Source organism: Papilio xuthus, unplaced genomic scaffold (assembly GCF_000836235.2).
Source record: "Papilio xuthus unplaced genomic scaffold, Pxut_1.1 DF825946.1, whole genome shotgun sequence".
Taxonomy (NCBI): Eukaryota; Metazoa; Arthropoda; class Insecta; order Lepidoptera; family Papilionidae; genus Papilio; species Papilio xuthus.
Genome location: NW_013532703.1, coordinates 3,450,144 through 3,501,282, shown reverse-complemented (window position 1 = coordinate 3,501,282; position 51,139 = coordinate 3,450,144). Strand labels below are relative to the sequence as shown.

Here is a 51,139-nt window from a genome sequence, read left to right as displayed (position 1 = left end):
TGCTAAGTTACTTTTTATAATAAAATATTGTAAAATTTAAGTTGTCAGACAAGTTAAATAACCTCAACATCTCATCCCCTATAGTCAGTCGAGATTTATAGCCTAGTCTTGTAATTAAATATGATGAGATCGTTATCTCGCTCAAGAATATAGAAATGGATAATTAATAGCAATATTAAAGGTTTATGTGCGGAGCTTTGATGATATAAAATCTTTTATGTCACTATATTTATGGTTCATTTAGTATTTTATCGAGCAAATGTGACCGTAATATAGCGTATCTAACTCTTGTTATCTCGATTATAAATAGAGAATATCGCTTTATGTATGTATTATCGGTGTTTTTCTAGATCATTTTATAGTTCTTATATATTACCTACATCATAGTAAAGTACACATATCTTAGTTTTTCCATACGCATGCGTATTTTTTAAACATTGGACATGCCAGCCTTTGACCGCAAATACGATTTACGATAAGTGATGATGTGGTCGAAAGATAGTACGCGCTGGCTTAGTAAATGTCGTTACATAGAAATTAATATGATTGTCGCATTGTTTTCTTGCAAAAATTACGACTTTCAATGAACATTTTAAGAATAATTTTAATTCGATATTAGAATTTGCGAACACAAATACGTTTTGCGTTTGTTTGATATAGAAACAAACAGTTTAATCACATCATTTTCTTGCAGGTTAAATAACAGGAATATAAAGGTGAGTAAAATAAAACGCATTATATATAGGCTAAAATCTTTAATATTAACAACGATATACTCTACAAGTTACAATAAACTTCCATATAAATTATACAATCTAAGGGACATCTTGCATTCATGTCACGACTCAGCCAGAAACGGCGCACGTTTTTGGTTATAATTACTGACGCCACAGCTTTTATTAACTTTACAGACAACAAGATACACCAATTAACAATAAAACAAGAGCTTAACTATAACTATCCCGTCAAATGGAATCAACTTACCGTGGGTATCTCAGTCAATCTCAGTTTAAAACGTATTGTTATCGCTGTTGTCAAAGATTATAAAAGGGATGACGATGTTTTATAAAGAGATTTCGATGTCAGAAACCCACGGCTAGTCAAAGTAATGTTGGTAGTCAATTTGCCAATGACTACATTGTCGAATATATTTTGAATTTATTATTTATTATGGTTTGGTTTTATTCCAGAAAATCGGTGTTCAAAAATTTTTAACTATATTATATTTTTTAAAAGATTTCTTTGATGTATCTATATATCTGTATGTCTATAATAAAAGCCGTGCAGCGCGTACTACATACAAACTTATACATGTAAGACAGGATGACGAATCCGATCTCTTGCATAGCTCAATGTTGCTTTGACACTGACGTTGAGAATGACTAAAGTTAAGTTACTTTGACATTGACAGTGCCACTGTCATAATCTCACATTGACGATATGAACGGCGACGGGAAAACTAAATTTGATACTAGTAAAACTGACTGATATTGTTTCTTTGAATTTCAAAATGACTGATAAACATTCAAAGTGTCGCAATTACCGATATTAAACCCTGGGTTTCTGAATCAAAATCTCCGTTTAAAACATATTGTTATCTCTGTTTAGTCAAAGATAATGACAAGGATGACAATATGTTATATATAGATATTTTGGTCTCGGAAACCAACGGTGTGTGTGTGTGACACTGTCAATATGAATATTTTTTACTATCAGTGGTATTAAGACAGACAAACAGTAATATTTTTATTATGTTCTCAGTGAAATGGCCGCAATAAAGAAGACTCCAAGCAACTGACTACTATGCATGAGTTATTTCTTGCTTTTAAATTAACTTATTGTACCATTTGAGGAATAGCGTAAAATATTTTAAGAGTCAGTAAAATCAACACTCAAGAGCAAATTAAAAAAAATCAATACAGTTTTATATATTTATTTTTCATTTTAAAAAGCTATTGTATAATTATTAACACTCAAGACAAAATAACTCCTAAAATATTTCAAGTTACACTTACGATTTACGTTAAGTTTAACCGAAAAATATGTATTTTTCAATAACTTAATTGTACAACGCCGCTTCGTAGTTACCTAAATGATGTTAAAACGCAAATGTTGATCCAAACTTACTTATAAGAAGATGGGAAATTAAATAATAGCTTAATTGTATTCTGAGTCATTTTTTTAAGAACAAATTCTTAAGTAAAGTTCAAATGTACATTTGCGATTTAACAAAATTACAAACTACCTTAAGTAAGAGATAAACTTAGTTATAAAATAATTAACAAACATTACGAGAATAAGGAACGTGAATTACAACATTTATTTCCAATTGGTAACCCCGCGTGACATCTGTCAAAGCTGAAATTTGACAGCCATCTGACAGCTATGATGACATTGCGCTTAGTTCTGTCAGAATATATTAATCTTTTCGCATCCTGTGGCGTTTTAATTCACGTTTTTTAATCTGTAAACCTTATAAAAAAAAGATAGGGAATAATAACAGATCGATGTCCGTAACAGCGGAAGGAAGCTTGCGGACATCCGAAAACTAAAGAAATAAAAAATCACTAAGTCTATATGCTTCGCATTGTGTTTTATTTAAAAAAAATGACTAGTTCGCGTTTTATGTGAGATCTTGTCATGTCCGAAGATTCCTTCTACTTAATATAAACCTAGACATATATTTTGTACGGGAGCAGCGAAGAATTTGAAGCCGGAAAGATTTTAATCATCTATTTAATCACATCTATATTTCTTTATAATTTTATTTTAATCTGTAATTTAACACAATAGTGAGTTGTGAACGTATTCAAACATCCGCCATTTTGTTTCCGTGAGTCTTCACAAGCACTTTTATTAAAACATGTCAGATTTTTCAAAAACAATGACAAATGTTTGTGCCAGTGTTTCGACAATGGAAACATTTCTCATCGCTATTCCCGATTATAACAAAAGTCACTGATCTCTATATTTGGACAGGCTATAAACTGTGGTATTTCGTGCCTCTGTGATTATCGCCATTTTGGCGCTGTTGGTTCCGGTTCGTATCGGTGGTGAAGATAAGAACTAATTAGACATGGAATTAACTGTCAAGAACGTCAACAGTCGCGTTTAAGTGGGAACGAAATCAAATTTGCAAGCGATAGCCTATCCATTAATATAGATCAGTGCAAAAAAGTAGATCTACAAAACAGAATATCAAAATAATTTTAAGAAGTCGTATTTCTATATGTTAAACTTAAAAATTGTGAAGTTACAATGCTGTAAAATGAAAAGTAAGATTTTCCAATCAGAATTCCGTACAGCGGACTGCACTTAGTAAATAACAAAAATTATCTTTAAAAAAAATAGTATATGTATGGATTTTAGATCATTAGTCATATAGGAAGTTAATTAACTGTCAAACAAAAAAAACTTATAAGGTAACATTTGCAATTTTTATACTATTTTTTTTATGTTTATTTATTAGTTATATATTACTGTTATATAGTGACTAAAACATATAATTACAAGGAAATATAATTTACCATATATGTTCTTTATCCACTACTCCACTACTCTAATTATTGACTTCAAAAATATTTATTTTACGACTATTTATTTATAGATATATATTTATATATTGTGTACAATATAGCTGTACTTTTTAGGTAATATATTTTTACAATGAGATTGTTTTATGTACTTTTATACATATATAATTTGTGTCTGTGTCGTGTACTCCGCTGTACGGGCAAGGATATGTATGTATGGGTTAACTTCTTTGTATGTGATTGTGTCAAGGATAAATGTCTATGGTTTAACGCCGGCCGTTCCTTGTATCTGGATGTGGTCGCCTCGGATGTCCTAATACTGGAAATGTCAAAAAGAAAATTAACTCTAGGCAATAATAAAAATTATTAAACAAATATTGGTGACCGCGCCATCTATTGATTTATCGATGTCAAGGAAACTTATATAAAATGTTTTCAAACTTTGACGATAGATGTCGTGAATGTAATATTTACCTGGATGTACCGGTCCCGGTGAACGCCTGCACCAAGCACCGGGTGACATCTGACACAACATATATAAATTATAACAGCGAATTTATAAATAATCAATAAATGTATGAAGAGGAAAAGAATTGTCTAATACAAAATTGAACCTTAGGGGTAGAAGTAGGAAAAGTAGTGAGATGGAAAGATTTCAGTTATTTTACTTACTCATATAAATGCGAAATTTTGAATAATAATAATGGATGTATGGATGTTTGTTAGACTTCATCTTCGAAATGGCTTAAGGGATCTCGATGAAATTGGGCATGGATGTAGAACATAGTCTAGAAGAACACATAGACTGCTAATTATTTTTTTTAATTCCGCGTGAACAGAGTTGCCGGCGATAGCTAATAAAGGAACAAAAATAACGATGAAAAGACGGTACTTAAATTTAAAATCTGCATTGAATGAAAAATGGGGACGCGGCAGTTTCCCGTAAAGGTTTGCGTCATATTAACAAATGCAAATCACCTGTCTAAATAAATACGGCGGCCGGTACTGAAACGGTAGCGGATTGAAGTTTCTATTGCGTGGTATGCCGTCGAATCTCCTCTCTCCCTCTGGTTTGGCGTCAAATGACTCCGCCTTCTTGAATGCTGGCTTGTCCTTGTCGTCTCTGTCGTGTCGGCGGCCGCGCTGCGCGCCCTCTTGTCTCTCGGTGCGGTACTGAGGACTGTAGTCGAATGTACGACGACCATCCTGATGATCTGCAAACAGATATCGAATTATAGATAATCCAGTGGGACTAAAACATTACATATTAAGGGTCCTTGATCCCATTTATTTTACTTTATCTTTACATATAGTCACAAAGTGTATAAACCATTTTAGTGTGTCAGTTCAAAGCATAGTCTGGATAGAATATTTAAATACGGAGAAAAACTGCCTATGGCTTTCAGTTTTTCTCTCCAATTTGGTTGCTCTATTTGCAACAATATATTGTAAATATTGTTGCAAAAAAGTAGGAAGGAATACAACATAGTAATTTGATTGAAGTTGATAACTCACAATTATTCCTGGCTTGCATACTGCGTATCGAGTTCACGATAGCGCGTGCAGCTGTACTCAACTGATTATCATCCCTTCTGCAAAACAATTAAATATATAAATATTTGTAATATGACAATAAATTTTAGTTTTAAAAAGTTTAAGGTTGTTTTGGAATATATACTTACCCCATAACTCTACCATTGAAGTTAGCAACAGGATAGTTGCCCAATATACCGCTGCCGCTGTTCCGCCTCTTCCATTCGTCTTTCCTAAAACTTCTATCATCCCGCGTATTCAGTTGTGACATTTGCTCTTTAATTTGTTGTATTTTGACGGCAATTTCATTAGAATTCTGTCGACTTAGATTGCGGACGGGTTCTCTATTTTGTTGATTCTGTATACTTGGTTGATTTTTATCATCGAAATCTTTAGGTTTGTCATCTGGCGTGTTGCGCGCGGAGCCGGCAATGGATGTCTGCTTGGAGAGCCTATTGCTGGCGGCGCTGTTGCGACGCGGAGGCTCGCTCGGCTTGTCTATGACTGGGTACATCGGCTGACATATCGGATACGGCTGCTGGAGCACCTGTCAAATATTTAACGGATTAAAGACTCAGTTTAGGAAGTGTTTTTGTCCAATAAATTAACCTTTTCTTTTTTATGTGTAGTTTTAGAGACTATTAATTAAAATCATTTAGAGTGAACGGCGTGCTTTCGTTACCAAGTCAAGAGTCAGATTGATTAATGAGGGGAATTAAACGTTGATATTTTAATAAGACTAGTGTTGCGCCGATACACCGGCGTAGTGTCAAATTTTCTTTCTAACAGTACAAAAAAAAATTACATCCAATTTGAACTTCGATAAAAAGACTTCGAAAGTATTACGGTTCTTGGTCGAAATAATCAGAATCGGCGAAATGGTCCTCAATTTTTATAGCAGATGGGGGCAAACGAGCAACGAATCGCCTAAAATTATTTGATCCGACGCCCATGGACATCCGCAACGCCAGAGTAACCGCAGATGCGCTGCCGGCCTTAAAGAAGGTGTACGCTCTTTTCCTGAAGGCCCCTAAGTCGTAACTGTTTGGAAATACCACTGAGGACAGGGTACTCCACAACGCCGCTGTTTGAGGAAAAAGTTACGCGAAAATCTCGTTGTATTTATAGTTCAATTTAAGAAATATTGACTTCAACCAATCTTTATATTTCTCTGATATTAATAATATTTACCGGTGGGTAGACCACATTGTACTGTGGATAAACGTTGGGGTAGACGAGCGGGTAAACCTCCTGCACCAGCAGCTTGGGCTGCGTCGGCTGCACGCCCCACGGCACCGCCTCACCGTACTGCATAGGATACACATCATAGTTATCTCTGTTTCTCTCATAGATAATGAGAGACACGACAATATTTTAATATAGTTGTTTTCATGTGGAAAGTATAACGGACATCTTTGATACATACACTAATAGGATAATGTGGCATCTGTTGAGGTACGAGCACGTTGCCGACTGGATACTGCTGCATCTCCACTTGTCCGTACGGCACATTGTAACTGTGACAAACAATACAAACAACAGTCAGAATCTATCGAATTTGATTTGGCACGTCGAGAAAAAGCGTACGTTAGGTCCCGACGTGCCAAGTCAAGCGCCTAGTAGTATAAGCAAGCAAGATTACTAGTTTAGTAAACTTGCTATTATTTAAATTAAGGGGTATAAAATGTTAAAAAAAACAGTGTACCCGCGTGGTTGATGTTGCATGGCGGGGTCGCAGGCGCCTGCGCTCGCGCACGCACCGCACGCCGCACTAAAGTCTGCCGCGTAAGGGTAACTCGGATCTACACGATATGAAATAATTAAAATCTGATAAATGTTTCTACAAACTACTAATATTGGCCAAAGTAAGATGTTGGACAAACTAATAAGTTTAAGTACAAGTATTTAAACAGTTAATACACGACATAATACATGTTGTAGATTGTGGGGTACCTACCGATGCGGAAGGTATTGTCGTTGGAGTGCTTCGGCTCCTCCAGGGACGGCATTAGCTGCGGGTACACCTGCTGCAGCGGCGCCTCCTGACACACGATAATTTAAAAACAATATTAATACCTATACTAATATTATAAAGATATTTGACTGTTTTTTTACATTCAATAGACTCCTACACTAATTATCAGATTTTAAATTTCTTGAAAATTCTTTCACTATTGGCTACGCTATCCCTAGATGACATAGCCTATATTTATCATTAGATTTTATTAATTTCGCGCTAATTTCGTTGCGGGCAACTGCTTATCACTAATAATAGTAATAAGTCAAATAAATTGTTAAAACTTACCATTCGGCATTGATTGACGTAGGGATATCCTTGGGGCATCGGCGACGGATAAACCACGTTGGACATCGACATTGGACCTAAAGACATAGCAGTTTATAAACTTAGATATGACTAGTATCTCGTTTTTGCTTAAACTTTCATCTGTGTACAGCCATCATTTTATACCATAGTTAGTTTCACAGCTGCCCTCGTTTTTTACTACTCACGTATGTTATGTTCGGGCAGTGGCAGGGGTAGAGGCACGGGGAGCGGGGTCAGCTTGTGCTGCATCATGTGCACGTTGCTCATATCCTGCTGTAGGTACGTGGTTCCCAGCGCCTGAGCCTGCACCTGCGCCGGTGACGTCACCTGCACGCGTAAACACAAGCTAATAGCAACATGTTATTTAGTTCCACTAAGATTGTAAAGTATTGGGCGTAGGCCGAGTCGATGGCACTGAAAATGTCCCAATTTTTCAAGTCAGAGCAGTTTACAACCGGCATATAAAACATACCTCGTCATTGCGATATCCCTGCATATAGTTTTGATGATGGAAATATTGGACCATGTCCTGTCCATCTTGAGACATTTTATTTGCCATTCTCTGAGCGATTGCTTCATTTCTTTGTGCGTTTTCGAAGGCTTTCTGTTGTTCCAGTGACGGTGTTCTATGACTGGGTGAGCCGTATTGTTCATATGGTTTCTGAGGTATATCGTACGGCCGTTGATTATCGAACATTCGAGAATTTTCATTGGGGTCATATATTTTTTGCGCCTCATATGACCGTGGTCGAAATTCTTTTTGTTCGTATTGCGTGGTTGGCTGTTGATATTCTTTTTGCTCGTAATGATTGGTTGGTGGTAAATATTCTTTTTGCTCGTAAGGATTGGTTGGCTGTTGAAATTCTCGTTGATTGTATTGGTTGGCTGGCGCTTGATATTCTTTTTGCTCGTATTGGTTGGTTGACTGCTGAAACTCTCGTTGATCGTATGGGTTGGTTGGCTGTTGAATTTCTTTTGGTTCGCATTGGTTGGTTGACTGTTGAAATTCTTTTTGGTTTTCGTGTTGGATGGTTGACTGTTCGAATTCTTTTTGGTGTTCGTATGTAGTCGTTGGTTGAGTGTTTATTATATCATTTTGCTCATATTGATTGTTATCAATTTGTGCATTATCATCATCAATGGTTTCTTCCTGTCGACTTTTACTCGGGCTAGGAGGGATGGAGTTTGGTTTCTCCTCTTGTGTTGATGCCTGTAAATTATTATTTTATTTATTTAAATCTGACATTTTGGTAAATGGATATAATTGTAGCTTTATTGGCTAAATCTTAATCTAGATTAAGAGTAATAAAATAATATCATTGGTCTACACTATCCAAAAAAAAAACTAGGTCGCATTTAATTCTTGTTTGTTACCTCATTGGTGTTGTTGCCGGAGCTGTCCTGTCCCGCCTGTCGCCTGCACTCGCAGCAGCACTTGGTGCGGCAATCCTCCCCGGACTGGCACTCGCATTCTGTAAAAAAATCTTGTTAATATTTGTATACTAGCGGTTGCTTGCAACTTTGTCGCCATAGAAAAAAATAGCCTAGGTTATTCCCGGATACATTAACTACCTTGCAGAAACGATGTCGTCAAAATCGATTTCTTTGATCACCCTAAACCAATTCGGGCTTGCGGATGGGCAAGAAATTTTAAAAATTTGTCTTAAGCATCATGTTTGCGTTCCTAATAGTAACACTTAAAATAATTTTAATTTTTAACATAAGAGAACATGAACACAGCTTTATTAAAATTCTAAGGTTAAGATTGCATAGTGCCGGTTGTCTGGTACAAAACTGGAGTTAATTCTCAAAGCATTCATATTCATGGTTTATAATATTATTTCTACAATAAAGCTTAATTAAAAATAAATCGTATTTACCATTATCCATGAAGGAGTGTTGTTTTTCTAACCTGCCTCTTCTCTTTTCGTTGTTTGGATCAACCTGTAAGTAAAGAATCCATCAATTATACTGCGATTGAACATTTCTGCTTCTGACTGTATTTTGAATTAAATAATTACAATGTTAACCTTGAATTGATCATTGGGCAAGAAGACGTTAGCATCGTGTAGTACTGGAGGGTTGGCGGGGTCGAAGTGGTACAAGCTGCCGTCGGGGTTGGTCAGCGGACGACCCGTCTGAAATATACACAATATAAATTAAATACAGACCTAAAAAATCTTACTAATATTATAAATGCGAATGTTGAGATGGATGGATGTTTGTTAAGAGGTATATCCAGAACGGCTCTCGATGAAAGTTGGCATATATATAGAAAATAGTGTTACTAAAAGTAATGTTTAGGACATATGGTTTCTGTTGTTCATCATAACATAGTTGGCGTTTTATATTTTACAATGATATGAAATGTATGTATATGTATGACCTGTGGATGTATGACTAGCGCGCCGGGCGGCACCGCGGACAGGTCCGTCACCGCCCACACCAAGGTCCCGCCCTCCGTGCACTCCATGCCCAGGGCGCCCATAGCGCCCATTGAGCCAGGCTCTGGACTCGCGCCACCTGGTGACAAATATTAAACATTAGTTTCCGCTCTGATTATGCTATAAAAATGTTTTTGTAGAACTCTTTTGATACAGAAAACCTAGTTATAGTGGACTTACAGCACGTATTTACGGCTGCATCTTTTACCTGTAGGCGAAGGAGTGACAGAGTCGGTGCTCCTCAAACTGAGAGTCTTGTACCCTGAACTAGAGGGAGACAGGCGCCAACTGCTCGACGCGAGGTCACCTGTAACCGATTTAATATTTTTATTAAAAGCAAGAACACAATCGCCTATGTTCTTCAAAATTAAAAACAAACCAAAAGGAAGATGAGAGAAAGAGAGAGAGAGAGAGAGAGATAAAGAGAAAGAGAGAGATAAAGATAGGATAAGGTAGAGTCAACATTAAGCATTTAGATAAAAACCAACAACTTTTAATTTTAGAATCGTACACCAATTTTTTTTTCATTAATAGTTGCATGAAATATAAATAAATTCAATGTAAGCAACTAGTATCATAATTCTCTTCATTGAATAGAACTATTGTGACCTTGTTTGCTAAGCAGGCGAGTGTTGGGCGGCTCCGCGGCGTACCCTCCGAAGCTGTGGCTCTTAGAGACCGGACCGCGCGCAGCCCGCGGGAGCTCTCCACCGCGGCTCTCCAAAGATTGTACCTATACATAGAAAATATCATAATTAATTACACAAATATTACAACTACCTTTCCAAATATATTGTCGTTGCCCTTATTTTCTTTAAAAAGACAAAGACAGTAGTATATTTTATTAAATGTATGGCATTAGCGTAAGTTTAATCATTTAGGGCAGAGAGTCACTATCTTAACTCTACACCATTTAACTAAAATCTACTATAAATCTATGTGTTAGCAGACAAGTTTTGAATTTGTTTTTTAATTATTACAATATCGTATTTTCAAGTAAAATTGCTTACCTTAATAAGTTTATTGCGTCCTTCAGAGGTCAGCAGTTTGACAGGGCCCGTAGCGAGCCACGGCCACTGCGTCTCGTCTTGAGTACAATTGTCCTGAAATACATGTAATTATATAACTTTTAAAACTTACCATACAAAATAAATGATTTTATTATACTAAAAATTTGTAATAGTTTTCAGTGTTAATTCAGCATGTCAGTCTGCGTTCAGCATGTCAGTCTGTGTTCAGCGTGTCAGTCTGTGTTCAGCGTGGTCTCACCGAGCTGAATATGCGTCGTCGCACGCGCTCGTACTCTCTCTCGCGCTGCTCCAGCGACTTGCTGCGCGCCGCGCCCCCCGCCGCCCCGCCCGCTTCCTCCCCCGCAGCTGACGAACGCTTCAATATCGACCTAATTACATACACATTGGTTTAAATTGGTATAACTGTGTGATATTTCATTATTAAACTTTACATTTTTTTCTTATAGTTTTTCAATAAACAGAAAAAATCTTAGACTGTGCTACTGTAGCTGATATATTTTCAAAAATATAACACAAATATTATTATTTAGTAGACTCATTTTTTTATTAGGGTTTTTGTTCGATTTATTTATATAATAAAGTTTACTTGGCGAGCGTATCGTCACGTCGGTGCTGCGGGCTTGCGGGGAACACGGTGGTGCACCATTCCTTGAAACTGGTGCAGGGGATGCGGCCGCCACTCGTGCCTGTAAACCATAATGATACAACACTAAAAACTATATCTGATAAAAAGAGAAAGGAAAGACATATTTAAAATTATATGACACAATTTTATATAATATAAAAATAGAAGCCTACGATTGGATACAATAAATTTAGCGTGGGGCTGTTATTTTCTTATGAAAGTACGATGTATCAAGAGTTAAGTGACACGAGGCAAGCAGCTGTTATACAAAATTGTCGTTATATCTATAAATTACGTATTGCTAAGTGTATACTGACCAGTCTTGGAGACCATGACGCAGGTCTTGTTGTTCTGGTCGATGTGGTGTGAGAGCTGGAAGAGCGCGGCGCAGCGGTGCACCAGCATGCGCCCGTATGACGTCATCACCGGGAACCGCACTATGCAGCGCCTGACAACATACATACGCATTTTTTTAAATTTATTATGCGAAAACAATGCCTCTTAAAAATCTCGTAAAAATCGCAAATGCTTAGATGGATGGATGGATGTTTGTTAGAAGGTATTTCCAGAACGGCTGCATGGATCCAGCTGAAATTTGGCACGCATGTAGAACATAGTCTGGAAGAACACATAGTAATTATTAATCCCACGCAGACAGTGTCGTGGGCGACAGCTAGTATTTAAAAAAACGTCAATAGTGATCTATGGTTAATTTCTCCACAGTTGATATGAAGTGTTAATTTAAACTGGTTATTCAACATGATTGACCACATTTAGTACTTACCCAGTATCATTGACCAGATTATGCAGCTCCTTCTCAATCTTGAGCAGCGTCAGCCGGTCTCGAGAATTCTTGTTCAACGTCTCCTTGATGAAGTCCACCAATTCGGGTCCAGTGGGCTCCAATTTATCGTCTATGTTGAAAAAAAAAAGTTTTTCAAACATTCGTTTACTTTTCTATTTTTAACATGACGATTGCTTATTACATACCAGAATCAGTTCTATTTAGTAGAATAGTCCTTGGTCTCTCTTTTCTCTCCGGACACCTAAAATTATTCAGATTTATAAAAAAAAGCAAGCAAACAGTTAAAATATAACTATTCATTTATATCAATTAATAATTATTAGTTACTGAATTCCAATTTGATATACCGACCTGCAATAATAAGTGTCGTCAGCCTCCAGACTGACAGATTTCTTCGGAACCTCCTTGGGACTACCTGAGGAATAAGGAAACAAAACATATCGTTATCTCTGTTTTTCATATAAAAAGAGAGGGATGTCATTATGTTTGTACATTATGTTTTTGCATTACTTTAGTAAAGTCGTATTTTACCTGTTTGCTCTGAATCTGAACAGTCCGGACACTCGTCAGAGCAGACGATGCCAGAATCCTGCTTCGGGCACACTGGTTTCCGTCGTCGCCCTCTGGATGAGAAAAGACATACGTAAGGTAAAAATTTATTACTTTGGATTCTTTATTTCACGTCGTACCTCACTTAGGGCGAGACTTTTTGAAAGAAGTCAGTTTATTTATGCAAAACATTGCCTCTTCCTCTCCCCACCCTCTTATTATGAGGAATGTATGGGAAGGGGGCGGGCGATTTGATGTAGTGGTCGCATAGAAAGGGGAAATATTCTTTTTCTGTGTGCTCCTCCTCCGTTAATTAATGGTAAATTGTCTATGGGCAACGGTCACTTTGAGGAATATAAGTATTTACTATTATCCTTTATTCGTCAGACGTCCATATTAACTGCAATGGATATGCTACTAACTTGCAGTGCGGGCAGGCTCCACAGGCGCCGCAGACGCAGGCGACGCGCGGGTTGTATGAGAGCAGGTCTGGAGCGCGGCCCGGCCACAACTGCGCGCGCTGCCGCTGCTCCAGCTGCTCGCACTCCCATCCACCACCACTTATCTGATAGAAGAGTTCATTCGAACATATGATTACAAATAATATTTAAGTGAGGTTTTAAGAGTTCTTAAAATACTCTGAAAAGCTAAGATTAGAAGACAGCTGACTGTATTTGGCCTATTGCAAATAAATTTGACTTTGCGAAAAAGTACTAATTTATGTCAATGCTTTTTAGATCTGTTACTACACAGGTAATACACTAAAATCAAATAAAGCCTCAATTTTGTCTGACCTGTATCTCAACATGTTTTTTCCTATCGTCGTCCCTGCCGAGATCGCTGGCGGGGCTGGAGGCATCACTGGCGTCCCCGCTGGCGCAGGGAGCGCGCCGGCCCGAGCGAACATTCGCCGCATGCGCCGGCGAAGTGTGCGGCGGCGACTGAGACTCGCGTATCGCCTGACTACGTACCAGCTGCTTAGTTTTGAAACTCTGTAAAATATAATGCCACTATAACTATATGTTTTATATGAAGAAACTAAAAAACCAGTCGCACGTGTGAATAGATAGACAAATAATTATTAAGTCATAATTACCCGGCTCCTACTAAGAGGTCCATCTTCAATGCAGATATTTTCTACCTCAGAATTCTCCATTTTATGTACCCTGAAACAATTACTATTCAAGAAACGTGTTTCACAAATACCCATATTTGACTTAACTGGAGTAGAGTTTATGTAGATAGAGGTACCAAGCTATTGCCGTCCAATCTATTTATTGTAATGTCCTAAAGATGTTTAATATTTTTGCCAAAGTATGATAAATAATCTGTAATATCGATTGAATCGAACAGTTGTTAGCTATCGTTCAATTTACTTAATATGTCACATAACTAACATATAACATAATTTACCTAAGATAGATGATGACATAGCAAAGTGCTTTCCCCATCGGACTGAAATCGACAAACAGTTGGCGTTGTGCCAATCTTTTGAATGTACTATTAATGTTATTACTTTTAAAAATTCTTGCTCATACGAACAATCGGATACATAAACAATATTCTTACGTTTTATAAATAACGATATAGACACAAAATCTACTAACTTTTAACGCGAAACTTATAGATATAAGCCAAATAAAAAAGTCTGCCATACACGGACTTGTTCAAGCGATCGGAACCTATCACAATACGCGTTTCGCGCTGTTTAATTAGAAGCTGGCTTCTGTTTCGCTGTTCGTCTGTTTTTTTTTTATTTCCGACGATATTAAAGATATAAATTAAATGTATACTCACCTTTATAATCGTATTCAGTATATAACTTCTCTAAAATAATCGTATAATTTCACACATCAATACATTATCCACTGAGAAATATATTTAATTTACACATTAAAGGTGTTGGACCAATGAAGGTATAGACACTACGTACTATTAGAAGGCAACTATTTTTTTTTAATTTAGAATCTTCGTTCAAAAACACTAGTTAAAGCTTTTTTCAGAAAAAAATCTAAAACTCCCAGATGTCGAGGGGAAAAACTGTGGTCAGTTAAAAAGTTAGATTGTCCTTAGATTTCGATTTCCGTGGAACACAGGTTCGGTGTAGCTGTAATGTTTGTAAGCTCGTAGTTTTTCTTTTTTTTATTTTGTTTCGTCAAATTCGAATTTGTTTTAATCTGTAGCTTCACAACCCCGGGGCTCTTGCTAGTGTTCGAATCAGTTTTCAGTTGTGATGGACGGCGCTTGACGGAGCACATTGTTCGATATCGTTAGCAGATATTTTGGATTATTCCAAAACGCTGTAAGACTGATACAAGGAGGTTGATACAACTTTTATGCGATGTTTCTTCACTATCCTCGAATCCATATATCTGTAACAACAAAAAACACATTTTAATGCATAGTTTCTTAATAGTAGGACAGTCAAATGTAACGATTAAAACCTTTTTACCAATTTATCCACATAAATACTTATTAGAAATAAATTCCTACATATAACATAGCCAGCACCATAAACACTTAACTAATAGCTACACCATTTGCTAATACACCGCCGCCGCCAAACTAAACTACCAATCGTTCATTCTTATCTAGCAATCGTCGGTAACGTTGTCCATTGTTAAACACGTCACGAGATTTTATTACTTTTCGTGACAGATTCACAAAAATATTTAAAAGATTTGTTTTTATAATATCACGTATAATGTTAAACGCAATGATATGCTGATATTTTCGCGTAATATAATAAAAATAAATCCGTCAACAGGCAAATCCACGCGTGACATAAATTCTACGTTAGCTTCGTACAAAGTGTATCTTGGCACACCAATCAAATACCTATAACATTTATATTAAGTAACAACTCAATTCAGTAATATCGTAAATCGTTATAATCTTTGATAGTTGTAATATTCCAGTAATACCGCCCACCAACTTTATTGATATTATTTAAAATACTACGGTATTCTTGTGTGATGTAGATTTATATATTAACTGTTAAATAGAGCGTTTGATCACGAAATATTATTTAAATTACTAAACTTCATATTTAAAATGTGACAGTTTTAAAGAATTTTAGTTATTACTAAGACTGACCGTTGGTTTCCGAGATCAAAATCTCTGTATAAAACATTATCCCTGTCAAATCTTTGACAAAACTGAGATAACAATATGTTTTAAATGGTGATTTTAGCCTCAGAAACCCACGGTGAGTGATATTTGTCCGATACAATTTTAATCGATTTGCTTTTAAAAGTATTGACAAAGGTATGTGACAAATACACGCTGATAGTATGCGCATTTAACTTTTAATGTGATGGTGATAATTTTAATTTCAAACATGTAAAGTTACGGTAGAATCATTAACAAAATGTACAACTTCAAGGGATAATGGAAACGAACAGTGCCGTCCCTGACCCAATGCCCTTGCCATACAAGCTGTCAAGTTCGTGACTACGCCTATGCGTCAGCTCTGATTCATGGACTTTTAGAAGTCTATTTTATAAGATAACAGGGATAACATAATAAAAGAAAGTAAATTACAAGGATGGCAAACAAATGGAATGGATTAACCATCACTGGTCAATTCGATGATTTTAAACACAATTTAAGTTGGCAAAGATTGTCATTGTTAAAGGTTTTAACGCTTTGAAAGTTATAAAGAGTTACTAAATGTGTTTATGGTAAGTATAAATCTCACTTGAAAGCCGATGTTAAGTTTTATTCGTAGCCACGATCTTACAGTACCAAGATTAGAATTAATAGATAAACTACTTGATATATCCTTTTACAAGCATATTAAATTTTTTCCTTTCGCATGAATATTACCACCCTATACTGAAACCTTAACTGTCGTTGGTCTGACCTTGTCGGGGATGAATCAGCAAAACTTTCTATGTCCCTTTATGAGCTTTATGCGAAGGCGATATGGTTCAATATTCACAAGCGGTTAATCAAAGTATTGGTCATACGTTTCAATGTTCCGATAGATTTGACCGCTATCTAAACGACAATAGAACCCCTATATCATTATTGCTTGTTACGTTAATATTAAATGTAGTAAGTTTGTTGTTATTTGTAAGTTTAATGTGCTAACAGTGAGCTCCTTAAACCAAAATCATTGTATAAAACATATTGTTATCCCTGTCATTATTTTTGAATATGTTTTAACCAGGGATTTAAATCTCAGAAACTCGCGATTAATCAATGTTATTATAATTCAATGTAAAGAACAAGACTGTTATTACAATTGACCTTAGCAATTTAACTTATAAATTCAACATAAATCATTTCACCATCAATGGACAAATTGTTACCATGAAATATGACAATAGGTCGTTTTAATATTTAATTCAATAGTCAACTATGCTATTACCTTTCCATGAGTCATGTTAATGTAAATTTCAAAGAATCTTGTCACATTTCAATAACAACCACGATCGCGAACAACAAAATTATTAGAGTACTAGCTGTGCCCGCGACTTTGTCCGCGTGAAATATTGTCTGAGTACTTGGACATTGCAACATTACTTTCTTCCTAAAAATAAACGTATCCTAAGATACTCCGTATTAAATCAGCTATCTGCCGTCAAAATCGGACCAGCCATTTCAGATATTAGCCGGAAAAAACAGACAGACAAAAAGAAATGTAGTTTATGTTCGCTCACTAATGAATCTAACGTTGGTCTTGGTAATGAAAGCGCGCCTTTCGCTCTAAATAATGTCTACAAGTAGTATAAATGTATCAACAAAGAGTTTCCACTATTAAAAAAACATGTAGAAAAACATATCTAACATTACCAAAAGAATTACATGTTTCTGTAAACAGTCATAAATCTAACATTCGCCTGTCGATTTAATTATACTAATACGTTGCGTATTTCCGTTGTTAGAAATTCAGGCAGAGGAAATAGCTATTCAAATTCATCTTAAAGACGCCCACATCCACCCACAGAAAGAACGCATAAAGGTTAAAGAAGCACGACCTATATAAGTGAGGATATAATATTACGTATTTTCATTTATTGAGATATTTTTACAGTGCTCTTGATATTGTCTGAGAGCTTATTATGTTATCGATCAGTTACGTTATCTATTTCCATCCTTATACATTCACAGTGGCTTTCATAATAATAAAATTGGTCACGACGTGACTGTAGTTGGACAACACCTGGTTTCCTTCGTTTTTTCTATGGATCAGAATACTTGTTTATAGAAGTACTACCTGACTCAGAACTACTGAATATGCATATAAAATTTCATGAAAATCGATCGAGCCGTTTCGGAGGAGTATTGTCACTAACATTATGACACGAGAATTTTCTTATATAAGATAGACTATTAAGTGTCTACATTGACTGAAGCTATTTAATAATTTAATGTAGTAAAATATATTCCCTGGCACAGGTTTGTTATAGATCCCTTGTAGGTTGCAGCGAGCGTTGCAACCGGGTGACCTAAATCAGGGCGGTGGCGGGGCTGGGGGAGCTAGGCAGGAGCAGGACGCAGCCTCCGTGGCCCGCACCGCTGACCTACTGAACTGAGGTCAATACACAATCATTGCATACACGCTCAACGATTTCTGGATGAGCGGTCGATCATAGTGTTACGATGTTTTGGAACTAAATAATGGTATAACTTTAATGCCAGCTATGACATCTAAACTTAATCATTATAATGCAAACGTTTGCATAGATCTACGGGTCATTTAGCCATCCTGTCTGATCGGATCAAAATTAATTTTAAAACAGAATTCATTCATAATTATCTTTCATAATCAATCCTAACATGTAAATTTCCGTGATTTCTCGTAAAAAGCGATACATTTCTAATGATCTAATAGGGCATTTCCGCAAACCATTTGGTTTTAATAAAAGTCGGACCTAAGCCTAGGCCTTGAGCATGACGGTATAGCTGTCAAGGCGCAAAGGGGAGGCCAAGGGCAAGTGATTCACCGATATGGTTGCAGCTCACGATAGTAATCAGACATTTCACCGGGTTACATGAACAATAATTTGTGGTATTTTAGGTCTGTAATGTGATACGTTATTTGGCCTGTAACTTTACCTATAAAGTAAATTTATAAATGCATATTTTACAACTTTAGAAGAATACTTTTCCATTCCTCTCATTTCCTTTAAAAAAAAGAGAAGGAATCATTATAAACTAGCTGTCCCACGAGTCTCCATCCGCGTAGATATATAAAAAACTTAATTAGTGTAGCCTATGTGTTCTTTCAGACTATGTTCTATACGTATGTCAAATTTAATCGAGATCCGTTCAGCCGTTCTAGAGATATCTTAAAACACCCATCCATCCACATCACATCCATCTAAACATTCGCATTTATAACATTAATAATAAAAAGCAGCTCTTCAAGGCATAAATTCGAGAAAAAAAACGAATAAAGAGTATCCTATCCTATCCCTGTCCGTCTCCTGTCTACCTCCTCACCAATTTTCAGCCATATCGATAAAGCCGTTCTGGAGTTATAAATAGTATAACTAACACGACTTTCTTTTATATATATATGTAAGATAGATATTAACGATACTGTTTATACCAGATTCCAATCGCAACTCAACCACAAGCAAACTACAATATAAGCTACAACTCGTAAATTACAAAATATTTTTCGATCTACACCTTAAAATATTTTATCACTTCCTCTCACAATTTGCACGAAAAACAAAAAGGATTGAATATCATAATAACCGCAATGTATGTAATTTGACTAATTTAGTTTCAATCGAAACGTACGTCACATTATGTTTGAACTGGAGGTTCCCACCAATAAACAGTGAAACTTGTTAAAAATTATTACCACTTGCACATATACATCATTGCATTATTTATTTAATAAAGCAAAACGCAATTAATTCAAGCACGAGTAGGGCATTAATCTACTGCGCCGGCACTTATTTAGAGTCGATTAGTTCATGTTATTTTAAGACGTGAATATATTGAGGACGCCTTCCCGGTGCGATAGGTACATTGTGAGAGCAGTTTGCTGCAAAACAACCGACGCGCTTTGTAAACAAAAGACTAACCGTGGGTTTCTAAGGCCAAAATCTCCAACATATAACTTGTGCCTGCGGCTCCATCCGCGCAGAATTAAAAAAAAATAGTAGCTTATTTTTTCTTCTAGACTATGTTCTACATCTGTGCCAAATTTTAGAATCGATGACTTGATTCCGCATTTATAATATTAATAAAAGTAAAATATCGTCATCTCCGTTATTATTTTTGACCAAACAGAGATAATATATTTTAAACGGAGATAGGTTTCAGAAACTCACGGTAAGATGTGTTTACTTTCTTAATAAATGTACCAGACAACTTGATAACAACGTAATGGGGCTGTGAAAATAATCAAGGAAGCAAGTTGTTATTGTGATAAATGTGCATCAATATGGCAAGCAATATTGTCACATTATTCCTAGTAAGAAATCAAAGATCCAGAACAACACTGTTATTTACCTGCTATACCAAAACATCACGGTGATTCTTTCCACTCAAGAATATTGCATCAACAACATCATCTCAACCTGACCTTATCTCTACGGAGGGTCGGCACAGTATGTACTACTCCATACATCTCTATCAGCCGTCATATCTGAATCCACCCCCTTTTTACGCATATCCTGTCCCACAATCTAAATCAAAGTATGGTTATAGTTTCTTTGGTCTTTCTGTACTAAAAAAATCAGCACACTAAAATGTGTTCTATATTAGGGATCACGACCGTACCAAAGTAAATGACTTACCTATGATCACTTAACTAAGAGGAACTCCGAGCTTGTAAATAAGTCTCAACATGAAACGTTATTAAATCACACACGGACGTAAAAGCAATTAACATGCATTCGCCCACAGGGTAGCTAAATGAACAATTTAATACGATTTTCCGTAAAGTAATATAAAAGACATTATTCCTTGCACATTTATTTAATAAAAGAAGATATAAATAAAACCTATAAACCAAAAGCTTGGCAGAAATTAAATATTTGCAACCGAGCTCGAAAATAACATGCTTCTATTCATCCATCTTACTAATATTATAATTGCGAATGTTTGGATGAATATATGTTAGAAAGTATCTGCAGAACGGCTCAAAAGGTTCCCTATGAAATTTGGCATAGATATAGAACATAACCTGGAAAAACATAGAGTCGATTAATTAACTTTTTTCATTCCCGCTCGCACGGATTCGCGTGCGACAGCTATCTCATCCATATTCCATGAATATTGTTACTAAAGCGTAGACTTTTTTTAGTCTCGTAGTTCTGAAATTAAATTTCATGTGAAAATGGTGCTTAATTTCTGAATAAACCCATAAAACCTGTATTTTGTTTCTTTGTTTGTATTAATTTAAAAGCGATCAATTGTAAAATTAACTATAAAAATAACACGTTTCTATTTTAAACGTGCGACGAGTATACAAATGTCGTGCAAGTCACACATTAGGTCGCGAGTAACGTTTCCCGGAGCACAATCTTTATGGTCAACTCTATGGATAATCTTGATTCGCGTGGTCATTGACGTATGAAGCCATTTTGTGAGAAAATGGATATGGCACACTTGATTAGCGTGAATTAAATTATATTACTCCGAAATTTCAATTGACTGACAATTCAATTCAAACAAAGGAAATTTTCAGCTCTATGTATATCTCCATTCATACATACATAACATGTTATTTACAATGTGCCCAACCCTACCCTAAGTACTAAAAATACATTCATCTCTCTGACCTGTTTACGCGCAATATGACCTTAGGGTCATCGATAAGGATTATTTTTATCTTTGTTACTTGAAACACATAAAGCAGCTTAATTCTTTTCTTGTTCTGAATGACGCACCTGGCCTACGTCAGAAGCTGCACCCTTTTATACATCGTTTATAAATACACCATAAATAATCCGAACGACCTGAACCTCAGAATGGAGAGCAAAGATGTATTTAAAACATTGTCAACTTTAATTTTAGCAACTTCATGCAAGTTAAAATTTAGCAACTTTAAAATTAAATCAATATGAAAATAGTGAGTTTTCAATCTGTTTCTACTTTTAACAAAGCTTATCAGAAATAGCATTTATTTCTTGTAACCCAAACACGTTATGTTAAAATGATTATTGTTTAAAAATACTGGTTGGTTGATATTTGACGAGTTAAACAAAGTATTGTTATTGCTTTACCGAAATAGTTTAGCTATTGGCATATTTCCGTTTCTGTTTTATTATACTGACAATGTATCGGGTTCTTGACATCGTCAATAACACGTGATTTGTAATTTAACAACAAATGTATACAAATATTCTCGCTCAGCTCGCTCGCATCAGCTCTTACAGGTCCCCACTAAGGGTCTCGGAGCCTACACAAATTAGGGTGATTAGCCAAGCCGCAGTCATGCTATAAAATCAGAAAATTCTGCTAATTAAAAGCGACTAAAGTATTGTGAAAATTGACCAACGTGAAATAAGGCCCTAAGATTTCATTTTTTTATAGGCAACCAGTGCCTTAACCTTCAGTTTTCGCAAAAATCCGTAGCTCTTAAGTGTAGAATACAAATGGGCAAAGACTGGATCAAGGTGTGACATATATAGTTTATATATTATGCCTACCCTCATGTGACAATACTCACATCATGCACTATTATAATTAGATAATTATAAATCATATATAATAACCAAAATAATGTTCAAAGTCCTGCATTAAATAATTGATAGAGGAAGCTAAATAAAGCTACAATAGATGGTGGGACTTCGATTGCAGGGCGAGCCTTGTTCGACTATTTCCGCGACCCCTCGGGTCTCTCCGGCACGTCCCGAACGCATCCCGGCCGGTTAGCGGGTCATTGGGGCACCGCACACGCGCCTACAATCCATCCCAAAGGAACTATCCAACATTGTAATAAACACTTTAAAACAAACACCGTATGGCACATATTAAATTAACACTGTTGCAGAAATTCAATAAAAGCTAACGATGTTCTACGTTATCAGGTATGTAATAAAATCAATTTCGCTCTTGAATTTCATTGTTTCAGTAATATGTAAAAGTATTTACATATTGAGTGGATTGTACTGTTTGGTAATTACATTTTTACCTTCTCTCTTGCTGCAAGAGAAAAGTTAGTCTATCCATAAAGAAAAAGTTCACATAGATTAGTTTAGACTGAGTAGAATTTGTGTTCAGAAAACTATACGAGTTTACATAACCATTTGAACAAATAGGCATCCTTAATTTAACTTCCCAATTAGTGGTCCCAACCTGGTAGAAATCATTAAGATAAATATCTGATTGATTCGCAAACATAAATGGGCGTGCTGCATATTTCCTGTTCCGGATGTCGGGACGGTCGCAGTTTGGCGCACGGCCAGGACAGATGCGCGGGAATCGAACCTTGCGTCGTATCGAAACATTCGCTTATAACAATATCGTGTTCTTTACCTTTAAAAATAGATTATAAAGTGTGTCGGAACGCATTCACGACCTCTTCCTAGTTTGTTTAGATGAATCATCGTGTAATACGATCAATAAATGCACAAATGAGAAATGTACAACAAAATCAGCAATATTTGTGACAATCCCTTCGTATCATCAGCATCATACATGTTAAAATTAGTATGAGAGTTTTGGTGCAATTACGCACTATATATAGGGGCTCTAAACAAATTTTAATCCAAATTTTTCGAAGACGATACGATGACGATTTTCAAAAATATTCGTGCTAGACCAACTGTTGTTTTTAAAAAGCGATACTATGTCAAATTGAAATAAATAAATCAGTTCAGTATTCCGACACTTGTGGTAAATAAATAACGATATATATACGATCTAATAAAAAATCTTCCAGTATAATGTGAATATTCAAAATTCAACATAGAAGTATTACTACTCAATGTTTATAAATTGAATTAACCTAATTTTAACATAGTGGTAATATCCGAAACGCTTTTTAGTAGCTTTGAGTATAAACGTAAAATTGGTTCTACTTCCAACTCTGTACCTACTATCTATCCATCCTCTCTGCACATCTAATTATATTCCTAAATTCAAACAACCTTAAAGTCAATCAGAAAACATATTTAGGAACCTATCGGAAATATTATATCGTTTATAAAGTCAAAGAATCAAAACCATATGCACGAGAGATCCATCAACATCGATGAACAAATCGAAGCAGCTGATGTGCGCTACAAGAGGGAATAAATCTTAACGACCCGCGTGCGCCGGCGCAAAGACGTCAGTGAATTCTAACAGACTAAAAATATCTTTGACGTCGCTCATTCAACGTTCCATAGACGCGACGGCCGATTTATTGCCAGCGAACCGTTGCTATAGACAACGGACGTGCTGTGGCACGCCTGTAGGCGGCCGCAAACATAAACATTTGCATTACTTAAACATTTTATTCATATAAATGTGCCATTGATGTCCTTCAAGATTCCTTGATCCCTCTTATTGTATAACCAATATTTCATAAGGACAAATGTATTCAGAAGAGACATGAATGTCGTTTGATTTGGTTAAAAAACATAGTAGAGCAGATAAAGCTATCAAGGTATTCTGTGCTTTATTGCAGGATTAGAGCTTGCGTTAGTAATCCCTTCAGTGCTGTATTAACTAATGTTAAGTCTCGAAATTTAGGTTACGAAAGCTTTACTTTGAAAATCTAAAATAAATTTCTTGTAAGCAAATCCCATCAACATAAACGCAGGTAATGTGTCTGAGTTTCGCACGTGCTTTGCCTATATCAATATTTTCTAACATACAATTCATATACAATAGCCACTATAACAACGGAAACGCGTCGCATCCGACGCCCAACAAAATCCGCACTTCCTTGTGGAGAATATTGTAAAACATAAAATTGTAAATTAAATAATAATCAGAAATCAAACGTCTAAGCTTACTTTTCTATGATGACGAAAATATGTAGCCATCATATTAACCCAAGTGAACCCTTGATTTATAATTTTCTTCTATTTTCCTTTATAAAATTAATACTAACCAGATGTTAATCATCACACAAAACAGTTCACTAGGTGTAAAATACAATAACACGGTGACGTCAGCACAAGATAATTAACATGTCTTTAAAACTTTCACGTCCTGTCAAACGGGCGTGTTATATTTGGCACGGGTTTTAGAACAATAATAGGAGCAGCGCGTCACACATGATTAGTCGCTGGGCTTAGTTATTACAACCATGTACAGTCAGCTGCATAAATATGTATACATTTACAAAGCTACATAAACTTCTATACGCTTTTTCTTTTAAAAATATGGTGCACAAATTGTTTTCTTCCGTCCATAAATAGTTCTTGTTGAATACTTGCATAAGTATTTTTGAAATCGACGACCTATACAAGTTTCTAGTATTTTTAATGTATACATTTATGCAGCTGACTGTACTGCTGGACAAATTGATTAATATATTTACTACTTGTACTAATAGTGTTATCTCAATTTTTTTAATGTTATGAATAGGGATTACAATATTTTGTATATGTATTTAGACATTGGAAACTGACGGTAATGAATTCTCTTCTAGTAAGTTAAAAGGTTTGTATTACGTCACCAGTCGATGACTGTCACGGTCAATGTCAATGTAATAGAGATGTGAAACTAACGGAAACAAATGAAACATCGTAACTTTGCAATTAAATGTACAAATTTTTCGATATTTTTTACCGATTCACAACAACGAAAGCAAAAAATTATAGTCGTTACTTTTATTGTGGTAAACTGTCCTATATTCGTAAAATTAAGTATAATAGTGATACATTCATTCTTTTATTATTAAAGACACATACTTTACGACATAATCGGTTTAAAGTCTCATTCATTCTAGTTTATAAGAATGTTTACACAAGTGTTTAATGTCTTACTTAATATCGTTGCAAAATGCCAAAACACATGTGTAGCTACTCCACTAGTGTAGTAGAATAACTTTTCCAAATGAGACAGTGCCATTTTTAAAAAGCGAATAAACTCACTGTCATTTAAGTCACATTAAACTACTTATAAAAAGGTGCCGACTAATTGGCATAATGTCTTATTTTTATCGACAATTTGCAGTACATCACTATTTCGTTTACAGCGGATATAGAATATAACTAAAAATCTAGTCAACACCAGATGTTAGTCCGTGGGTGTTGCTGTAAAACACAATTTGACAGAGGAAACGAGTAAATAAATCGGAATATCTTTATTATGAAGATTAGAATGCTGGAAGTTTAATAATTTTTATATTGCAAATATTTACATTTAATAAAAGTAAAATATTTGAATCATAAAAACTGATATTATTATGCAATATTAATCTGATCTCTCTTCTCGAGAGTGTCGGTGGCGCAGTTGTTAGCGTTTGACCTGACCGGACTGTAACCCGAAATATGCCAAGTTCGATTCCAGCCATGTGTTATTCGAATTTCGTATGTACGTTTTCTTTCATTTGACTTTCATACTGTGAAGGAAATAATCGTGATGCAACCCAAAAAAATCGGTAAAGAAATTCATAGATACATTTGTGTAAAGACAACCAACCTGTAAATCAATGGCCAGCGTTGTTGACTATGGCCTAGTCACCCTTAACACTAACGCAAAAATATTACTCTGTAATCGGATAATCAGTATAATATAAAACGAACAAAAATAACGCTTTCAAATAAGCCATTTGGCGCAGTAAAAAGTACATAGAAAACACAATCTATCTGACGTACGTTCTCACACGATACAATGTCGAATCATTCTGAAATCTTAAATTAGAAATAGAAAATATATTGGAGCTACCAACAAATGTTTAACATTTACTAACTATAAGCCAAAAAGGATACGGCTAAATATAAATTAAAGGTGCATTCACACTTGAACGTTGCGAACAAGTAAAGGAAGAAGTGTGAAAAGTCAAGTCAATCTTATCAATCTTACTAATATTATAAATGCGAATGTTTAGATGGATGGATGTTTGTTTGAAGGTATCTCGCGAACGGCCGCATGAATTTCGCTGAAATTTGATATGTGTAAGACAACACAAAGGTTACTTATTAAGTATCTTTTTAATTTCGGACGGACTCTCGGGCGACAACTAGTTAGTTATACATAGCCATATATATTACAGAACATAGTCTGGAAGAACACATAGGCTACTAGTTAAGTTTTTTTTAATAACGCGCGGACGGACTCACGGTCGACCGCTAGTTTAAAATAAAAACATAAAATGAACTTATAAAATGTCACATGAGATACAAGATGTGACGATTGCCAATCATCTACATAAATAAATTACCATAATTGCACGTTAATGGAACTTATGCATATTAAAATAATGCAGCTCATCAAACGTAAAATTATATACATTTTCCTTGTTGTCTTTGGCATCGTTTCTATCGCGTAAAAGACGGCCAATACCTACTAAAATTATTGCTGATTTACGATGAACTCCATTGAATTGAATTAAAAAGAAATTGTTAAAAGAAACCGTTAATAAGGCTATATCTTCTTCTCTTTAATGTAGACTCGCCTTTATGCAGACGGCCAGTGCACGCCGTTAAATCTATTTCAGTTTAGATCAAACACTGGGAACTTTATAACAAGTTTTATATACATCTTAGATCATTCCCGTGCGAATTGAACAGGCGAGGGGTGCAGGATTTTTCACAAAACGCAATGAAACATTTGGCAAAAGAATCAATTCTCAGTATCGATATGCTATGCGACTTGTCCCGGAGGCTTAATTTAGTCCTTCCGTTCCCACCCTTTTCTTAGGAAAGGATGGGAAGTGGAAGTGGACATTCCGGATGAGAGGATGCATGGAAAGGGAAAATATTTTCTTTCTGTGCATCCCCTCCTCTGTCGATTAAAGGTTGGCAAACATATGCAATCGCGTATCTCTATGGGCAACGTTCACTTCGCTATTTCAGTGATTTTTGGTGGCCACTCGCTCGTTTTCCACCTTATGATATAAAAAAGACATACGACATCTCTTTTCGAGTTATTAAGTTGTTAAGGTGAACAAGAAATATTGCAGCAGATGTGTAACCAAAACCAGTAAAGATAGAAACGTAGTATACAAATATCGATCCTTAACTCGAATCTAAAATAGACGTGCATTTATGCAATCTAACTAAAACTGACTGCATGGATTTGTTGCATTAAATAATGGAGTACTAAAATCGTGACCAATTCTAGGTCGTGACTCGACAGCTCCTAGATTGTGCTTATGGGAGCACTTTAGAATATAAATAACTTATCAAAACAATAGATATAGAACATATATAAGATTCTAACATATAGAAAACGCATTATTTAATTAAATTAATGTTCCATACAAACAATCTCTTTACAAAGACTAGATTGCGTACAAATTTATACTCTCAGCAAGCATCAACCTTTAAAAGATCGAAGCAAATTCTTAGAACTCGTGTGTAATTTGCGCGCCATAACCTCATTTAATGTTTCCTGAAACTAAATTAGGACGTGATTACACTGTGGCTATGGTATTAAGGGCGGGGGGTGGGTGGTATTGTGTGAATCAACCCTTCGCCTTGCAGTGAGTCACGTCCCTGACATTTTCCACGTGTACACTGTGACAGCACCTCCACCGTTGTTTCCTTTAGCTGTTTTACGATTGCGGGTCATGCTATGCACGAGCCGAGTTTCGCTTAATGTAAAACAACACGAAAATTCCGAGACGTGATGAAGTTAAGTCGTTTTGAGAAATTACTTGATAATTAATTACTTTTTAGATATTATAACTAACTTTAATGAGTTTCCAATCAGCCATCAGTTATTTGGTCTAAAAGCTGTTAGACTTCTAGTCTTCATCTCAGAAAAAATAAATTTGAAATAAACACAGAGATATTGGAATAATGGAAATTTATAAAAGCAATTTAAATTCTCATACGAATGTTAAGATCGCTGTTGCTTAGCGTCCCGTCGCTCGAATTAATTTTCATAGCATTTTTATGGCGTCGATGAAAACGCTAATTGCAAATTCAAGTACTGATTTACCGCGACAAACATTGACGATTTGATTCAAAACATTCCAGTAAAATGAACTTGACTGTGACGCTAATTCTTGAATGTTATGGCAAATGAAAAAATATATATACAACTTGCCTAAAGCGACCTGTAAACACCGATTTTTTGTCAAATTTAAAATGTTTATTACATTACTAGCTGTCGCCCGCAACTCCGTCCGCGTTGAATTAAAAGCAAACTTAATTAGATGCCTAAGTATTCTTCCAGACTATGTTCTACATACATGCCAAATTCAAACGAGATCCATACAGCCGTTCTGGAGATACCTTCAAACAAACATCCATCCATCCAAACATTCACATTTATAATATTAGCATGATTAGTAAGATAAATAAAATCTCTATTACCACAACCCTAGATGAACAGTAGATAAATAAACTACGGCTTATAAAAAAATAACAGATAAAATCCCATTTCGCTACATTGAAACGTAGCACATGCTATATTAAGATGCGAACGTTTAGTTGTTACTCGATCAATACTATTGTAAGGGTACGTGTACACGAGACGGAGAGGGGACTACGCGAAAAGGGTGATCCTACTGTTACGGATTGTGTAAAATAAAACATTGCATTACATAAACATAGCCATCAGCTGCAAAATAATTCGTAGTACATATTTAAGGAATAGCTATTTCGTGCTATAACAATTAAAATACAGTATAGACAAGCCTTTATAATCATTATCTGATGGATAAAATTTCAAAGAGTATACATTAAAATTATCTCTCGTTGCTCAACTCTTTGTATCATTTGGATCGATCGATATTTTGTCGTGTAGTGTTTCATTTTTCAGTTAAACAACAAAATAGCTACGTATGTCTAAATATCTTTTCTAAAAAAGAAGTCAATAATAATTTTGCGACTTCGTAGTACATTTTCATCCTTATTCGAACCGACCTGTCCAAGCAAACAGCGCTGATTATGGTTAGGATTAAAAAATACCATTTTTATTGCAATACCGAATTCGATGTAAGTATTATTAAGGTAATAGCTCTTAAAATAAACACAACCAGTGCCGTCTTAATTCGAACGCATAAAGGACGCGGGGTCCAGGGTCTTAGCGGCGCCCGGGCGCCATGCTCTGGGGGGCGTCAGTCAAATGACGTACTTATTTAAGAAAGCACCAGATTGATTTTTGCATCAGGCGCCTAATAAGTTTAAAACGCCCCTAAACAAAATACTTCAAGAGTTCACGACACTTGCTACACAAAATTATGTTCTACGTGCGCATGCTACGGCGTAGCAACAGTATAATAGAAATAATACACTAAAAAATAATCACGGACTACTAACAAATGGTACGCAAGTTTAAGGTAATGGTTAACATTGTGCCAGTACAGTATGACAGTAGCGCTGGCCTGGCATTAACTGTTTTGGCTTAGTGATGCCAGTTACTATTTATATTATGCTAGTTGTATGCCAGTGCTGATTTTGACCACTACTGTCCTGCCCTACTGGCATATTGTATACCAGACAGTAAGTTTGATTTATAAGTTTTGTATTTCAAAGACAGTACAGGTTTACATTAAGAAACATGAGATACAAGTTTTTACAGCAAGAGACAACTCGAAGAGTAAAGATTGAACAGATTTACAATCTCTAAATCTATATGATGCCAAGAAAAGGCAAGCAAAATTATTTATAAATAATTTACACCAAAACAACATTAAATATAACAAAAAAAAAAACATTTACACAATATGACAATTAAATAAGCTGTTTACGAATTTATGTAACCTCTACCATAAACGCAATGCCTAGGTAAAACTACATAACAGATGAATAGTGTACAACAGACATGCATTATAATAAAAATTTTATGACCCATTTGTGGCATCCAGTACATGTAATATGAATAATTCTAGAAAGGTGACAACAAAAGTTTTCAATATAAAGAATAAGAAGAAACTGACTAACTGTTCAATGTACAGTTCAAATGATTACGATTTATAATTTTACAAGCAAATGATTGTTTTTTACATAGATGTGTATATAACGAAAGCATTTTATTAAATTCAATTATTAAAATAATAGATATTATGCATTAAAAGAATGTAAATTCATCTTAATTTACTTTGATGATCATATCTATAATAGATTATGGAGAAATATGGCAGAGTAGCGCTCACCCTTCATGTAGAAAAGGACAAGAAGATGGTGGTGCTATATATATTTTTTAACATATCTATATTCTGTGTTAACTATTTTCTGACTTACTCTTGTAATATGAGGTAAATATGAATAAGACCTCACTCTTCAATATGTATGGTAGAAAAGACTAAGTAATTTATTGGAGAAGTCCTTTGTCATCTTTTGTGGACGGCAACAAATAACTTTTTTTAATAATATAAATGAACTATTTGATATTGAATATAACAATAATTGGACCAAAGAAGTATGAATTCCAATTGGACAAAATATCCATGCAAAATTATAACTCTAATTAAAAAAATATAAAATTACAAAGATATTGAGTTATTTTGAATAGATATTAAGTGGATTATTGACAAATAGAAAAATGAAATTCATTCACAAATAATCCAGGTAAAATTTTAATAATTTTTAGTGAATCAAATTGGTCACTAAAATCCCTCCATTATGGACCTTGATATTGTCAAGATTTTGGTCATGATTTGATAAAGTAAAATTATCTATTTAAAATTGATAATCAAAAAATATCAAAAGGCATGTTAAAATCGGTAAAAAGAATTTGTACTTACGCAATTTCTACGCCTTCTCTCGAATGTAATTCATCTCAAAAGTACAATATCTCGTTATAAATTTAGCCCCAAATTCAGTCCAAAATAGAAAACCAACCACTGAACACAGCAAAAATATGGACAGTCACATAATGTCCCGTGTGTATCCAATAAAACACATTTTCACCCCCAATTTTAACACATTAGCAATAAAGTCGAAGAAATCTATAGAAAAATAATAATATGCGAAATTTTGATAACCATACAATAACACTAAATTATTAGCTGCCACTCAATACTCAGTTTTTCAACACAATGGTCCGGAATACGGAGCTGCACATGTCCAGTGCCACCACCTTTGAATATTTTACACAAAATCAACTCGATTTTAGATTTCACAAAATAAAATGATGTGAATGACATGTATTTTTGACATGCGCACTCCGACCGGCCATTGCAAGGAAAAATAGCGACATCTACATTCTACTTATGTTAAAATTTTGTTCCTTATGTTATTTAAAAGAGGCGCAGCTTACTATCACAGTTCCTAGATGGCTCTTTTTAAAATGACCCACAGCAATTACCAAACCTGGTTAAAACATATTACGATTTACTTTTACACAAAATTTGCATTGGAAAAAACGAACTAAAAATAAATTCAAATACATTTTTTGAAAAAAAAATGTGATGAGAGGAATAAAGAAATGGAAGAAGACAAAACAAAAAAACAAATCAATGAAGTGATGATGATGATGGTGATGATTGTTTTAACGGAGGTCTAGTTTTAGTTTTTTTCTCCTTCCGATCCTTTTTCATTAGAAAAATAGGGAAGGGGCAGTGGATTTGACGGAGGAGGGGAATGCGTAGAAAGGAGAAATAATCAATGTATGCGTCAGCTCCTCCGTCGATTAAAGGTAAGCAATGCATCTGCAATTGCGGATGACTATGGGTATTGGTCGCTTCGCTATTTCGGCAAATCCAGGTCGCCGCTTCTTTGTATGCTGCATACGAAAAAAAGAACTCCAGAACGCCCTCTGTCCGACCAAGACTAACATCGATTTTCCCTCAAATGTCTTTAATAAACTGTTACATATTATTTGTTCGAGTACAATTTTAACATGTATTGTTAGACATCATACGTTTTTTGATAATATCATTGTGTCTAACACGAGTCTGAGAGAACGTAAGCGGCGACGATGAATAGGAATCTCATTTGTCTCGAAAATATTGTTGAAATAACCTTGCTCGGTTACAGCGCCACAGATATACGAAATGTTTAACTCACAATGGATATCTTTATATTATAATTGTTATGGTGTCGATTTAATAGTACATTTAGCGTTATGTTCGCAATGATACCAGACAGGCAGACCTGGTACCACATCATAAAACACCAGATAAAGCAAATTTTATTCCTTTTTCTGCGCCTAGACTGATAAGTGTGATACCTCATTCACTTTCCATATGTAAACTTCCTTCTTGGCCTTCTCAGTACCTAGAGATATGCACAAACTATAAATATGTATAACTAAGTGTGCCGAATACTAAGGGCTGCCGAATATTAGCATAGCTTCACCCAATAAAGGCAAACAGGAGAGTTGTGTTGACCCTAACAAGTAGCTTACTTGAATAGCACTTGTAGATCGTTCCATCTTTACTTTACAATAGAAAATCCGTCTGATTGACTGTCTACCAACCAATAAAACCTGAATACCTACTTAATATATAGGATCGTAATATGTAAACATGCTGGAAAAGGTAATAGTAGTCGCAAGCGACTCCTGTTTACCCATACTATGTTCTGCATCTATGCTAAATTTCAGCTAGACCCACGCAGCCGTTCTGGAGATACCTTCTAACAAACATTCAACCATCTAATCTATCTAAACTTTCCAATAATAGTATTAGTAAGATTAATGAAATTACCACATCCATTGTTTTATATCTCATGCGCGTCAAGTCTAGCGGTCCTTCTAAGAACGTTGGCAGGTACGGGTGACGTCAGTGGTGCTCCGGCGACTCGCCGCGGCCGTCGCAATGTTGCCTCACTTGCCCCTCGTGCCGACGACTGCTGCATTACCTGCATCTCCTCTAGCATGACCTCAACGACCTCTCTCGATACAAAGTATTATAAAACATACATTTGATATGTCCATTTACTTGAACGCAGTTCTAGAAATCGTAGTTCTAAAATAAACACCTTTAGTGGTTTGTATAAAAATCTATGATAAATATTTCCCTCAACGACCAATTAAGGACTCCTAATGTGGCACTTAGAGTTATAGAATTTAATAAAAGTTAGGTTAGGTAGCGTAATTAATCTAGAATATCCTTAGATGGTATAAAATATAAATTAGGTTCCTTAAAAGTTCCGTATTCAAAGTCGTAAAATAACTAGGGACCAACCAACTGAGACGTAGCATTGAATTTTCAAATTTGAAAATGTTTTTGTTACTTTCTAGTATTTAAGTCTACAATAGATAATTCTAGGACATCATATATTGTTATTGAGCAGTAGTTGATAAGCAAATTCCGTTAGCCAACGAGAGTGGTTTCATCATTGGATGACATCATGAGACGGCTCTAGCGACTTTTTGCCGCCAACAGTTGGAACGACTCCACGCGATCATAGTCGAAGAGTTAATTCATGGTTTTTATGCTAAGATTTACTTACCTTGAGCAATGCTTATTGATTCTCAAACTAATATTTCATTAAAGAATTTAAATCAAATTTGGATTCCGTTAAGGTGCAAGAAAAAACTATGCACTATTCCAAGTTACACGTTTACGGGAATATTTTCTCATATCACCTTATTAATAACTTTAACTATTCGTGTCTAGAGTGGGCGTGTTGTTTCATTCTTTTTTAATTATTACGTTCAAAAATTACAGTAAGTACTTAAGTTCAGATAATTGTTATCAAGGCAATAGAACGTTAAATTCAAAATTTACTAAATTAAACATAAAAAGTGATTGTTAACGGTTTTTGTAATAATGTCTCTTAGACTATGTGACATCCGGGTCGCCTGGCCGCCATATGCATTATGTATGTCTTCTCCAACCAGTCAGCTGTTCTCACTTAGTTTAGCAATCTATTGTCACAAAACACGAAATTATATTTATGTTTAGACTACTTAAGTCTCATTGATATGTTGTACAGATTAAAAATATAATTCAATAATATTTTCACAAATGTAAATAAATACTTATAGTCGGAATAACTTTTCCTTAGTGACATTTTCTAGACATTGATCCTTCCTAGTGGAAAAACTTCCTAGGAAACAATTAATTTCTGTATTTGTGGATTTTAACTTAAGCCTTCTTGGGTCAACTTTCAGATTCGGGACAACAGTAACTAAGTAATGAAGTGACAATGTAATCAACTGTTGTTTTGTCGCCATTTTTTTTCTTTCCGTGAATTATCGACGAAATGCAAGGCTGCGCCAGTCACGGCAAATCGACATATATATTTAATGCAATAATTATCTCACCACTAGCCTAGACTAGAGTCGGATAGCACTTAAAGGTTACTTGCCAGTCTAGGTCATTCAAAGATACGTGGGCAGGAAACTGCTGGGTCGACATAAAGTTCTAGATATGGTATTTTGCTGATAGATCGAAGTTTTTAAAGAAAAAAAAATGAAAATAATCTAGGTCGCATCCATATCCTTTCCATGAATACATTAAAATTAACAGCGACGTTTGAATATATTTATATGACTAAAGCTACGTAAATAATACAAAAACTGCCAGTTGGTATCGAAATTAAGAGAAAAAAAGGCATGAACTTCTTCCATAAATTCAAATTAACTTTGTTGTTGTAACATTCCTTAAAGTTCAAAAAGCTAAGTAATCCAACAATTTCCATTGTTGAAACAACCGTGCAGAAACATATTTTATGTTAGTTTTTCAAGTGTTTTAGTAATAGAAGTCCATGGTTAAAACAACTCTATGTTATATAAGCTACAACATTGTTTCAAGGCGTTGTATTTTATATTTTGTAGCACCTCATTGACTTTACACCTACGCGGACAGACATAATATTTCGGGGCCGCGCCGGATGCGATGGAATACCATTCTGTATTTTAAGGGGCATGGGAACAAAAAAGGAATTTGCATGGCATACCGCACCGTTTGCAAAAAGTCGATCGAGATCATTTTGCGGATTTACACGAAGTACTTATAGCATCGGACATTTAATTTGGTACGTCAGGAACGAAAGTGGTCTTGAGTCTGACGTGCCGACTCAAGAACGAGTTACATCGCTTACTTATTGAGGGTACCGTTATTTGATCTGACAAATATTAATCCCTTATTAGTGTACCATTTAGGGAGTGTATTAACTATTCAAATATACGACGAAAGAACATAATGTTAAGGCAAACGAGCAGTGGTTTAATGTCAAAAATCATCGACGAATTTAGCCTTACGATATCCGCAACACCAGAGCAACTGCTGATGAGTTGCCGGCATTAAAATTACCAGTAAGATAATTACTTTAATTACAATATTAAAGACTCTATTATATTTATCTATTAAAAGTTATTACATAGAAATACTCCCGGGTATAGTAAGTGCAATATTAGTAATTAAAGTTTATTATATTTTATACATGATACAGTACAAAAATATAATAATATATACAGGCAATGTGTTGTAATATACGTTTATTAAGGTTTACAAACTTAATGTAAACGCATTGCCTTTTATTGCGTAAACTTTAAGTGCTAACACTATTAAATTTACATTTTACAGTACAATTTCGAAGATTTCACCTTCAAGATATTGTACGAATCGACAATATCGCAATAGTTTGATAGTAAAATTCAATTTAACGTCGACTATAAAATCATAAAAACCCCAACGCATACGAGTAGGTAAGATCTGTCCAAATTAGAATCGACGTAGGTATGTTCGTTTCCATATTATATTTGCATTTGACATTTGTTGGGTGTCGCGCTTAGCTTCGCGACCTTGAACAATGACATTTCGGAGAAGGGAATTGAAGATCCCCAAGACGGATCACAAAACGTTTCACATCTTCTATCAATCCTAATCTTACTAATATTATAAATGAGATTAAATCAATATTTAGATTTTGATAAGATTGATTAATAAGATAATAAGATTGAAGGATGTTTATAAGAAGGTATTAAGGGATCCGGAAAAGCTTAACGGATCATGATAAAATATGGTACCGATGTAGAACAGTTAGATGTGGACAGAGAGACAGTTTACTTATGATTTTTTTTTAATTTCGCGGTTATAAGTAAGGGATAAGTATCTTTATAACTGAATTTTGTCATCGCTATCTTTGCGCCTTTGTCACTGTAACTTTCTACGATCACACACATAATAGGTTTTTTGTCATCTACTGCTCAATCGTTAAGGCGATCAACTAATTGTCAACGGTGGATTAGATCATACAAATTTTATACGGAATTTTTCGTTGTTAATTTATCCATAGAAATTTTTCTCTTATACCGTTAATAAGAAAAATATCAATATATTTTCCGAAAGAAAAAAAAGTAACTCAATATTAGTAACCGCGGGTTTCTGAGTTCCTAATCTCTGTATAAAACATTTATCATACATTATCTTTGACAAAAAAGAGGTGTCAATATGTTTTAAACGGAGATTTTAGATTCAGATATCCACCGTAAGTCATTTCAAGATTCGCAATAGCATTTCGAAACATTATTCGATTTGGAATTCGATACGAAGGTCCTGTCAGTCAGCTTTACATTGAATTACAAAATCTAATAGGATCCCCATTCAGAAACCAAAATCCTTGAATATTTAGTTTGAAATTGACGTATTTACTGAACACAGCCTATTCGATATTCTGAAATAAGGCCTCCACTTACATACATACGTAATTTTATGATTAATGCACAACGTTAAAATTCTTATCAATGCCATTTTTGTAAATATTTATCTGTTATGTTGTCATAATAGAGATATCTGTGATTTAATATAAGACCTTAAATAATTTTGTTTACCGAAATTATTGTATTTTCATTATTATTCCCCGTGCTGTTACAATTCCAAAATATTTGTAAATTTTTCAGATTCCTTCAGTTCCCGGTCTACGGCGTAGAGCTTTGTTATGCTACGATCAGGATTTTTTTAAAAGGCTTATTGCCTTATATTTAAAGGAATATATTATTCAATCAATCATTAAGTTCAAGTTATGTACGGAACACTACATAAATAAAGGAGTGCCAAAAATTTAACCGCCATACCATAAGCAACCGATCCTTGCGATCGGGCCGTTTTTTTTCTTTGTTTTAATATTATTTTTAAATCCGGCAACGGTCTAACGTGGCGCGAGCGGCAAGCGGTGAGCGCGCATCCACGAAAATGGCGCCACGGAACTCCGTAACCATTCGACCAGTTTTCGGCGATTATATTTTTTTTTAATCAATCCTCCGCGATTTGGAGGACGTGGCGACGAATTGATAGTTCTGCTCGTCTCCGCTGTATTACCTTGTGACGTACGAATAGGCGCTAATTCGATTCTCAGTTTAGTTTCTGTGTTTGTGCGTACAGGACGTGTGTTGCTGCTTTTATTCACGTATTTATTTTCTATGTTTTTTCTATTCTTTTTTAATTAGCAGTGTTGCAATGTCGATATTGCAAACAGGTACGTTCTTAAAATTAAATTAATTATTTTTCTTTTTATAATTTAATTTAATTCGTTAAAGGATTTGACAAATATGTACAACGTTCCTATTTCAAGGTGTGCATATATTTACAGACAAGTTTATAGTTTCATAATCTTTACGTTATGCGGGTAAATTAAAAAGTTTTGAAGTTGGCGCCAAGATTGTTTTTCTTAATTCAAAATGGATTCATTCTAAACGACATTAAAAAAACTGTCATACATTTTTAAGGATTTAAATAATAAAAAAAATATCGATATTACAGTGTATTACGACAGAATATTATTAAACCATTAATTTATTTATTATTCTCGGTAGCATATTAGGTCACTAAAACAGACACTCAATGACCAACCGCCGTTATCTTTTTCGTCAGTGTAAACTCACGTTATATGCAATTAAGCACAAACATGTCTAATTCTAATCGTCAATTTTTTTAATCAAAAAATGAAGATTTTTTTAAATCTTTTATGATGGATAACGTTCTTTCAAGTAGTAAAATTTGAAACAATCGTCTTTTAAGAATATTAACAGTTTTCTAATTTTTTTTGTTTTTTTTCAAGTAACTTCTATTTGATTAATAATGAACATTGCTAAACTACCGCACTCAGAATCCTTAAGTCAACGAAGTCCTTTACTGGTCAGTAAAGGACTTCGTTGGCAATCACTCAACTCCCACTCATTAGATTAGTTTGAAAAAACTACATTAAGCAAATGTTTAAGTTTACGTAACGAAAAACTAAGTACGTCAATTAAGTAAATTTAATTCTAAATGGATATTATATAAGTTTTTTATTAATTCATGCACTAATTCTATTAGTAAATTGTGCAATGTCAATACAAAAATTATAATATTCAATGGCACAAAATATACAACATAAATGTAACAAAAATGTATTTAATTGGAATTAAACATATAAATAAAATGAATTTTCCTATTTAAATAGCAATGCAATAAATCGTGTGGTCAATAGCTACGTGACTGGATTACGATAGGCATCGCTTTGAGCACGAAATATGATCACCGGCCGTTTAATGATCCTTTGTTACAGATCGATATTAAATGAATTATGTTACCCAATAAATTTATTATTATAAACTTGTAACAATTAATCATTAAGTTATTTCATCATCAGCTATACGTCCCCACCGAGGGGCTCAGAGACTAACCAAAGTCACGTGTGACTAGGCCATAGTCAACCACGCTGGTCCAGTGCGGGTTGGTTGACTTTACACATATCATTGATTTTTTTCGCAGATATGTGCAGCATCACGATGTTTTCCTTCAACGTAAGAATGTCGGATAAATGTACATATGGAAATCGTAAATATAAAAACACATTGGTACATGGCGGGAGTCGAACCCAGGACCTGCTGATAGCAATTCAAGTGCTTGACCCCTGAGCCACCGACGCTCCTATTAAGTTATTTAAGAGGTCTGAATTATTAGAACATGTACGTACTATTCTAACGTATATAGGCTTATGTATTTATAGTACGTATCCCTTGTATAATTCAGTAATATTCAAATAATGCTTCTAATATTATAAATACGAATATTTAGATGGATGGATTTATGTTTGAAGTTATTGCCGGAACGGTTTAACGGATCTTGATGAAATTTGACACAGATGTAAAACATATTCTGGAAGAACACAGACCACTAAGTGAGTCTTTTTCGTTGTCAAAAGTACACTGAAAATACAGTTCCGCTTACAATTATATAATTAGAATATTTTCTACTTTAACAACTCAAGTCGATAAGAGGAGTTAATAATAAGCGTTATTAACATAATCATTGTTTAGGAATGGCAACGCGCAATAAAAACTTATGCCCGTATAGTTACGTGTTAAGATTTCTTTACTATTCAGTATTTATGATACAACTAGCTGTCGCCCGAGACTCTGCCCGCGTGGAATTAAAAAAAAAACTTAATAGCCTATGGTCTTGTCCCAGATTATGCTCTACTTCCTTGCCAAATTTCATCGACATCACTTGAACCGTTCTGAACATACCTACAAACAAACATCCATCCATTGAAACATTCGCATTTATAATATTAGTAGTATAGTAAGATTAAAACGTATTATTTAATAATGCATGATTATTGCTCTATATCATGTTGCCAAACATTTTTATATTTCCCTTAATAACCACGAAGTTATTTGAGAACTGTACTATACAAATTCTGTGGATATTAAACTTTGCATCTATACGATAATTTGTTAAAAACATATATCTTGCACTTATTTACTATTATATGTATGAGGTATTACAATTTTTTATTACTGCCTAAAAGTAGACTTCGCTACATCGAAAACTTAGTCGTGCATTTAATTTTAAAGTAAATATAATTTTTTTTAATTAAAGAATTTTAAGAAGAGAATAAGAAAATAGATAGAATAATATGGGAATTATAATTTAGTTTTTTTATTAAATCACATCTTTCATTGTACCTATATTATAAAATTAAAATCAACATAATTTTGAATACGCAAATAAAGGCCATTTAGATTTCTATGTAAGGTAAAAGAAACAAAATTTATTATATCAAGTCTAAGATCTGTTATTCAAATGAGCTTCAACAGGAGGTTACAAGAATAGAAATTAAATAAATGTCTGACCCTCCGCTAAACTTATACCAAAATGAATCAGTATTACAAACACACGGTGCGAAGATACATGTTTCTTAGAAAAATCAAAAAATTACGTGTTTAGAATGGAAAAAATACTAGAGAACCTTGGCTTTGTTGCTATGATAGAAGCAAGAAACCGGTCATGTTGATCCCTCAACAGTCAACTCCACGTTTGGGAACGCGGCTCTTGTTATTTCGGTTATTATTAAAATATGCAAATTTTATTAATTTAGAAGCAGACACAGATAGCTTTTAATGTTCCTGCGATGTGCTAATCATATCAATTATCATTTATAATAATTCATTTAAGGCCATACAATTTTATTAAGTAACCGCGTTTAGATTTTATTACCTAGTTGTTTTTAGCAATGCCATTTATTTTGTGAAAACTAAAATTACATTTACGATGACGTATCTAATATTTTTAATCGTTTTTATAATTTTTATAATTTCACAGTAAAAAAATAAGCATTTATCAGTATTTTAAGACATTTTACGAGATACAATCATCATCAACATTATCTCTATCGAGGGTCGGCACAGTATGTACTACTCCTCCATACATCTCTATCAGCCTTCATATCTAGGTCTACCCCCTTCTTACGCATATCCTCTTTCACACAGTCATTCCATACTTTTTTTGGTCTTCCTTTTACGCGATATAACTGTAATAATTTTTAAGAGATTCATCGTATTATAGAAGTTATTTCGAATTTTGGTAGAAAATTTTTGCACGTAATACGTTGGTTGGTCTCCACGTAATACGTACGCTAACTGCACACAGCGCACGCGACATCAGTTACCCAAAGCAGTATTCTTTGATTGTGACGACCTTCGATACCGATCGATCTATTCATATAGCGAATTTTACACGAAGTCGACTTGACTCGTAAAGGATATAACAAGTATTCAAACTATAAATTGAAGCGTTGCGAATTTGGGAATATATTTTTTTAACCTATCTTATAACAAGCTGACTAATAATGGGTTTCTGAAACCAAAACTCCCGTTTAAAACATATCGTTATCTTTGTTGTTTCAAAGATGATGATACGGATAACGAAATGTTTTATATAGATATTTTGGTCTTTGAAACCAACGGTAAATGAAATAAAGTATGTTAACAAACTTTCAGGGATTTAAAATCCAAGCATTAGAAACTCATTCGTGATAAATAAAATTAAAAAACATTTAATGTATAATCATCAAGTGACCTTTTCAATAAATAATAAGTTCATCGTCTGTTATTACTAGTTTCCAAATTTGAAAAATAATAAAACACTTTTAAATAAAAATGAACTGACACATTTTATTTGATATAATCTTTCTAGAAACGAATTATCAATTTAATACGTGGGATACTACGGATAGTTTTGAATAAAATATTAGACAAATAAAGCATCGAAATATTACAAGGATATACTGTTGTAAAGAAGAAAAATATTAAAAATAAAAATATGTATATACTTAATAATTTAAAAACAAATCACAATAAATAAAATTAATAACATTTTTTTGATTGATTACATACCTACATAGATTACGATATTATTTTGACTAAGGATTTGCAATGCATGCCGGGTTCAGGTGGCAGAGGATAAATACGTAGCAACCGCAACTTGACTTTCATTTTACATACATTTATTTAATATCAATATAACTGTAACAAGGTTACTCATTGCATAATACTGTAAAAATTTTACGAGGGTTAACTTTCATGACTGAATAACCTTTTTGATGTTGCAATTTTGTATTGATAAAATTAATTCTTAACGAAAATATACTACATTATTATTATATCTGAACCTTTATCCTTATATCAGCCTTCATATCTAACTCCTCTCTTACTTATATCCTCTATTAAAATATTATTTAAGTAAACGGCCTCGGAAACCTCTATAAGCGAAAGTCAATTACCAGTACTGACGGTTGACACCCCGGGTTAGAGAGAGACCTCTATAAGTTAGACAAATGTCTAGTACACTTGGATTCTCGTTTATCTATGTTCCACTGTAAGTTAAAAGATTTAAGTATGTTGCTAAGTAAGCGCGTTGAAATCTTTTTAAAGGTGAAAAGTATACACTGTAGGTGTAGACAATTTACTTATATAACATAATAAATGTATTATATGTTTATCTAAGCAACAAACATGATCTAGGTTTATTCTTTGATTGACCTTGCCATTCTCCGACAGTCGTCGTATAAATTTGAATAAACAGGTTTTTGTGTCCTTTAAACGTTGAATTAAAGAATAAAAATTATTGAAAAAATCTGTATTCGCATTTATATGTAATAATATACACATACTTTTACAGGAATTACAAGTTTTGTATAATATTGAATGATACCGACCAATTCTGAACTTCGTCAATTTATGATCGGACTAGGCTTATTATAAAATGTTAGTAAAATCTAGACTAGACGTGTTATGTCACGAAATGTAAAGTAAATAGTAAGTTAATATTTTCGCTTGTAAAGTTAAAATTACCAACAGTTTATGTAATACGAAGTTCAATTACAAACTGACGAAATTCATAATTAATATATTTAAATACCATAATACTAACAGAAGTTCAAGAGAGAAGAAAGAAGTAGAAGATTTAAGAAGATTGACGGGATGTTGACCTAGCCTCTCCTTGGCTTTGTCTGTGTCTTAAAGATGTCTCAGACATAGCCTGATAGAGGTTACGTTTTATCCCTTTAACACAACGAAAAACTGAAGAGAATCGACAAGAATGAACTTCCTACAAGGCTGGCAACGCATCTACGGTTCCTTTAACATTGGGAATAATGGCTATTATATCTATACACTAGGCGATATGCTTCTTACGTGCTAGTGTGTAAGAGAAATAAATATCACTGTAATGTGTAGTCTTATTACATTACTGTAAATATCAGTTAGTAGTGTGTAGGTTTATTATTATTTACGTATAAAATATGTTTAACAACTGTACTGTAACACAAGAAATTATATTAAAAAAATATTATTGTATTAAGCATGGTTTTGACTTATAAAATTCTAAATTAACTTCCGTTTAACTTCTGTTTAAGATACACTGATTTCGGAATAATTTCCGCTTGCTGGTTTGCCAACTTGTAATATAAAAAGGTGTTAAATATATCTAATAAAAAACACTGATTTCAATTAATTCAGGTGTCTGCTGGCTTATTTGCCAACTTGGTAATAAAAGGTGTTATTTGAATTTAATTAAATAATCCATGGTATAAAAGTTATGTCCCAGACAGTAGCTATTAAAAAACATTTGCCAAGTCGTCTATTTCACTTTTGAAACATATGGCAACGAAGCTTATTTTTTGTTACACAAGACAATACATTTGTTGCGACATAACATGAGCCAAACGACAAACTACCGCCCACACTCGAGAAACCTATTTAGAGAGATAACTCAAGCTCGTAACGTAGAGGGGTAGGCTGGGATTATAGCTATTCGTTACGATATTCTCACTTCTCTGGATTCTTCTATAACCATACACCATTCTTTTTTTTTATAAAGGATATTTTTGATTACGAAAAGTCACATCATGGCTTGAGAAACGAGTGACATCATCATTAATTTTTAATCGAGGAAGGCTTTATGTACAAATGTTATTTAAGTGGAAATGTGTAAATGTTAATCTAATGTCAATTATGAAGGAAATTCCTCGCGAGTCTCGCCGCGGAGCGCGACTAGTTATAGAAACTTGTCGTGTGACGTCACAGACCTAGTCGCCCTTGGTCTAACCAGATATGTATACATTATGTATACGAGCTGTGTGTCGCTTAAATGGATACATATGATATTTAAAAGTCAAATATCGACTCAATCTCGGCCGCTTGTAGAAGGGCGAATGGTTTTTATTTGTTTTTTGTTAGATGTATTTTTTCTCTCTATATGCATTAGTGTTGTAATAAAATATATTTGTAAATGTACATCTATGTAATTAAATATTTTATAAAAAATTAAAAATGATTTTTATTTTTACTTGCATATAACACTTTCACTGCCACCGACTTGCCCTACGAGTTCACATTAAAACGTAAGAACCGTTGTAGAGTGGGTTAAGTTTAAAAGAAATCGGTTCACCTTAACAATTTATACGACAAAGTACTACAATACTTTAGTTCTTGCATTATTTATGTCTTGCACAGAACCCTATCACTTGCAAAACAAAAACTGTTACTTATCATCCCTTGTCATGGCAACGAAACTCAAAAATGCATTCGCTTCGAGGCGATTCCATAGCGAACTATGTATAGAACTGACTATAACAATAAGTCATGAGATTGTCGCGCGTCAATTTCATACATTTTTGACATTCGTTATGAAATCGGTTCATAGCGAATACTCTTTGTCGAATAGTACCTATGTCCAGTAATGCCTATTTTTTGACTCATAAGTCAAAAATGTAATTCAGTCGACTAGATCTCGTAATTGGCTTTTCGGGTTTGAGTCTTGTTATGTCTCAGTCACCTCCGGTATTATGATTGTTTGAACTAGACTTATTTGTTACGTCATCGCTATATTTAAGTAACTATTCAGTTAATTAACACGAATCGATGTTAAGTGACCGTCCATTGAGTAGTGGTTATTAAGTTTTGAGTACTTTTCTTAAGTCAAAATTGTATATAGGGTCAATAGATACTAGTGGTGTCCATTTTTAATATATCTTACTAATATTATAAATACGAATGTTTGGATGGATGGATGTTTATTAGAAGGTATCTCCAGAACCGCTGCATGGATCTTGCTGAAACTTGGCATAGTCTGAAAGAACTCATAGGCTACTTATTAAATTTTATTTTTAATTCCGCGCGGACGGTTTCGCATATAGTAAATAAATAGGATTTAAATCCTATTCTTTCTGTGATTAAACTAAATTTACGATGAAGTGACATCCGATTTGTATTATTTTCCGAAGTGTCACGTTGCATCCCTACATTCATCTAGTAAATCGAGAACAAGCATCTAATAAATTTTATCGTATAAGGAAAATGTTTTAATAATAACGTTAAGTAATTTTCCACTTCAGAAGATACTTATTGAATTTCCAGAATAAAATCATAGAAAATTATTTAAGTCTTTTGCCTGAATACTGTCAAGATGCAACAGATAAGATAAAACTGTTTATTGGAAACCTATAGATAAATACATCGTTAACGAAGATATTAATTAACTGAGAGAAGGTTAAAATAACTGTTGTGTCAAGGCTAACAGCTCGATTATACAAGAATTACATTACGAACAGTTATTTTACAGAAAACATACGCGAATGAAATAAATCCGCACGATTAGTTCAAAAAATCAATCGATAAAGTTTTTTTTTAATTTACTCTAATACAAGTATATGTAAATATATATAAAAAACCAGCACTCTATGCTAGATTTATAGTAATTAGTTATAAGCAGTCGCGCGTGACTTGGTCCGCGCGGAATTAAAAGTTTTTAGTCGCTTATGTGTTCTAGACTATGCTCTAGATTTCAGCAAAATTTCATCAATATCCATTGAGCTGTACCGCAGATATCTTCTAACAAAAATTCATTCATACATCCATCCATCAAAACTTTCGCATTTATAATGTAAGTAAGATATAAATTTTAAAACACAAATCTAATCAATAATTACTTATTTAATATAGAACATTACTAATAATAATTTTAATCATTCTGGAATAAATAGTGAAATAAATTATATTTAATTTTTAACACATTACTACGCATGCAGAATAACATGAAAATCGTATTAATTAGAACGCCATCTAACGTCCACGTTAAAAAGGTGCAGACAATATTGCTTTAGCATTATAGGAAAATGGAGAAGTTTAGTGAAGGGATGAAGATTAATTTGATTGGGATTACAGAAACTATTGGGACAGATAAAGCATCAGCTGCTTAAATGAAACACATTTTTTAAAAATAGAAGATATTAAATATTTGGTTTTTAAACTTAACTAAGTTTTAATTAATCTATGCAATAAATAATTTTATGTACAAAAACTAAAGTACAGAAATGTACAATTGTACGCAGTACAACTTTGAAGTTTAAATTTGCTCCAATTAGCAAAAAACAATATACTTTTAGGGTATTTACGAATACAAGCAACTGCTGAAAATGAGTCTATTAAAAATTACTTGGAATTTTGAAGCAGTATACCTAAATTATAATAATAATAATACTTTTTTTAACTTTTTTACCAATTAATCAAATTTTTACATAATTTCCATAAGGCGTACTTATCGTCTGAGGTCCAGCGACGTAGGGTTCGTAGACAACATCGATTTGTTTCGTATCTGACGGACTTTGAGTTCCTTCTCTGCTCCACGACGCTGCAAATAAAAAAAACATTACAGCGCCCTCTATTTTACAACTAATAGATTGATGTGAACAAAACTGTAGTTTTCTATTTCCTATGCTTAATAAAAGATGGCGCTATAAGAAATTTGTAACCCAATTTGCAGATTTCAAGATGCAGGACTTTATTTCACATACGTAATATGTGACAGCTTTAGACATTCGCAGTTGTACAACTAGACAAAAGATGGCGTTGTTATAAAATTTCGTAATAAGCCTAGCAAATCATTTGACGAGACTAAACTTATGAATCTGAACCACTAGATGGCGTTATTTTAATATAAAAATTCCTTACAAAAAGGTATGTGTTCATCAGGGCCGGTATGTCCATGTTGACCATTGTGGATATGCAGATGTATTTCCTTCTGTGGCGCGTGAGGCGAAGGCTCCCAGCCGCTGGAGTGGTGTCCCTTATGACCGAACAGAGCCCCAATCTGAAATGTCAAAAGATTACATCCATTATTTCCTTATCCATGGTAGTTCTAAAAAAAGCTGCTATACGGACCCATTATTTATAATACGCAAATAGAAATTATAGTATTATTTTTCTTTCTAAGTAAAAGAATGTGACATAGAAACAGGCCAATTATGAAATGAGAATGTATCAAGTTACAACTACGCACACCTTTCACTTCAATAAATCTGCGTCCTTATACCGTAGGTTACCACTGTTATAGCAATCTTATAAGAACATCATCTCTCTTATTTTCATTAAAAAAAGGAGACAACATTACGTTTGTAATTCAACAGTTAGAATTTTGAGGTCAATATCACTGCGTTCATTCTAATAAATTGTATTCACCAAATAGTATCTTAACCTTGAAGGTTTTACGTCAAACGTCACCGTTTTTTATCTTTTTTTCACCAAAGAATGTAACATCTTACATCCTTGTCTGCACAGCCCTATAGAAAGTTACTTTCACTCAATCAGCATACATCGACCGTAGTGACGTCATTTAACCAATACGGCTATTCTGACGACAATAGAATTTATTTTACCGTAACTTTGGATTACAACTAAGCCAATGCTAGTTGCATAGAGCTTCAAATATAATAGTAGTTATAGACCGGACATTACAAGAAATTTCTTTCGATCGTTGAAATTTTATCATATTGAATTGTACGTGGTATAACTTTGTCATCGTATGTTTTGGTTCGTAATGTCCTGTCTATATGTGTATTATGTTAAATGTCTGAGTATTTACTATATCGATCCATTTACAATTAAATAACAATCAAGCACTAGTTTCTTTAGTAATAAACATTTGTAAGTTTTATAAGAAAGCAAAAAAGAACATTAGTAAAGAAATTGTATATCAAATCTAGTTTATAGCGTTTCTAGTCATACGAACTAAGTATCTTTGCTAACGGTAATAAAAGAAAGAATGACTGTTCTGTATTATTCTAATTGGAGTTACCATAGTTACAATGGTACATTTAAACATTAAAGACGACGGAAAATGTGAGGTTGGAAAGAGCGTTTGGATTAGGATGACTTTTGGAATATTATATTATATAATAAAAAGATAAAATGAAAATATAAACTAGAATTATTAGAAATAAAGAGAAAAGCACGCGCTGTTACAGAATATATTTACAACTGATGGTTTTAAATATAGAGAAAAAGGAAGAAAAAACATATAAAGTTCTAAATACAAAAATATAATAATTATGAATAAAAACGTGTAAAAAGGTTCCGTATCTGTCGGTAACAAACATTAAATAAAAATCTAGATGATGTCAACTTAGTATACCTTTACAGCACCGGCGATGAGCAGAAGCTTCAAAATGATTAGTGTGACGCCGAGTGTCTTGATGCCTACAAGCGCGGCTACCACGGCCCAGGTCGCCGCCGCGCCCATCTGGAACACCAGCGGTATCAAAGCGGCTGCCATTTTCTTGAACGGCCGCCCGAACGTGCGCCCTGCTATTAATACAACTTTATTTTTTTTTACTGTAACCATAGTCTATATGTATACAATAATTTATATATTATATTTTTATCTATATTTTCCAAACAGAATGAGTGGATGAAAACTTTTATGGACAGACAGTTCCGCCTAACAATTACGCACAATCTAGGATTGCAGAGTGGTACTTTTTGATTCTAAACCCAGTCCATAAACTTTTGTATTGCATGATCAAACTTTGATCAACCTTGAAAATTTTATCTTACTAATATTATAAATGCGAATGTTTGAATGAATGGATGTTTTTTAGAACGTATCTACAGAATGGCTGCATATATCTTGCTAAAGTTTGGCATAGATGTGGCATATAGTCTGTAAGAAAAAAATGTCTCGTAGTTAATTACATTAATCCCGCGCGCAGCGCCGCTGGCGACAGCTAGTGATATAATATAATATTTATTCTCCTTGACCTACGTCATGTGGTCTACCTTCAACTTACATTGTTTTTTTTATATTATAAAGATGTTTTGTATGCACACGATTAAGTTATCAAATATACAGGGCGCGTACGAGTTAATTTTTTTTTATTATATCTATGATAGCTAAAAATGAAAACACGAAACTAGTTAACCTCGATGCGTTGTGAAATCGCATCCTAATGTGTGACGAACAACCAGCATCGGAACAGACCCACTTCCGAAGTTTTTGCGAGAAACAAACAAGTTATTCGCTGACATTACTGAGGCTTATACTCCTCATATCATTGTATCATGACTGCATGTAAACATTGTATGAGAAATGAACATTACACTTACCGTTGGCTCCTGAGACCAAAATCTCCATATACATATCATCCATGTCATTATCGTTGACAGCACAGAGATAACCATATATTTTAAACGGGGATTTTGGTCTCTGAAACCCGCGGTTAAAGATTTTTTATGAACGCTGCGACTTCATAGAATATACGTAGTATTTAAAACATATAAAACTAGCTTTAATTTTGAATCGAATTTAAAAATCATAATTAGTAGGCTATGTGTTCTTCTAGGCTATGTTCTACACTAATGCCAAATTTCAGTGACATCCATGCAGCCGTTCTTGAAATACTTCGAACAAACATCCAATCCATACATCTAACCATTTACATTTATAATATTAGTAAGATAGATATTAGTTTAAATAAATTCTAACGTATCAATTTTGATTGATTAGAGAGTATATAACTATATCATGTGCTTTTTACTTTCTATATTTCTATATTTTTATATAGATTGAATTTCATTAGTCATAGGTTAAGATTAAGTTACGATGATATTAAATTATTTTTTGAAAATCGAACCAATCTTTGTTGCTTATTTATTGCATAAAACCGTCCCAAGATAGAGATGACTGAAACAAGACCTTTTATCACAAGATAGAAACATGAATTATGTGTCTAATATGAATTACCGCTATTCCTTCCGTTACTTACAAGACCATAAATCATTTTGTAACGGTCAACCGTTATTTTCTGAGACCAAAATCTCTGTATAAATCATATCGTCATCCCTGTCAGATTATTTGACAAAACTGAGATAACAATATGATTTAAACGGGGATATTTGATTTAGAAACTGAAGGTAAATCTATTAACATTCGTCAGCTAATTTATTAAAGTTAACTATTAATAATGATTATCATAGAGTGTGTCGGTATTTTTATTTTATTTAGCCATTTAAATTAAAAAAAAACATGGCAATAACGCACTTGAAGCGGACAAGTAAATTAAACAATATCTCGTAAGTTATGCGCAATTTGTACACCGGACACGGGAAATGTTGCGAAAACCGCAGACCGCGTGCGTCCTCGATTTCTTTACTTCCAAATTGTATTATTTAAATTCTAGAAGTGATAAACATCTTAGTTCTTTTTAAGACAATAGTTATGAAAATAACACAAAAAAGTCTGACTTAGAAGCTAAACATTTCAAAGGAAATT

At 34.1% G+C, this 51,139-nt stretch overlaps 2 protein-coding genes across 2 annotated transcripts in view; both read right to left on the bottom strand.

Moving 5' to 3' along the window:
- Positions 1 to 3,466: 3,466 nt before the first annotated feature.
- enc (R3H domain containing protein encore) lies at positions 3,467 to 32,023 on the bottom strand. The gene is made up of 31 exons (XM_013321157.1): positions 31,619 to 32,023; positions 14,644 to 15,218; positions 13,943 to 14,012; positions 13,641 to 13,838; positions 13,269 to 13,411; positions 12,829 to 12,920; positions 12,649 to 12,712; positions 12,483 to 12,538; positions 12,277 to 12,406; positions 11,810 to 11,940; positions 11,454 to 11,553; positions 11,106 to 11,235; positions 10,847 to 10,939; positions 10,446 to 10,569; positions 10,045 to 10,143; positions 9,779 to 9,915; positions 9,423 to 9,530; positions 9,273 to 9,336; positions 8,767 to 8,864; positions 7,865 to 8,602; positions 7,578 to 7,719; positions 7,372 to 7,448; positions 7,024 to 7,108; positions 6,772 to 6,868; positions 6,493 to 6,583; positions 6,258 to 6,374; positions 5,216 to 5,613; positions 5,049 to 5,125; positions 4,512 to 4,747; positions 4,008 to 4,056; positions 3,467 to 3,852 (listed from the first exon to the last, which is right to left on the bottom strand). The coding sequence occupies exons 3-31, from the start codon at positions 14,000 to 14,002 to the stop codon at positions 3,800 to 3,802; spliced, it is 3,987 nt and encodes a 1,328-aa protein (XP_013176611.1). The 5' UTR covers positions 14,003 to 14,012; positions 14,644 to 15,218; positions 31,619 to 32,023; the 3' UTR covers positions 3,467 to 3,799.
- A 14,942-nt stretch (positions 32,024 to 46,965) lies between these two features.
- LOC106124162 (uncharacterized) overlaps positions 46,966 to 51,139 on the bottom strand; it is a 6,027-nt gene continuing 1,853 nt past the window's right edge. The window contains exons 2-4 of the mRNA XM_013320633.1: positions 49,004 to 49,173; positions 47,545 to 47,683; positions 46,966 to 47,224 (exon numbers count right to left, since the gene is read on the bottom strand). Of these exons, the coding sequence (XP_013176087.1) occupies positions 47,100 to 47,224; positions 47,545 to 47,683; positions 49,004 to 49,173 (434 nt within the window). The 3' untranslated portion in view covers positions 46,966 to 47,099. The remainder of the gene's footprint in view (positions 47,225 to 47,544; positions 47,684 to 49,003; positions 49,174 to 51,139) is intronic.

Excerpts from the sequence above, each read along its gene's own strand:
- enc (XM_013321157.1), bottom strand. The coding sequence starts at position 14,002 with ATGGAGAATTCTGAGGTAGAAAATATCTGCATTGAAGATGGACCTCTT. Across the intron at positions 8,603-8,766 it reads CCGGCAACAACACCAATGAG|GCATCAACACAAGAGGAGAA; the intron begins GTAACAAACAAG and ends AATAATTTACAG. Across the intron at positions 7,109-7,371 it reads ACGTCAATCAATGCCGAATG|GAGGCGCCGCTGCAGCAGGT; the intron begins GTAAGTTTTAAC and ends ATCGTGTGTCAG.